Source organism: Nelumbo nucifera, chromosome 4 (assembly GCF_055504915.1).
Source record: "Nelumbo nucifera cultivar China Antique chromosome 4, China Antique-T2T, whole genome shotgun sequence".
Taxonomy (NCBI): Eukaryota; Viridiplantae; Streptophyta; class Magnoliopsida; order Proteales; family Nelumbonaceae; genus Nelumbo; species Nelumbo nucifera.
Genome location: NC_142652.1, coordinates 66,955,280 through 67,027,368, shown reverse-complemented (window position 1 = coordinate 67,027,368; position 72,089 = coordinate 66,955,280). Strand labels below are relative to the sequence as shown.

Genomic DNA, 72,089 nt, shown 5'->3' with positions numbered 1-72,089 from the left:
CTTATTTTACTTTATTTGTATTAAATTTGAAACAACAATAAACCAGAATTTGCACCCAACTATAATTTTGCATTAGGGTAAATTTATATGCACTGCAACCAAACGCAATGAATTTATCTATTGTTTTTTCTACCATCTTAGGCTCATCCCTCTTGATGGTTTTGGTTTTAGCCAATATAGATATGGATATCACAGAGACTGTGCTAGTGAAGTGGAACAAAAAAAAGTGTCGGGATCTCTTCTTTTTCCACCTACAACGTGAGGTGGACTTTTATTTTTCCCTTCAACTTTACGTTCTCTAGACTTTTCCTTCTGTCGGTGGTGAAGTACAACGAAATATTCCAAACAACTCTAGTAGGCCCCACTTTTATTTGGATGCATGGACAATCGAAGATACCTTTCATATCCTCATTTTCCATCCATTCCCCTGTTTTCTTTCTTTCCTAATTCATTCTTCTCTTCTCAGGGCCGAAGCTGAATTAGGGAATAATCCTATTCATTTGTCTGGATTCGATTGTAAAGGAGATAGGGATTTGGAAATCAGCAAAGTTTCTAAGCCTCAAATTCCAGGGAATTTATTGTGCATCTTAAAATTATCAATTGTAAGTCATTTCATTTCAATAAGAGATTAAGAGGGAAGCCAATTCTTCCCTCTCCATTTCCACCCCAATTTATGTGAAGTTGATAATCCCCATTATTGGCCCATTTGGAATTTCAGAATGCTCAAAAACGTGGAATTGGAGGCCTAAAATTCTAAGGCTTATCAAAAATTAGTCATTCTCATTTTTAAAATTGGACCACATAAACATAGTGAGGTGCAGAGAGGCTTATGGATTTGGTTTGGGCTACTAAAAAGAAATTCCATTTCAACTTTGCAATGATCCAAACCCAGCCCGACCTAAGAAAAGCTTTCGAAATGCAAAGACTGAGGCCTTTAACCTTTTGGGAACTTGGGTTTCACGGGTAGCAGGCTTAATCAGGTGATGGGGTCAACGAAGCTCAGTGATTCGTCATATCGGTAAAAGTGGCAAGATCTCCGTCTCCAATCCCCAGATTTTGAATTCATCACGGAACCCAAGCTATTTGAATTCCAGAATAAATCTCCGCATCGGGAAAACTCTGTGGATCCCGTTTGGCTGACATTTTGCAGATAAAAATAGCCTCGGCCCCGCTGGAGAAATATTAAAAAGGGAAGAAAGTGTTCATCAGGTTAAAAAGAACAAAGTGATGGTGATTTCAACTTTATTATATAATTTATGAAATGGCAAGTCCATTTTGCAATCAAGTGTGGGCCCGCCCCGATTTTCATGAATCAAAAACATTCAAATAATCAAATCAAGCCTAAAACAAAGAGTCCCGTTAAAATTAGGGAGAGCAAATCGGTAGGTTTTTTCCGGAATCGAATGTAATTGATTTCAAATTAATTCTACGTAATTTGTTATAGGCAAGGTTCAAAATATTGACAAACGTCAATGTATTTGGTATTTTTTTGTTCTACGTTTTTAATTTTTTTTTTTCGAATATGATTCAGAGGGGCCGGTTTAAATCCCATCTACCATTTGAACCACTGTCTGACCCGTAGGGGTATATTGGGAAGGCCCTGATATGATATGTATCGGCCGATATATCCCAATAGGTATTGAAATTTTGAACTTTGATTATAGGGTAGGGTCTCTTCACCTAGGCTAGTTTCAAGGTCTAGGGGTTTATCTTATACAAGTGATTCAATGAACCGACCTTGGTGGAACCTAATTTGACTTGAAATAAACCCCAAAATACTTTTGGGGATGAAAATATTTGAATCAAAGCACTCATGGTTACAAAGGTCATGGTCTCACTTAACCATTGAGTTACTTAACTTACTTGATAATTTGTTTTTATTTTAATATTTGAATGCGTACAATAAGTAATGTAAAAAGGTAATATTTATAAAATTTAAATTTAAGTTATAAGTTTTGAACCATATAATGATAATCTACATATATTAAGTTAGTCAATTTAATCAATTAAGATAATATAAATTTTAAACTATATATTATATTTATTGAGTGTCAAGTTTTTAAAGAACATACTTGTTTTGCTTTGAAGGAGGGATAAGAAAAAGAATAAGTTCCATGAGTAGGCATTAGAACTGACTTTGGAACCACCAAGGCCAGAACTGACTCTGAAATTGACCTTTACAAAATAGATTTCGGTTCCAAAAATCTGGAACCAATCCTTACAAAGTAGATTCTCAGTTTTGCCATGGAATCGAACTGAACTGAATTGACCCGTGCTCACTCTTAAGTATAAGAAATAAGACTTTTGGGCTTTGCTAAAGCCACATCAACTATCTCATCTCAATCTTAAAAGGCAAATGTAGGTGTAAAGTTGTTCTTCTGCGGTTCAAATTTCAAAGCTAGAGCTTGAGAAAGAAAGGATTTAAGCATGGTGGGTTTAATAAAATGTATGATAACGTTTGGAATTGGATTAGATTTTATGGTGGCATTTGTTGAGAGGGCTTTTTTTCTTCCTCCAGGTTTAACTTCCGACCTGGCCTACCCTAAGCTCCGATGAAACCAGCAGACAGCAGTGCTGTGATTTTGAGTGGGAAAAGAATTAAATGGAACATTAATTTGCAATTGTTGCTAGTGTGTGTATATGTAAGTATCAATATAGAGATGCCTTATGAAATCACTAGCTATAATGTCTATAGCTATTTCCTTAATATTTATATATTTGGTGATAAGGATGTCAATTAATTAATTGACTAACTGACCAGCTTTGTTTGATGGCCCTCGATTAATTCCCAGGAGATGTGATGGCATTGAACATCTCCTCGATCTTTAACCCCTTCTTCACTTGATCCTTTAGAGAATTGGTCCAAACGAATCTCTTCTTTCATAAGTGACTTGGCCAAAGTAGTACTTGACCTTGTCAACCTTTGATGAGAGGATCCCAAAATCTCAACAACCAATGATTAGAAACTATCCATGCCAATCTGATCCAACCACGAATGGATTAGTCCAACTACAACAGTGCAGCAGATACCCTTTCACACTTGGTGTCAATTCCACCCGGCACCTCTATAAAGTTGAATTTTCCATTTGATAATGGTTATTAAAATTATTTTACAGTGGCCTTTACTTGGAGTAAAGTTTAGGATTAAAAAGAAAAAAAAAAAAAACTCTATTGATGTCACTCGGATTAGGCCAGCATGTTTACAAAATAACAATTGCACTAAATCATTTCACAGTATAGGTTTGAGAAAATTAGGAGCATGTTAAATAGTAGGGTTGTTCATGGATTGGGCTGGGTCGGTTTATTGATGTTTTTCCAACTGATCTGACCTGTTTGGGTTACCTGAAATTGAAACCAAAACCAACCCTGTGTTAAGAAAAACCGACCTGATCGGTTTGAGTCGGTTTGGGTCGGTTTGGGCTCTACTTAGTGATGACTTAGTTGCTCTACAACCTAACTTTAACTAGGATAGAGACAACTTAGTTAAGTAGGAATTAAGTAGGTTGTAACTACTAACTAGGAAGTAACTACTAAGTCGGTTCGGTTCGGGTCGGTTTTGGTTTTCACACATGAAAACTGAAACCGAACCGAATCATCGGTTTATAATTTTTTATAACCCGAAACCGATCGGTGCTGAAGAACACCGACTGACTCAGGTTGGGTCAGTCCAGGTTGGTTGGTTTGGTTGGGTTGGGTCTTCTTATGAACAGCCCTACCAAATAGACCAAGGTGATGATTTTAAGAACTACATTATAAGCATTATATATTTCACAATAGAATGAATCAATGTTCAAAGAATCAAGCCAGACATAGAATTGAGAAGGGAGTAATTTACCCAAATTTGTAGAGAGTATTACTTCCTTAGGTAAATAAGCCACTCGGGAATCATTCTCTTCTGTGAGACCCACTAATACCAAAAAATGAACACAGATTTATTTCTTTTCCATGGGACCTACCTATTTACTCGCTTCTTCTTCTCGAAAAAGAAATGAGGCCTAAGTGTGAATGAAACCAAATACTAATAAGGCTCAATTTGGGAAGAGTGCAAATACATACAAAATAATACAAAACATATGGTTTTGCACTCTACATATTTGTATTTGTACTCTTTCGAAACTGAGCCTAATCTTTCTTTGCAATGCAATTTGATTTGTATTAGCACAATTGGGGGACATTCAAATTGGTTATTATTATTATTATGAAAATTAATAAAATAAAAAATGGTTTTGATGTTGTACATCTTGAAAATTTTCTTTGAAAAATAATTTCTAAAAAATTGTGATTCTTTAGTAGGCATATAACAGCAAAACACTTTATTGATTTATAAATATATAGATATATAGTGCATAAATGATCATCAGATGAGATTGTATCTGATTCAAGTAGAAACGGATCGGATTTTAATCCGGATGTGGATAGAGGGATACCCGTTTGCAACCCTAAAATGAAGTAGAATAAAATAAAAGTAACCGTACATATATATTACATTACATATAAGTAATTTAGTTTGTGTTTTCTTGTGAAATTTCAGTGGCGGCTAAAGGCGGGTGGTCGTACACTGACTTATTTAAATGACCAGAATATCCTTGTTATCCTCCTCAAATACCTATTATGATCTTATCTTTCAATGCTTTTGCTCTTTTAGACTTTTAGGTAGCTCATCTTTCTCTTTTTACCTTCCCCCTCCACCCGCCCAACACACACAAAAAAACAAAAAAAAAGAAAACGAAAAGAAAAGAATATGAATAGAATATATTTTTCATGAAAATTATTGATGTTTGACGCCCTATATATTTCTAATTTTCATATTGATGCTTTATTTAAGATTTTATTTATTTATATATATATATATATATATTATGTGGATTCCCCATGATTTTTCAAAGCATGGAAACAGATCGGAGAGGTTCTCTCAACTCAAGGCAGAGACAGGAACGACAGCTAATGTTCCGGACTCCCAAATAGTTTAATCGGAACCCAGTTTTATCCATTCATCTCTCTTGATTTCTTGATCGGTTTGATTTGGCTTTAAGAGACAATTAATTAATTGGATGCAATGTATTCAAAGAATGGAGGAGGGGATTCGAGCTTTTATTTAAATGACAATTGAGTTATTAATATTTGGTTCTATTATTTGTTGTCTGGGGGCCCATAAGCCTCTCTTGGATAAGCTGGAAACACCAAGGAAAGGATCAAGGGTAAACTCTCTTGAGGGGTCTTTCCTGCTTCTTCAGCATATGCCTTTTTATTAAAAAAATCAATCATCTTGTAGCAGTTTGTCTGTATTTAATTTAATATGGTTCTAAGGGGAATCATTTGAACTCATCAAACAGACATTTCATTCCAGACATGAGATACCAATGCTGCTCTTTAATTTGCCTGTTCATCTCTCTCTCTCCATCTCTCTCATGCCCATATATTTTTCATATATATTTATAGATATTAATTCACAAACAGTAAAATTCTGAAAATACTATAAAAAATGCTGTTAATTAGTACATATGATTCCCATCCTCATAAGAATTAAGTAATCTGCCCTTGTATATTTAAGTAATTGGGTGATTGCAGTGTGTAATCAACATTCTCATCCTCATCCCCATCTTAAGGATACACATAACTGATTTTCCCAATTTGGGCTTTTCTTAAAAGCTGAAACAACGTTTTCTTGTGGTTTTTTCTATACTCTCTAGAAGAGGACTACCTAAATGCCTTCATTTATTGTATGATCTTATTAGCTTTAATTTAATTCGTTCCTTGAACTTCTTATCAATTAATTTATCACTTTGAATTGTATTCAATTTACAGTTCTATAATGCTAAAAATGAAGGGAGGGGAGACTAGAGGAGGATATGGCTGTTTTGCTAAATGGAATATACAAAAGACTGAGGCACGACATTTTGGGTGTTTCTTTTGTGAAAGAAGCAAGAATCTACCCTTTAATTTTCTGGATACTGTCCAAAATATTTTGTTCTTTCCACGTAATGTTGAAACTTTTCAAAGTGATCATGCTCTACAAAATTTACCCAAAAGGCCAAGGGGAAACGAAGGGACAGAGAGAGAGAGTCATCTTTCCTTTGGAGGGTCTGACACAGAAGAAATTAGAAGAGAAAAGAAGCATCAGAGAGAGAGAGAGAGAGAGAGAGAGAGTGAAGTGTTTTTAATCTTCTGTATATTGTTGAAGTAAACTGGAGAAAGTATTCAGCTTCTTTGTTAATTAACTTCCACGAGTGCAGTTTACTAAATTGGTAAACCTTAACTATGCGTAGGTATTTCTTCTCTCTCAGCCCATTTTCCCTTTTCTTTCCCCATTCCTGTGGTTGGATTCGTATTTGGAATCTAAGGAAAGAACTTGGTTGAAAAAGGACGTTGCTTGAACCCCAATACAAAGCTCTTAGACCCCAATGCAACGCGATAAATGCTGATCGAACGGGCTTTGCACCGACTGAAGCCGAGTTCATCTCTATCACCTTTCTTCAACTATTTTCATATATATATATATATATATATATATATATTTTAAATAAATTAATAAAAGACTTCAAAGTCCTGTTTTTAACTTTTTTTCCCCCTCTCGCATAAAATATCATGGGAGGTGCCCCCACCATTCTGCAATAGACATTAATTCTGAGCCCATTGATTAGACATCTGCATTTCAGATTATTAACCCATCTCCTCATTTTCCAAAATAAAAATTGCGAAATAAAGAGAAAGGTTATTAAAAAAAAAAGAACCTCGAACTCCAATCAACCTCGTGACTGTGACTTTTCTCTTTTTGATCTCCGCTTCTATTAATTCAATTCCCTTTCTCAGCTGCTACTTCATTTTCTCAGCCTCCTGACTCCCCATCAACCTTCTCTCTGCATTTTCATCATCCATTGAAACCTTCTCTCCTGCTGACAATTCAGCTGCGTTCTGGTACAAACCTGTCGTATTTTTCAGAAAGTTTTCTTCTTTCTTTTATTTTTTCCTGGGAATCGCAGTAAGTGGACTTTATCCAGAGCAGATGGGAAGGCACTCTTGCTGTTACAAGCAGAAGTTGAGGAAAGGTCTTTGGTCACCGGAGGAAGATGAGAAGCTCTTGAAGTATATAACCAAGTATGGACATGGGTGTTGGAGTTCTGTCCCTAAACAAGCAGGTATGAGGTATCCTCTTTTGCTTTTTATGAATTAACCCTGCTAAAATGCAGGGTAGACATAATTGGGGAGTCGGGTCTCATGCTTTCTTACTTAATTTGTAGGTTTGCAGAGGTGTGGGAAGAGCTGCAGGTTGAGGTGGATAAACTATTTGAGACCTGATTTGAAGAGAGGCACATTCTCCCAGCAGGAGGAGAAACTGATAATTGAACTTCATGCAGTTCTAGGCAACAGGTAATCACTCTCTCTCTCTCTCTCTCTCTCTCTGCTGGGTATCAGAATCCAAGAATAAAAATACTGTTGAAGAGAGAGACCCAAGGAACTCGTGCATGATGGTGTCTATTTTGTGATGCTTTTCGCTTTGTGGTATCGAAAATTGTGTTAATTTTGAGTGTTTTGTTCATATCAGGTGGTCGCAGATTGCAGGACAATTGCCGGGAAGAACCGATAACGAGATAAAGAATTTCTGGAACTCTTGCATTAAGAAGAAGCTCAGGCAGAGTGGCATTGACCCCAACACTCATAAGCCTCTTTCCGAGGTTGAGAATGAAGAGAAGGCGCCCCCCACCACCACCACCACCACCACCAACAACAACAAAAACACCAATACTACTACCAATAACAACAGCAGTAGCAACAAGAACAAGAACAACAAAAATAATTACAGCATGAGCATTAGCAGCAGCAGCAACAACAGTGACAAAGCCTCTGGGATAAAACCCAATGAACTGAACTTCCTCAAGGCAGAAAATTCTAAGCCGGGGTTAGGGATACCGGAGCCAAAGCCACCTTTAGTTGGTGGCATTCGCTACCCACTAGAAGGTTGTTTGAGCTCCAAGATCAACAACAATCTCAACGACTCGATTACACCCACGCAGACCACCAAGGATTTCTTTCTAGATAGATTCGTAACCTCCCACGAGAGCTCTTCCAGTAGCAGGCCTTCGGATTCTGTGACCTGTTTCCCCCTTCAGCAGTTGAATTATGATGGGTCCAATGCCGGTCTTTCTGCAAACACCAACCCATCTCTCTGGTTCAACCAGAACTACAGGCCTTTCGAGATGAATTCTGAGTTCAATTCCAATACAATTTCAACCGTTCTTCCATCAGCGTCGACCTCGGTTCTCCCTACTCCGGTAGGAATCAGGCCTGCCTTGACGGGATCCTTTAGTATTAACGGAGTGCATTACTGGCAAACCGGTAGCTCCAGTAACAGTAGTAGCAGCAGTAGTGGAAGCAATAGCAGTATTGAGCTCCAAGGCAACAATTCATTCTTTGACAACGCTGTCTTCTCTTGGGGACTGGCAGATTGCAGAGCGTCAGATAAACAAACCCAAATCCACCCCATAGAGGGCGAACCCGAAGACCTCAAATGGTCTGAGTTTCTCCATAACCCACTCCTTATGGCGTCCACTTTACAGAATCAAACCCCCCAACCTATATACAGCGACATTAAATCAGAAGCGCAGTTCATAACCGACGGGCCTAGCACAAGTTGGCAACAAAACCAGCAGCAGCAACAACAATTACAGGCTTCGGATGTATATGCTAAGGATTTCCAGAGACTCGCGGCAGTCTTCGGACAAATTTAGCTTTGCGTTTAACACGTAGTATGTGTCGGCTGAATGGAGGTGGTGGTTGGAGTGCGGTAAAAAAAATTACAGAATTTTCCCAAGTCAAAGAAAGGCTTGAATAAAGGCTTCCTCTTCTGATTAAAGGTGTGTGCCGTAGATTTTTCTCTTGTAAATAGGTCTGATACAAAATAGAAATTTCTCTGCTTCTGATTCTGCTGGTTTTTTGAATATTTGTGAAGAACGTAAGCTCGATCAAGTTGATCTTTTATTGTTGGGTTGGGATAGAATTGCATAATAAGGCTTGTTCCAGTGCTTTTCTTACTCTTTCTTTGCTTCATTTGTTTTGGATTTACGGGAATTAATTGTAACTTCTCTCTCTCTCTATTTGTAAACAATCAATCAAAAGTCTCTTTTCTTTTTTAATTTAGAATTCAATGCTTTTCTGTTCTTTCTTCCGGTTTCAGTTGTATTAATATTATTATTATTATCTATAGGCCGTAGCAATGTTACTGTCTCTAAATTTCTTCAACCCGGCATTTGATATGAAAAATGAAGATGGAAATTGCAATTCAGTGTGTCCCCAATAAAAGTCTCCTTTTCCGGCTGCTAGCTTTCTAAGCTGCCTTTATTATCTATCACTTTCTTTCTTCATCTTTTTTTCCCAAATGAAAATCCATTAACCTGTCATGAATGCTTTTCCATAACAAGATTCAAGGAATCAATTTTTTATTTGTATCCATTTAAATGGCTGTCTTTCAGTGTCCCCCACGGATAGGGATGCTTTTCACTTTTTGACAGTTTCAAGTCGCTTCTCCTACTCTCCTCCTCCTCCTCCTCCTCAAACCTAAGTGGGTTTTGAAGACATGAATTATAGTTGTCTGCCTTTTGTTTACCCACTCTCCCCTCAATCTATCTCTATAGTAAATACCTCAACCCTTCCAATATCTCCATCATTTTTCTTGATTTGGGAGGCTATACTCTAGAAACAAGGGGCTGACCAAAGGCAGCAGAAGTTTCAGAGAATGAAGTAAATGATTCAAAGGCGATGTGTCAAGTCTTTTAGCTTCCTTTCCTTTTAAAGCCGTAGCAATTTTTCTTAGGAGCAACTTTGCAAAGCAAGAAACATCCCATTGAAGTGAAAGTGAGATGAAATTGGTATGTGAAAATGGGTTGGGAGGGACTAGGAATTAGGTTGCTGAGATGACAAGTATTTCATTATTAATCCATGGGTTTCTCTCTCTCTCTCAAGAGTCACAAGTCACAGCCTAATGGAGCGGGATTAATTAGTCGGTGCCTGGACCTGGAATGACATCTCTCGTCCATCATCCATTGATGATACTGATAGCCTGATAGTTGGGAATTGGGATGCCCAATCGAGAGAGAGAGAGAGAGAGGATAAGAGAAAAAGCTTGAGAGTTAAGATGTGAGAAGAGAATGAAATTGAGACTTGAGGAAGGGGAGGGGCAGCTCTCAGTTGAAAACAGAGGGAAGGCCCAGTCTTTTTCTGTGGAAGCATCTGTCCAATTCCATTGACGGATCGTTGTTCCAAAACTTTGATTTCCTGTGAGTTTTTTTTTTTCTTTTTCAATGGAATATAGCTATCTTTGATGTGGTGGGATTGGAAAAGATATTTTGATATTTGACATGACATGCCTGCAGGTGGAGATGGGGTCGGTTGCTATTGATTTTACCTATAACTAAAAAACACAGTAAATCTGTTAAAAAAAAACCAAAGTTTCAGAGAGCCACTTAGGAAAGGAAAGCACTTGATTGAGATGGGAGGAAGAGTAAGGTCGAAACGATACAAGCCGAAGCCATCTTTTCTAATTGCGCCCACCACACAGGAGCCATGTTGGCTTTGGGTGACTAGTCAGAACTCAGAAATTACAATTCAGAAATCAGAAAACAGAAATCAGAGTTCAGACCCCCACCCCTGTCTAGAGACGCACGAGTGCGCTCTCTCCCTCTCTCTCTCTCCTTCCCGGATCCCACGCACCTACCAAGCTATTAGTATTTACCCAATACTTTAATTTGAACTTGAAGGGGACAATCACTGACTCTCTGCCTGGTTTCTTCTGGGAGTCTCAGCTCTCAAGGTCAGATTGATGATTGATCCTAACACACAAATCACCAACACTAAAACTGATTGAAACATATCGAGATGGAAATCTGAACCAACCGTTTGACCCATTATTGGACCCGATACTACATTATCAAACTTACTATGTTATTTTAGCCGACAAAAAAAAATGTTATTTTAGAAGCCAGAAGATGTCAATTCAATCACCCAATTATCTCCCGTCTGGGTTTTAAAATAAACAGAAAGAAAAATAGAGAATATTTTTCCTGCAAAGAATCTCGTATTAATAATACGTTGCGGTCTAAGCCAGTGCAGGAGAACCACATCATTGATATGGATCCTCTTGTGATTATTCTGGTTCCCTTGAAATATATATATATATATATATATATAAAACCAAAAACTATAAATATGCAGTGTAGACGGAGGTTGACTTTAACCCTCAATGGCCTATTGGCTCTTGATTTGGACAAACTTAAAACAATACATGTATTGATATATAGATGATATAGCACAAGCAGTTTGTTGTTGTTTATGTCTCTCCATCTTCTCCATCTTCATTATTAATGCCCCGCCCCACCCATGATAAATAAACAAATAAATAACTAAATATTAATGCCCCGCCACAATTCCATTATTCTATCATACATCTAATCCCATCTTTGTTTCAATTTCAAAACAAATTTACTCTCACAGAGTTTAGTAGGTGTTTGGCATCAGTGCCGTTGCTTCATAGCCATTTTCTGAAAAAACAGTATTGTATAGATGAGGGTCTGTTGCACCATTTTCTTAAAAAATGGTTCTTTTTTTTATTTATTTGGCACCAATGTTGTCATATAGGATGTTTTCTGAAGAATCAACATTGGTTTTGTTTGATACCAATGCTATATAACCATTTTCAGCATTGGTCTACATTATCTAATGCTTCAAATGATGCCACTTGGTGCCACATAATTGTACCGTTGGCAGCAATGGTTCCAAATACGACCAAACACTAAATTTGACCCTGTTTCAAACCACGCCTTCCCAATTTTCAAGGCATGGTCTGGGGTAACATTTTTTATTTGTGAAAAAAAAGAACGAAAACCAAATATCTCGCTGTTTTCTAGGCAACATTTTTTCTGATGTGGCGCCAATATAGCACCATTTTCTGGGACAACGGCATCGATGCCAAACACCGCCCTAAAACATGAATTTTCATGAAAACTCAATAAAGTAGATGAAGCCAACCCAAATCAACCATCATTTATTTGATCACATCCACATGGTATAACCTGAAATTTACCCTCACAACAGTGGATAAAGAAGAGAGTTCTTTTGGGCCCCAAAACAAGTTGCCACCTGGAAAGGTTTCAATGTCGTGCAGGGTCAGCAAAGCTCATTAAACCGAGAGTTTTTTTGGTTTTGTTATGCTCTCATGGGGTTAAGGTTGGATTTGTGTTGCAAAATGTTAAGCTGTCATGGGTCCAGGTTATAGTGTATGTCATCATCAGATTGATATGGCATGAAGATTTCAAGTATTCTTATATTGATTTCAATTGTTATCCTTTTTCCCCCCATTATGTTTATTTATTATATTTGTCATATTTTTATTTTTATTCACCCTACTTTGCCCCACTTGATGCTCCACATGTCCCCAGCCCATTCTAGTTACATGCCACAACTTACAACAATAACAATAATGACGGTGTCTTCCACGTGGCAAATTGACTTGGGGCTGAAATTGGCTCCACAAGTTTGTCTCACTATCCTCTTGTTTCTTTAGCTGTACTATTTCCTCTATTAACCGTCCAAATCTTAAGAAAAAAAAAAAAAGAAAGAAAGAAAAGAAAGCCATTCCAAAGGGTCATAGTGAAAAAGGTGGGTAAATGTTGACTACATGATTAAAAGGTTGCTATCCGGAGGAAGGATATCTACTTGATAAGATAGCATGGATTCATTATCCCATACCTCCATGTGGCAGAAATATGATTGATTAAGAAAACCATTGTTGCTTTTCCCTTAACCCAACCACCACAAATAATAATTCTGATTAGGAGGCTTCATCCCCAATCTACCCTGTTTGTGTTACATTACGTGGACCAATAATTTGGCCAATTAACAACGTTCATTAAACACCCATTCTGTTACACAAGTTAGGGATGTAAATTAAACAATATCCAAACCTCCGATTTTGTATTTCAAAATGTGACATAATAGAATCAAATTTGGATAGTTTGAATATGACAATCAATAGAGCTTCGGATGTGGAATTTATACTGTTTAATTAATCGGAATTGCCTGAATTTGATGATTGAATTTGCCTTTAGGCTATCTTTGGTTTGAAGGAAAAAGTAGGGAATGGTAAGGAAACCTATACAAAGTTTATAAAAGTTTTTTCTACCTTTTCTTATTTTTTTTTTCCTTTAAATCAAACATAACCTTAGGGTTAAGGGCCTTTTATGAATATAAGATGGCTTACCCTTTATTTTTCTCTAATAAAATTATATTATTATAGGTTATTTTTTTTATAAAGGTATAATGATAAACATAAATCATTTAGATATGATTCAGATTTGGATATTCAAATTAATTGGTAGAATTCAAATGCTCAAATATTAGTCAAGTTGAGTTCAAATTCAGTTGGTCCTTCTTAAGGATCCATTGGTATCAAATATAATTTGAATAATCAGTTTCCTAATCAAATTTGACTAACCAGACTCGTTTCAAATTTGCTCCATTTACACCCCAAAGTGACCCAGAAAGGAAATGCTTAATCTCGATACACATAAATTTGTCTATAATTAACACTTAAGACTGGAGAAGAGATGAAAGACTGTGTTAATCTGGACTCTTCTCTACATTATTTACGAGTTCAGCTTCAGTCAGGGCAAAGTCTGTTCATGCAGCCTTTATTGCATTACATTGAGAATATCTCCGTACTTATATGTTTTATTTCATGGGAAGATATTCCCAATGCAAGGTTGCGAAAGGCTGTTAGAACGGTATGAAGGTTTGCCCGGATTGAAGCCGATTGATTGATTCCCAACTGTTCAGGGGTACTTTGTAGTTCGTACTGCCCATGTGTTCATCGTCGTGTCCACATCAATACATTGCTGCCTAGTATATTGGCATTTACCCCATTTGAGGTTTCCAAATTTTCAATTTAAAAGCCCACCACAATAGCTACTTATTTTGGACATTTCATATGGAAACTTTTGTTTTGAGCTCAAAAGATTAAGGACTCTGTGATCATGAAAATTTTTATTAAAAGTATGGTTGACTGATACCGATTGAGCAAAACTACAATACTAAGGTTGGGTCTTGGATTAATGTGGTTTATAGGATCAACCAGCCTAGCCCAGGCCCACGACATGGCAATTGTTATGTGTTTGTGTGTTCTTTGTCAATTTGCACTTCTAGCCCTTTAAGCTTCTTATGAGGAAATTAATTGTGGTTTCAAATATGAAAAATATGTTTGTAAGATTAGATACACAATATTGTAATTCTAAATATAAATTTAGGTTTCAGTTTTGATGTTTGTCATAGTTTCATCAATGCCATAATGACCCATTCCGTCGAGCCTGATATCCAGACCGGCCCACAAAGGAGCAGGCTGCAGGCCTCAGCCTCTGAGTGCAGGCGTTTTCGACTTCCAACTGCTCTTACTAAAACCCAGCCAGGGCTCATGAATCATGCTCATCCTTACTAAGCACATGATCTCTCTTTGTCGTGGAAAATAGATATTTCTTTTCCGGTATTTTCGTGATACGCCGCAATAGGGGCCATTTGAATAGTAACAAACTAGCTAATATATCAATTGAGCCACTCCTCATATGGCATGTGGCAAAAAATAGATGGATTATATATAATATAATAAGGAAGTTCCTTAATCTCTACACTTTTGATAAGAAAAAGTGTAATTCAAATCTGGGGAAATGTCAATGTTTTAAAAAACGACCCCGAATCGGAATTATTCTGATCACCGGTTTCCGGGTTGACGGTTTGACTGTCTGGTCCAAATAAATGGCCCATTCTAACAAAATAAAAAAATAATAATTAAAATTTAAAAATGGCCAATAATCGTTGAACGGATTGATGGTTCGACTGCCTGAATCAACGGATCATTGACCGATTCAACAATTTATGGCCAAGGACCGAATTTGGGGTAAAACGGAACCGGTTGCCTGGATAGCTCCCAGACTGAACGGTCCGACCATCCGAATCAACAGCGATTCAAAAACCATGAGAAATGTAATTTCGAGAAAGTTACATATAGTGAAGAGAAAAAATTGCCCTGAAAATACAGCATAAAATAAAAGCTACATTTATTTGGAATGTAGATTCAAACCGGATCCCAAATTTACAGCCGCTTGAGATTTACATTGGTTTGTTCTTTCATTTATTTGGAGTGTACCATCTTGATGGTACATTTGTTCTTTCATATAAAGTGGGGACCATATACTTTTGCTCATCTCAAACAAACAACTTTTTTAGTACTTTTAGTTGTTTCTCAAATAAAGTAGGGACTATATAATTCTACTTGCAATTTTACTCCTTCAAACAAACAAAGCAAGGTAAAATCAAATTCAAAATAAAATTATATCAGAATTGGCACTGCAAATAAAATAGAGCCGAAGTTTCACCCAATAAAGCTGTTTTACACTCTTGATAGAGCCATTTCTCTTTCATTTTCGAGTCCCCCTTAATTTCTTACAATCAAATGAATTGACCGAAGAAAGGATATATAAAAGAAGATAAGAGGATAAACAATGGGATTGTTTTAGCTTCTTAGCCCTGTTAGAGTGGAACACCACCACAGAGGAAGGAGGACAATTACCATGGTAAGAGAAAACTTTGGCTCCTGGTACAATCACCTTTTCACGAGGGATTTAAGGCCACTTCATGCAGCATTCAAAAATTTTGACAAAAACAAGGAGGCATAGATTCATTATCCACCGTTAAAAGTGATTGTACTTATAACTTAAAAGTACTGAAAGTTAATTATTTCCCATGGTAAAGCATTGTTTTTCTTCTTTCCAATTAATAGGTCCTCTTCAGGTTATGGTTGAGCTGGTCCTGGATGCCACATGTTGCTTCCGTGGCCATATTATCTCCTTAGCCATGTCAGCGCCGTGTCACCTCCGCGGCCTAACTTATCTTTCCAGCCACATCAGCTCCACGTTATGTGGATAAGCATGACCAAGATAGGAGATCATCGAATGGATGGGGACAACTCCGCTAGGGATTAGGTCTTATCTTGAATACCTCGGCGGATGGGGATAACCTCGCTGGGGATTAGGTCTTATTCTCAAGGTAAGGGATCCAACTTTTGACTTTCATACCGTTACTCTGCTCAGACCAGCACCGTTCTCTAATTGTTCGGCCTGACCAATCACCTTTCCTCGACTAACTTGAGCGTCGGAGTATCTACCCAAGGATAACTCTTTGGGCCTTTGACTATTTTCTTGGTTTCAGATCTTGGAGCACGTTTTTGTCATCCACCTCGGCTCCGCCCAGTTGACAGGATTATCTGACTACAACCTCGGTTCAAGAAATACCTCGGATCGTGGTTGAGTTCAGATATAACATAAACGATGACAAAATAGTGGTGGTACAACAAATGAGGATTGCAATTTTTCCGATGTTTATGATATCTCATAGCAGTAAAATGGTCTGGGTTGATTTAGAACAGAAAAACCTTATAACTGGCCCTTGTGATTAATGAATAAATTTTGTTTTGTATTTTTTAATAAGTTTATTTATTTGATAATGACAAGAGCTAAAAGAACATGTTAAAATCCATGGGGAAAACATTTTTCAAGTAATGGATATAAGCAATGGTGGATTTGAAACTCTATTCACCACTTCTCTAGTTTAGTCTCAAAGAAGAAAATAATGAATAGTGTCTTCTTTAAAAGGATAATTTTAAAATTTTGAAATATTACAAATCACATATATCATCATCACGTGTATCAAATAACTGCCACACTATTAATGGTAGGTATTAAATTGATAGTTTTCGAAAATTCAAGTTTTTTGCGATGTTACATTTTAAAATTGGAGTACTAAAATGAGACTAACCCTAAAGTACATGATACTAATTTAGAATTATATTTACCCAAAAGTTATTCCTTTACTGTCTGAATTGATTGGAGGCAAAACAATGCACAACAGAATGAGTGACCTATCACGGGTGAACATACATCAGTGTTCCATACGCATAAGGTGTGGGCTCATGTGTATCTCCCGTCCGTCCAGTCCCATAAAACTCCTGGAAGACCGTATACCCAAAAGTTCACTATTAATGATAAGTTGAGTTTTCTTCCACCACTATGCATTATCAAATCAAATGCAAACTTTCCATCTTCTATTCCTCTTCTTGTGAAAATGAGGTAAACGATGACATTAACCAATTTAGTGGCCGTTAGGGAGGGCTGTAGTGCAGCGGCTTCCAGCTTTCTAAGGTGAGTCCAATGCAGATATGCTCAAATCGACTGTCAGGTGGTATTTGATAAATCTGAAAATTTAAAAAGATATTATTTGTGAAAATAAACATAGATGTTTTTCTATTTTTTAGAGACTTTAAATCCATAAGCTTGTTTGTGTTGCATCAACCCTTTACCATCTGAAATTTATTGATTTTACTATTTTACCCCTAGAACATGCTGTTTGAAAATATTGAGTTCATTCACATTATCTCATAAAAAATAATCTTCAGCTTCAAAATAATATTGAAACAATACAAATAAAAAATAATCAATTAATAATTAAAAATTATTAATTAATAAATGAAATGATTAAAATTAAAAAAAAAAATTAATGACTATAAAATACTAAAATAATTAATAATTTATACAAATAAAAACTTAAAATAAATTTTAAAAATTAATGAAATAATTAAAAATTACTAGTTAGTAAAACTAATTAATAATTAATAAATAACACAAGTAAAATTAATAAAAAATAATTAATGTTTATATAATAATAATAATAATATTATTATTATTATTATTATTACTCACCCTCTTGAGAGAGAGAACTGTCGCCATTGCAACTTGCAGCGGCGATGGCAGGAAGACAGGAGAGAGAGAGAGAGGTCGAATGAGGTAAGGGTATTTTTTATTTTAGGCCACGTCTAAAACGTCTCTGATTGCATTAAGTGATAGGTCTGAATCTTAAAATTTCAGATCTAAAAAAAAATTTTCAGATCATATTTCAAATACAATACCAAATAAACATTGCATCTAAAAAACAAATATTTTAAATTCAGACGTCTGAAAAATATTATCAAACATCACCTCAGTCAATTTGAAGGATTGTCCACTTTGAGTTTTTGAACAAGTAATAGAGAGCGCTTTAAAACAGTTGAACCAGTTTAGCTGAAACTTCAACCCAATCCTCACCAGGTCCCCTCAATGTAAATACTAAATACTATCTGTCGCTTAGAGTGAGGAGACTGAACATAGTGCATTTATTGTAGCTTTTAGACTTTTCCCAGTAATGAGCTCTGGGCCCTCATTGATGGATGCTGACGCTGGTATAGCTAGTCTGGAAGTGTGAGCTGCCCATGGAGCATATCGACTCGGAAAGAAAATTCTCTAATTCACAATGCAATTTTTAACTGGCAAAAAAAAAAAACTGCTCATGTGATCTCTATCTACAATGCAGACTTTTTACCCGCTTTAAAGGGCAGTTTCTACACGTAGCATTTGACAAAAAACATGTTTGCTAAAAGTAGCAAGACAACACCTCTCCTTTGGGAGAGGTGGATTAAATACGTTTATGATGATTTGAGAGCTCATGGATCATTATAAAGGACCCCAAGTGGTGTCACACATTGAAAAGTGAAGCACACAGAGAACTTTAATAAATGATCAAATCTTGTTCTAGTTAGTAATGTAAGTCGGGAAAGGTACAGGCCAGGTGTAGTTGAGGTCAACCTTAAATTAAGCTCAAATTAGTCGGATTTCTCTACTTCCTTTTATCAAATGTTTTTTTTTTTTTTTTTATATTCAAGGGTTAAAATCATTTTATTTTAGGATCATACTTAAAAAGAATTTGTTGACATATATTTTGTACGTAATAATTCTAGATAATGATAATGATAGTAATCACTACAATAAAATAGGGTTATAGCTACTGTATTTTAGCAACGAATATAAAAATCATAGCTAAAAATTGGGATATAGGCATATAGCCACAGGCATTCTCATGTCCGTGGCTAAACGTTGAACTATAGCTACAGTCCTTTAATCCGTGGTTAAAAGCAATTTGTCCATACCTAATAGCTTCCTATAACAACGGTTCCTAGTTATCTGTCACTATAAGTTTAATTGACCTAAAACTACCGTTTTTCGTTCGTGACTAAAAAGCATTTTTTTCTGTGGCTAAAAGCTATTTATAGTTATAGCGCCACAGATTTAGTTATTTGTGGCAATAATTATGAATTTGACTTTAACTACGACCACTTTATTTGTGGCTAAATAACATTTTGTCTGTGGCTAAAAGCTATTTATAGCTATAGCCATGGATTTTATTTATGACTATAAAAGCTATTTATATAAAAATGATTCCAAAAGTATTTAACATTTCTACCCTTGAGTAGCAGAATATTTGGTAGTTATTTAATAAATTGATTAAAAATAATATAAAATAATTAAGAAATAAAAATATATTAGAATTTAATTAACTATAAAATATTTACTAAAATGATTAAAAATTAATGTAATGTATGAACCACTAATAAATAATAATATATTATTAATTAATAATTTTAATTATTCATTAATTAATATTAATAATCATTTTACAATTAAGAAATTATTAAAATAAATAAATATGATTAATGATTAATAAATCATAAATTATTATTAATTAATTATTCATGTATAACAATAATAATTAATTCATTATTACTATTTAATAATAATTAAATTAGAAAATAAATACATAAATAATGAGAATGATTTCTAAAATGTAAATACATATTTTAATTACTATGTAATTATTTAAAACTAATCATTAAAAAATAATTTAATTATTTAAATACATTATTAATTAATAGAAAATACTAAAAAATAATAACTAATAAGAAATTAAATATGATTAATCATTGATAATTAATTAATATCAGTTAATTATTAATTAAAACATAATTATTAACTATTATGATTTAATGACAAACTAAGTTACTAGTAATTTCACAAATAAATTATTAATAAATTTATGCTTATAAAATATAAATAAATAAATATTAGTTAATATTTACTTACTTGATAATTCAGTATTTATTTAATAAATTAATACTTAATGAATTAGTAATTAATACGGTGATATTGGCGAGACCATATCAAGGGTTCGTAGTTATAGAATCATAATGCCCAATCAAATCCATTGCAAAAAGCAATGTACAACAATTGATAGGAACTTAGCCTTTAGTAGATAATCCATTGAATGCTTGGAAAATTAATAAATAATAATCATATATTTTTAACTAAGAAATATTTATTATTTATTAATTTCTATTAATAGTAAATTAATAATTAAAACTTATTAAAATAAATCTGATTAATAATTAACAAATTATTAGTTAATTACTAATGAATAACAATAATAATTAATGATTGGTATTTAATAATACTTAAACTAGCAAATAAATTATTAATAATTTCATAAGTACATTAATAAAAGATAATAATTTTCTAAAATATAAATAAATATTAAATATTATTTAATTAATTAAAACTAGTCATCAAAAATTAATTTAATTAATTAAATATGAATAACCCTTGATTAATTAATTAATTATTAATGAAAGATATTATTTACAATTAAACTAAATTATTTACTTTAATAAATAAATTATTTATAAAATAATAGTTATATAATGTAGATAAATAAATATTAATTAAATGATTGATAATTAAATATTTATTTTATAAATTAATACTCAATTAACTATTAACTCTACGCACTCAATGTGCTAAGGGCACCTTGGCTCACCAATTTTACCAAAAAAAATGCCTCAAATTGTAATTATTAGCTTTTTTTATTTATAAAAGATGAAAAACTAAAATAAAATATAAATTAGACCTATATATTCTATATATTTTGAACCCAAGTTTTTTATTCTATATATATAACATATATACACTACCAATGTTTAGAAATTTGGACCAGATCACAAGCTATTAAACCATGACCCAATCCTTAGCCAATTCAATCATATCTATAACCCTATTTCGTCCAAAAATTTGGCCAAAATCGTCCACCTAATTGGTTCAACCTAGGAACCAATGAATGTTTGTCACCACACGATCTTTTATTATTATTATGAATATATTATATATTTTTAGTTAATCATTGTTCAACTTTGGTTGGACCACTAACCCATAATCCTCTCCTTTTTTCAATTCAATACCTAATGCTGATTCTCTTAACATTATACACTACCAGTAAGAAGTCATGGGCTGATGACTTGTTTGACCCGAATGGTTAAACCGTTGATAGTACAAGAAAACTAAGTGCTAGCAGTAGATGAAAATTGTGCTAAAAAGGAGGAATATCTCAAAGCACATAAAACCACTATTTAGAAAATTGGATCGGACCAATTAAACTATGATTGGGCCGTTGTCTGGTTTGGTCATACCCCGAAAACCATATTGGGTAAAAAATGGGCCAAACCAATGAGCTGAACAGTGGAATTGGAAAACTTCTTTTGAAAATTTTTAACACATAAATGCAAACTTCTAAAGGCCAATTTTGCATTTGGATGCCTGATTAGGGTGATCTTTTGTTTTTTATTTGGGTAACGTTTTTGAGATCTATCTGTTTCCAAGGTCCCAAAGGTGCCTTGATCCACTATTTTTGTTAATAATGTTTTTTTGCCTCAAATCTTAAATTTTAATATAAAAAAGTGAAACTAAAATTAAAAAAAAATGTGTTATAGAAGAGTATAATTAAATATTTTGAATATATTATAATATAATGTATAATTTATAATATGTTATATACGTTATATGTATGTATAATGTATGTATAAAACCATGCATTTTAACCATTTGGAAAATTCCGCACTTAGACCTAGGTTTTGTGTTCAGGCCCAAGTAGTCAAGGCTTCGGCCCTTCTCAGAGCCACAAATTTTAGGGTCGGGTCTAAGCCTAATACTTTAAGCCTGCCTTGGACCTGATCCAACCCACATATATTTAGAATTTTAAATATGTATATTATGAATAATATATACTTACATATATTAGTTTATATTAATATCATCTATTATATATAGAACTATGCCTGGTATTATATTTGAAGCTTGCAACCTGGCACGGCCTTAAGCCATAGCCCTTACATTAATGCACTGGTTCATAATCACCCCTAGGCTTACCGCCAAACATTCCCTCTCCATCAAATTTTCTCTTCTCCCACTCTATCTCGCCTCTTTCACTCTTAGCCCAAAAAACCAGCAACAAAATCCACTTCTCTCTCTATCCCACGGAGAAAGTGGCATTACAGCACCATTGTCGCAAGAGTAGTTGAGATAAGATGACAACCACAAATCACTTCTTATTTCCCTTCATCCCACAAACATGGTCAATTATTTAGGGTATTTTTCTGATTTCATATGCCAATCAATTTCCAAACTAGGCCAACGTTTCGTCGTACTGTGTATTGTGTTTGATAGAGATACATTCTTGATTAATATTAAATTTACAACCCAAAAGAGATCTCTCTATTGTAATAATGAAGAATTAAACACTCGAACTCAATTAATTAATGGCGGAAAATCAAATTCAATTGAGTTCGACTCGAGTCAAATCAAGCGAGCTCAAGTAATTTGGGAGTATTGGCTCGAGTCAAATTTGAGTAGTAAAAACTTGAAACTCAGTCAAGTTTTGAGGTCTGAATTATTGAATCAAGTCGAGCTCAAGTAAGTAGCGAACTCAATTTGGCTAGACTACAGCCATATGCAGCTATCATAATATCAAATCATTGTAATGGTTAAATTTGGATAGACTTGTGTACACAGTCATGTATGATTTAGCGAGCCCAAAGGGACATTTTTCATTTTGAGGGTATCTGCATCATCAACATCTTTCATTTTTCTTGAAAGGCATGAATACTGAAAGAGCTTCCATCAATCAAAGCACCCCATTGAATTTTGATGCATCCAATTGATCATTTTATATGATAAAAATGTCTCCCAAGAATTTAGTCAACTACTTAGAGGCGGGGGGGGGGGCGGAGATCCTTGGCTTTCAACTTGAACACTTTGTTCTGCTATGTTACATAGGATTTAAACTCTGAATTACCGATTAATTAGTATGGCAAACAAGAAAATAATTGAGAAATATGTGAATTATAAAGCAAATAATAAGAGCAAAAGAAAGGTAAAGATGGCACCAGATTTACGTGCTTCGGTCAAAGAGACCTACATCCACGGGAGAAGAAAGAAAACTTGTTTATTCATGTCCTTGATGAGAGAACTACAAACTGACCACCTTACTAGTGCTGAAATGCCTTTAACAAAGCCTTGAAGCACTCAAAAGCATAGATGACTGCAGATCTTGTTGGAAGATGGCGATGGACTTCTCCCAAACTCTTCAGCTTTCTAATGCTCTCTCTCCATGCACATACTACCCCTAGGAGGCACCATTTTATAAAAGAAAATATGGAACATGGTCCCTAAAATTCTGGCAAAAAAATAGAGGGGCAGAAGTGGAGGAATCAAAATAAATGCAGCAGTTTGGGTGGAGTAATTGTGACTATTGAGTCACAGTAGTCATACCAAAAGACAATAGTTATTGTGGCTGTTGAATTCCTTAACCACACCAAACGTCAACAATCTCCACCTTGGTAATAATTCAAAGAGCAAATCTTCCTCTCCAAATGCTCTAAGGGCATCAAGCATCAAATGAGACAAGACCCACCAAGTTGATGCAAGCATCAAACTTGGATGATGATAATGGCTTTGTCAACATATTTGCAGGATTCTTAGCGGAAGCTATTTTGTTGACCAAAACATGACCATCCTCAACAATATCACGAACAAAGTGATAACGCACATCAATGTACTTGGTCTTCTCATGAAACATCTGGTCATGAGTCAGATGTATGGCACTCTAACTGTCACAATAGATCACTATAGCCTCCTGACTACCTGTGAGTTCACCAACCAAATTTTGCAACCATAAAGCTTCCTTAGGGGCATCAGCCACTGCCATATACTTAGCTTCAGTCGTAGACAAAGCAACAGTTGACTGAAGTGAAGCTTTCCAGCTAACACAGGTACTACCCAAAGTGAAACAATAGTCAGTGAGAGATTTCCTCCAATCAAGATCTCCAGCATAATCAGAATCACAATAACCGACAAGCTTCTTTGTGGATCTTCTAAACTTAAGGCAGAAATCAAATGTACCTCTTAAATACTTATGTATCCACTTCACTGCTTCCTAATGAGCCTTCCCTGGACAGGACATATAACGGCTCACAACACTGACTGCCTGAGCAATATCTGGACTCAAGCATACCATAGCATATATGATGCTACCAACAACACGGCACACGAGCCATATATACCTTCTCCTCATTAGACTTCGGTGACTGCTTCGCCGACAATTTGAAGTGAGCTGCTAGAGGAGTGGAGACAGGTTTGGCATCTGACATGCCAAAACGATCAAGAACTTTCTCAATATAGTTCTGCTGTTTGAGAAACAGTTTCCCATTCTCACGATCACGAATAATCTCCATACCCAGAATTTTCTTTGTTGGACCCAGATTCTTCATCTCGAACTCACTGTTCAAGAGAGACTTCAACTTCACAATTTCAGACTTATTCTTAGAAGCAATGAGCATGTCATTAACATATAATAACAGATAAATGAAGGAATCATCAGAGAGCTTCCTACAGAATCCTCCTTCCTTAGAGATAACATGTGTGATTCATCAAATATAACATCACGGCTAATAATAATTTTCTTGCTCGAAGGGCAATATAACTTCTAACCCTTTACACCGGAGCCATAGCCCACAAAGATACATTTCTTGGCTCTAGGTTCTAACTTTCCATCGTTAACATGAGTATAAGCAGGATAACCAAAAATTCTTAAAGATGAATAGTCAGCAGGAGTACCTGACCAAATCTCAAATGGAGTCTTAGCCTCGAGAGCTGAATGCGGAGATCGGTTCACCAAATAGGCTGCCGTGAAAACTGCCTCAGCCCAAAAGGACTTATCCAAACTTGCATTGGACAACATGCAATGAGCCCTTTCCAAGAGTGTGCGGTTCATCCGCTCTACCACACTGTTCTGTTGTGGTCGACCAACACAGGTGCGGTGTCTAACGATACCTTCCTTCAAACAATAATTTGTAAAGTCAGACTCACAAAACTCGAGCCCATTATCAGTCCTCAACCTTTTAATCTGCCTCTCTGTCTGCTTCTCGATCATAGTTTTCCACTGCAAGAAGACTCCAAACACATCATTTTTATTTTTGAGAAAATACACCCATACCTTTCTGGAGAAATCATCGATGAATGTTAGAAGATAATTTGCTCCACCCTTCGAAGAAACACGAGAAGGGCCCCATAAATCTGAATGGATGTAATCAAATGTACCTTTGGTCCTATGTACCCCTTTGGCAAAGCTAACTTTTTTGTGTTTACCAAACACACAATGTTCACAGAATTCAAGAGTACATGTGACATGCCCACAAAGTAAGCTCCGCTTGCTCAAAGAGGTCATCCCTTTCTCGCTCATATGCCACATCTCTGTAAGATCTTCCTCGGACATGGATGACGAGACCAAAGTAGAAGATTCTATCACAGTACTTCCCTACAATACATATAATCTACCAACCTTGTTAGCTTTCATAACTACTAAAGCACCTTTGGTTACCTTAAGAACTCCACCTTCAGCTGAATATTTGCAACCCCTAGAGTCGAGTGTATCCAAAGAAATCAAATTCTTCTTTAGATCAAGAATATGACGGACTTCATTTAATGTCCTCACAATACCATCATACATACGCACTTGGACGGTCCCTTTACCGACAACCTTGCAAGCTGCGTTGTTGCCCATCAAAACAACTCCACCATCAAAGTTCTCATATGTGGAGAATGCACTTTTGTCGGGACACATGTGGTAAGAACATCCTGAGTCCATTATCCATTCTGAACCCTTCCTTGCAACTTCATCTGCAATTAGCAGAAGATCATTCTCTGACTCACACGCCACAACACTTGCTTCGGCTTGAGGATCTTTCTTTGTGTCACCACTTGCCTGATGTGTCTGCTTATTTTGTAGCTTGAAACATTCAGCCTTAACATGGCCTTTCTTTTTGCAGTAGTTGCAAGTCAAATTACGATGCTTTGACTTAGACCGACCCTTTGACTTACTGCTGCCACTTCTTTCAAATGGCCTGCCACGAACAATGAGACCCTCGGCTGTAGAGTTACTTGAGTTATTGGTCAGTTGATTATCAATTAGTTCTTGTTGTAACAATGCATTCTTTACATCTTCAACTGTAATCTCCTTACGCCCATACAATATGGTCTCTCTAAAAAGCTTATATGATGCGGGTAAAGAACATAAAAGAGTGATAGCCAGATCTTCATCATCAATTACAACATCAATATTTTGTAGATCTATGACAATCGAGAAAAACTCATCAAGATTGGTTTTAATCGAGTTACCTTCCCGAAGACGAAGGTCTTTAAGTCTACTTTTCAACAGAAGTCAATTGGTCACACTCTTTGTCATATAAAGTGACTCCAACTTGAGCCACAATTCTGCTGTAGAGGTTTCTTTAGCAACTTCACGAAGAACCTTGTTAGATAAGCACAAATGAATAGCCGACATGGCTTTCATATCAATCTCCTCCCACTTTTCATCGGTCATGGATTCAGGCTTACTCTTTTGACCTGCCAAGGCTTTCTCCAAGCCATTCTGAATAAGAATCACTCTCATCTTGAGCTTCCATAGGCCAAAATTCACAGATCGATCAAATTTCTCAATGTCAAACTTCATTGATGCCATTAGTAACAAAATTAATCGGTAAATAATCTCAAAAAACAATGCTCTTATACCAATTTGTTAGGTTAAACTCTGAATTACCGATTAATTAGTATGGCAAACAAGAAAATAATTGAGAAATATGTGAATTATAAAGCAAATAATAAGAGCAAAAGAAAGGTAAAGATGGCACTAGATTTACGTGCTTCGGTTAAAGAGACCTACATCCATGGGAGAAGAAAGAAAACTTGTTTATTCATGTCCTTGATGAGAGAACTACAAACTGACCACCTTACTAGTGCCGAAATGCCTTTAACAAAGCCTTGAAGCACTCAAAATCATAGATGACTGCAGATCTTGCTGGAAGATGGCGATGGAGTTCTCCCAAACTCTTCATCTTTCTAATGCTCTCTCTCCATGCACATACTACCCCCAGGAGGCACCCTTTTATAGAAGAAAATAGGGAACATGGTCCCTAAAATTTTGGCAAAAAAAATGGAGGGGCAGAAGTGGAGTCAAAATAAATGCAGTAGTTTTGGTGGAATAATTGTGACTGTTGAGTCATAGCAAAAGACAATAGTTGTTGTGGCTATTGAAATCCTTAGCCACACCAAACGCCGACATGCTAGTTTTCTAGATCTGCTAATCTAGTGGCAATTAACCTTGCAAGAGAAGGATTGAGGAGGAGAGGAACTATTTGTTATAATTCTACTAATTAACGACACTATTTTATTTTTCTACCTCATGTATTTCTGGGAACAACCTCTCTATATGTGCAGAGGGTAAGGCTGCATACACCTGTCCTTGGATATAATTTTTGGAAACAACATCTCTATATGTTTAGAGGAGGAGAGAAACTATGTATTCTGAACAGGAGGCATGAGTGTAGTCATTATTCAGACACTGAAGAGATATCAAAGTCTGATTCATAGGAAGACTGTGTAAACCTTTTGAGCTGCAATCCTTTTCCAAAATGCCAATTTAATTTTTGGTTTTCATCAAGAGCATGAAATGTTGAATTTGAGAGAATCTAGATGCCACATGTCCTTGGATATAATTTCTTATCCTTTTTTATTATAAAAGTTTTAGGCTGGTATAACACATGAAGTAGAGAATTAATTTCTATTGAATCCTATTATTTATGGTAGTTTTGTTTAGGCAGAAAGCTTCTAAGGATCAAGGATATTTAAGATGTTTTTGCTATTTTTTGTGGTTGAGTTTCTAGACTAGACTCTAGAATTGCCTGGCACATATGGGATTTCCATACTGCATTACTGTTTTATTGGGATCAATGAATCTCTAAACATTGGGAAGGCATTTTTGATGAAATTCTACTGTTAACTGTAATTTGGTGGTTATCAAATTCTACATTAGATATAGCAGTGGGGCCATGGGCTATAGCAATTCAATACTTGGGAGTATTGATAACCATGGGCCATGATATAGCTGAGGGGCTTTCACAAAATTGAGGTAGAAGGGGATTCTGAACTACTAAATGGGTTGATGCAATCAAACAACTTGGGTGTTCTGGACACATAGACAACTTATGGAATGGCTGATACTTTGGCAAAGCAAGGAACCTTCAGGTACAATTTGTTTAGGTGGACAACGAGATTAGCAAATGGAATAGTTGATACTTTGGCAAAGCATGTAACCTTCAGGGACAATTTGTTTTGGGCTGTTTTGTAATCTTGAAATAAATCTCTTGGGGTCAACACCCTTGTTTGGGTGGTGACAGTCTACTCCTTTAAATGTTTCATATGCCAACACTATTAGCTAACAAAACATTTACAATTTGTTTTTCCTTCTTAGTAAAATGACAGATGATAAGTTATATGTTAACATGGCAATAAAGTAGTCAAAATTGTAAGTCTAGTTTGTTTTAATCATTTGTTAGAAGGGATTCTTAGCTACCATTTTTGTTGTGTGTTGGTCCACTCAGAACTCACTTAATTGATTTTCATTCTAGTTAGTATGAAAAGTAGTTTTCCTTAAAGAACTCATTTACTCAACCAAAATTTTTCCACACTATAAGAGACAAGGTCCGAAAATTGTGTCTTCTTTTTCAATTACAACTGCAAAGTTCATTACTATCCACTACTCACAATAAGATCCTGCTAACCCAGTTAAAAGAGACATCTTAAAAGTTCCATTTACTTACTCTCAATCTCCAAATATTGGAATTTCACAAGAAAAATAATCTTATGGTTTTTCTAGTGTTGCCGGTCAAAATGGGTTGAGGGCAACACTATCAATTTGCTCCCAAGCCAAGGTGCCGAGGTGCGGTTGAGGAGTCCGAGGTCCGGAGTGTCCAAGGACTAGTAGGTCAGTCCTGCACAGAGTGAAAGGAGGAGAACGTCAGAAGCCCTGGGTTGGTACCCGAGGCGGAGACTCCAACGGTCAAGTTAGTATGGGGGACGTATGAAGTGGACGAGGTTTGAGGTGTGAACACTCAGACGAGGTCACAAAGGAGGCTAAATGTTCTCAAGTACTTGTTCTTAAGTTTAAGTCCCAGTCCTTTACCTTGAGGGGGTTAGCTCCGAATTATACTTGAGGCTACCTAAAGGTAGTTGACCTCAGACGGTTCGGATGCAGTTCGTACGCGAGGAGTTCTGTCATCCGAGGTCGCTAGGTGACTCCACGTTATTGGTTCTGGGGAGCCCACCGAGCTTTGTTTCGTGCATGCCTTGATTGGGTCCGCAAGGAGAGAAATCCATTCTGGAGATGGACGAGGGGGAATCTTGCCGCCTGTCTTGTTTTCTTATCGGTGAGGAGATAAATCCGTGGAGGCCTCGGCCTCGGCTAAGGTGGCTCGAGCTTGTGACTTAGCCATTTGCTGGATGGGACTCGCCATTGTCAGTCTACAAACCATGAGGGAGACGGGTCTCAATGACGGGTGTAGACCGTGCGCGATATGGGTTTTCGATCTGGTAGACCATAGCCATATCCGCGACGGGTCATGGCACCACATCTGTAGATGAAACGGGAGTCGGGCGAGTTGGGTCGTGCATTTGCTGGTTCAACGTCGCTGGTGGACCGGCGAGTGTGGCGAGAGGACCAGTCAGCTCGCACAATGTCGTTTCGTCTTCTCGAGGTGAGCGACGCATGTCGGTCGCTGGATAGGGCTGTAAAGGCGATTGTTGTGCAGCCATTGGTTTGGGGGCGATCTGGGCCGTTCATTTTTCTTTAAATAAGGGCCTTAGTCATGTTTTTCCCCACCATTTCCTACCAATCGCTTTGCCTTCGAATGACCTTTGCTTCCAGAGCCCTCATCTTACTCGCCTTCCTTAGAATTTTCCAGCATTCATCTTCTTTTAGGTAAACACCTCGTCACCATGTTTTATTTTGACTCCGACCCTAAATGCTATGAGCTCCCGAACTTCTCGAGGGTGAACTCCTACCGGACCCCACCACCCATCACCTCCAGCCGAGATTCTTCTATGGCCAAGGTCCCTGCCCCGAGGCATGAGGTCGAGGTGTTGAGGAAAAGGAACCATCTTCATGATCAAGGAAGTAACTAGACATTATAATGGAAGTGGGATGGTGAGGTAGCAAAGGGTGGTCTCCTTGAAGGAAGAAGATTATTGCAAATCACTAATGATGAGATAAAAAAAGGGGAAGGTGTAGGAAAGAGGAATTATTGAAGTAATGGGGAGCAAGAGGAATTGAGAGGTTGGAAAAGCCAAGAATTCAAAGGTAAGTCTCGTGCGTAGGCTCTCGGGTCTCTTCCTTTTATAGAGGAGATCCCGAATTCATAAGGAGAAATGCCCAAATAAGAACTTTTACCGTTAGGAAAGAGGATCACAATTCTCTAGCCTTTATTGGGTAAACTCTATTGGGACTTTGCAACGTGTCCATTGAGGATCTTCTGCGACTAGGATTTCCTCTTCCCTTGTGATTCTCATGTGGTACATCTTGGCTACATCCTCCCAGAGTTTTTCCACAATCACGTGTTGGAAACAAAGTTCCTTCAAGATGGTGACATGTCTAGATAAATTGGCAACTACAGAGAAATGAGTCACTACGACTCCTCATAGAGCAAGGGGGCATACTTTGATTTTGTAGTACTAACCGGATATGGGTCACATATTTAACATATCCCAAGTGCGAGTGACCTACATTCGCTTTGTAGATCATCCTTTGACCCTTGAGGGAATCTATCGCAGCTAAAGATCATTGGACTGCTACCGTTGCAATGCCTATTGCAACTGTGTTAGTGACTTATTTTCCATTATCACAGTCCTCATCATAAGTTGAATTCTTTGTGTGTTTGCGATTAAGGTACTCATTGTAAATTTTGCAATGTCGAATTACATGTACTTGCAATCAGCTCCCTTCTTATTGATAGAAGTTTTTCTATCAATAAAAAAGATTTCTTTTTATTCTTTCACCTATTGCAGTATGATGCTTAACTTGAGTTAAAGTGGGTATGGTGATTTCACGTTTTTCCTTTCGAATTGAGATTAGGGGCTTTGCTCTCTGTTGGGAGCAGAGTGGTGGTGAAGGGCAAGAAAAGAATTCATGTGTTTAGTTTATAGTATGGAATATGACAAATGGGTTCCTTGCATTATTGTTATTTTCTTGTCTTCAATAGATTATTAGCCCCCTTGCTTATTGATAGAAGTTTTGTTGGCTTATCGTCTTCTTAAGCGGTTGGTCAACATCTACTGGTTTGGATTAATCATTTGAGGTAACTGGTGTCATAGGCGGCAATTGTAGCTTTATATGGATCATGTGCAGGTATGCACAACTTTTTAGGGGCATATCAGTAATTTGTATTTATATTTTGCCTTCGGTTATTTTCATTTTGTATTTTGAAAAGAGATGGACCGTCACTCAGTTATGTTGATCTTGATGCATGGGAGACTTGTGGCACATGTGGGATCGGTTTTTTTTGGTTTTCTTGTTAGGGTTTTGCTTAATTAGTGAACAAGTAAGAGTGTGGTACCATATGCTTCTATTTTTTGGTTTTCTTGTTAGGGTTTTTTCGATATTAGAATTGCAATGGCTCCTCATAGGTAGAAGCAATTTGTTCAGGAAGTATGGCCATTTGTTACCTACGTACAAACTCTTGATACTACCGAGTTGCTAGCGTAGTTTGAAAAGGCGAAGGCGAAAGATTGTGGCAAGGGTTTCTGGCCCCAGTCCCAGTGGCATTAAGGGAAGGTGGTTCGTATGATGTTATTGAAGGGTAGGAGCTTCTGTGTTTATACAAGTAGTATAAGTAGTCTATCATTTATTGTTTTCTTGAGCCTAAGACAAAAGTTCTAAAGAGGGGGTTGAAATATTCGACTTGGGTGACATATATTTTAGAAAATCTCATGTATTATAGGATTGTCCATTCTATTGGTCTTTCTAGATTAGTCAATTGCTACATGCATCTCCCTGGTATTGAAGGGGACAATTTGATGGAGACTCTTCTCGCCCATTGATGTTGTCAGATGCATACATTCTTTGGTTCATTTGGTGTGTAACTATGGTGGTCAGGCTACGCGGGAGTGGTCTCCTTGAAAGACAAAGGAAGACCGAAGGCAGGGAATCAACTGGGAAGCTAGGGCAAAATTGTTTGATTCCCATTAGGAAAGGGAATATTAGATTGAATGAATGAATTCACTATGAGTAGGACCCTCATTTATAAGAAGGGATCCCGATGTCCTAAAAGAAAGGAGTCAAAATTGTTTGATTCCCATTAGGAAAGGGAATATTAAATTCGTTGTTAGTCATTAAGGAGCTCTGCTAGGGTTTTGCCAGACATCCTATGAGATCTCTCAAGGGCAAACTTTCATTTCATCTAAGGATTCTAATAACACGCGTGTGCTACTTCCTTTTGTGACCTACTTAACCGACATGGCGCAGGTGACGTCATTGCTTAGGGGTGCATTTTTACTTAACCTACATGGTGCCTCATCATGTGCGTAACTTAAAGTTGCACGTGTAGCCGATATTTAACTTCGGTTCATAGTGACCCGCGGTTCTGTAATGGTTTCGGGTTCATCGCAGGACCGTACATATCCAAAGTTCATCGCAGAACCGCGTGTATCCGAGGATTATTGCAGAGCCACGTGCATTCAAAGCTTATCGCAGAACCGCGTATGTTTGAACTTTGTTGTGGATTAATATTAGCTAATGTTTATCTTGGCTTGTGTCGGGTATAAGTTTATCGCGAACGTGTGATAGGTCATATGTCCATTGCAGACGTTCGATGAGTTATACGCTCATCGAAGGTAACCGATAAGTTATGAACTCATCGCAGGCGTCCATGTTGTATCAATTTGGTATCTTCTGTACTTTGATGGTTTAAGCGATCACTATGTACCTACATTAGCCTCCCTACTTATCGATAAGCATTTCATCCTTAAAGTTTTCCTGAGGTTTTGTAATGAATCGGTACAAAGAGGGTGGCTTGTTGGGTCTTTATGCATTGACAAGCAAAGAAACGTCGAGTATGGGCTTTCAGTCCTCTTGTATGTTGAGATTATGTCTGTTGTGCATACACAATGCTAGTTAATAGTGGTAGACTGGGTGGCCCTTCACATTCAGTTACTGTTGAGGGCAAGGAAGACATTGGGTGTCGATGATCTGGCAGTCATCATTAGCGATTTTCTTAACCGTCGTATCCTCTTAAGTGCAGTCCATTTGTGCATGTGGCCCAGATGTGCTATATTACTTTTAAGATGGCGGTTGCTGACATGGTGCTTCTTTGCATCGTTTTGTCCCACCCTCTAGAGGGTATATTTGTAAATTTGTATACATTTTTTTCTCATTAAGCGTCGGCTGAAGGACTGTAATCATGCTTGTTCTTCTTCCCCGGCGATGTTTGCCATTCCCAACACATGAGTGGATTCCTATAAAAGGGTGGTATGCCCATGCGCGCTACTTATCGTGTGCTCTCCTTATTCTTAGGCGATTTGCTCTCTGTGTGATCATTGTCTTCCTATAATCCCTCATTTCTAGCTTTTCCAATTTCTTAGCTTCACTTTTGTTTGTCAATCATGGCTCCTCGCCAGAAGAAATCTGAGTGCCCCTTCGTTGATTTTGTTAGGGAAGTCGATACAGAAGAAATGCTATCTAAGCGGGAAGCAGCCATGGTGGCTGATGGGGGAAGGGGTTTATGGCCTCAAATGCCGATGGCCAGGGGTGAGGGTGGTGCATTCGATGACGTTGATGGCTCTGAATTGATGTGTCTCTACGGTCGACTGAATTGATCGATGTCATTCAAGTGTCAGGAACCCAGGACTAATAGCTCAAAATCACCCAACAGTTATTCCGGTCGGGAATGTTACGTATTAGAAAACCCCATGTTTTGTCAGCTATTGAAGGATGCCATCCTTCTCCTCTTTGTGGATTGCTTTCTAGATCTCCCTGGTAAAGAGGGAGTTAGTTATGTAAAACCATTGTTGGACCACTAGTGCTACCGTATCCACACATTTGTGGGTGCATTCGGTGAGTTCACAATCATCGTTGAAGATGTCGTCGCCTTTTTGGTGGGGTGGTGTCTGCCCACCATCTGCAATTTCCTGAGTTCTTACCAAACTATCGGGGCTCTATGAGGAGCTATTATCAAAGATTGCAGAGTTTAAGTCTCAAATAGATTAGTCGATTGCGTGTGGTAAAATGCCACTTGAAGCGTGGGTTGCTTATTGGTTTGAGTCTAACAAAAGAGGAGATGTAATGGTGCATTGAGGAGAGAGTCAATGTCAACTTGCAGCATTTATTTTATATCTTGCGTCGCGTTTTTTCTTTCCAGGGCTACCTGACTATGGTCTCCGTACAGTTTTGGTCCCTCTTGCCGTGATGGCTGCCGAAGGTCATCAACTTCCATTAGCCTCCATGTTTCTAGGATATTTGTTCGAGTAGCTAGACGACGTTGTGCATCACAATGACACGAGCCTCAAGAGACGTATCATCTATGTTTTTGCTCCATTTCTTGTTCATGTACATATGCGAGCGTCTAGAGCTCAGTGTGACACCCCGTCCTTTCTCTCCGATGTGAGTCAGCATTGCAACTTTGAATGGGGATAAGACTTAAGACCACACATTGGGGGTTTGCCATGGAAAGCGATGAGTTCATGCGACAAGGCAGAAGGACTTAGGGGTGAATGAAGTCAAATTAAGGCTATTGTCCATCAAAGGTTTTGTGTGGAGACAGTACATCCGTCGTGTTCGGCATGCCATGTCGTTTTGTGTTGGCACTATTGTTCTTGAGGATGGTGACCAATAGTGTGCTGTGGAGATGACACATCTCGTCGTGGGTGTGGTGCACCTCATCCTGTGGCCTAGTGTGATCACATATATAGACCGCATCGGTGAAGCTCAAGTTGCGGCCTACCGCCCCAATCAAGTCCTACGCCAATTTGGGTTCAATGATTTAGGTGCTCGGTTTCTATGTTCCTCAGGAGAAGATGTCTTTTGGGTCTGCCAAGATGATCTAGCATTTCCCGAAGGTTCCTGGTTCCCCATTGCAGGGTATGCGAGGGTCTAGAGTTGCAAGTCTCTCCATTTCGCCTATCTCTGTGCCTTGTTCAGGGGTTTACAAATTTATGTGATCAAACCCCCGCCCTCACCATGTCTTGGCTCCTCCTGAGGGCCATGATCAAGAGCAGCCACCAGCCAATCCCCCACCTAGCTTGCCAAAGGGAAAATTCATGGGTGTGCTTTGAAAGGGGAAGCGCCCCATCGTTGAAGAGGGGGAAGGTAGTCATCCTGTAGTGAAGAGACCTAGATCAGCGAGGGTGCCTCGCACTGCTTTTCCGCCTACACTAGCTGTACCGTGTGCCCCCACATCAGACATAGTGTCATCCTAGGTTGGGGACAATCCAGGCAGACGTTCTCCACAATCGGACCAAGAGGAGGTCAGGCCAGAGCCTCCAGTCCCCACGCCTGAAGCAAGGAATGCACTTGATACAGAGTCAACACAGTCAACAGAGCTTATTCTTGTTGAGAAAGTTACCTCTGTCCGCATCTCGGGTGGACGTGTGAAGAAGATTGCTCCCCGTCCTCGACGGAGGGAGCCTGAAAAAGTCGATTTGGTAAGAACTTTTATCTTTCAATGTGTCTGCTTTACCATTTGTTTGCGATGTATATGTTACTGTAACTAACATGTGTACAGTCTTTTGTTTTGAAGTGTGTAGAGGTTGAGGGCACCCAGTCGGGCACTGAGACTCCATAAGTCTCCTGCGATGATGTTGTGGGTGAAAAGGTATGTGTAGCTTCGCCAAGTGTATTGCTTTTGTACTGTGATTAGTTTATTGTACTGATCGTTTGTGATTTGTCTCATTGGAGGTGCCTTTCGATGTCAATCCTGCTACCATACCAATTTCGCCGATCATCAGGTGACTAGTTTGCGAGTTACAATCGTCGCAGCCCCCCAGTCAGGGTCGGGAGGTGAGTGAAAACCCTTCTAGCGACCTAGTTGATGTTGAAGTAACTAAGGGCCTTGGCATTGATGGTACTACTCAAGCTGCTATCACTCTAGAAGAAGAAGCTCCCACGGATGCGTCGAAACAGATATGTGATGGCCTGGTTTGTCAAACCGAAGTTGCTCCAGAAGGCCCATCGGTTAACGATGCTCCTAAACCGCTAGTTTCTAGGTTGCGGCTGCTTGATACTGAGGCTCAAGAACCCACTATGGCTGAGGTGCTGACTGAGGCACCGTGTGAGACGATAGCGTTAGACATTCATAATGGGGAAAGGGTTATATCTGCTGACCCTGTTGAGACTGATGTTCCCGTAGGTTCAGAGGTCCAGCCCGAGAGTGAGACTACAGGCTTCGAGGCGAGATCGCCAGTCGAGGTGTTGTCATATGGCGAAGAGCTTGGACTAGTCTAGGAGGAGCTTAAGGAGTACTGTGCCAAGAATGACATCGACCCTCTGGGCTATGCTATCATAGACCTTGTCCATATCCAAGGTCCTCGTAGAAATGACAAGTATTCTGTATCTAACTCAGTGGCAAATTTTGCTTTAGTCATCATTTAGAACGGCTGGTTACCATCCACTGACATCCTCCCGGTGGTTATAGGGACGACCCTAAACACTATCATAGCGATGCATCACGAATCAATCTAGCGACGAGCTCTCGTAATTTGAGTTCGCTCAATGGTTGAGGACTTGCGAGTTTCTTTCTGCTTTCAAATTAGACCTGTTCATGGGCCGGGTGGCCCGACGGGCCGGCCCGGCCCCGCCCAGCCCCCGGACGGCCTTGAACAGGTATATGGGCCTGCGGGTTTTACCTCGTGCCAAAAAGCCCGACCTGCAATAAATTCGAGTCGGGCTCGGGATTTGCCAAAATAGCCCGGCCCAAGCCCGGCCCGGTCCGACTTATAATTAAACCTAAAACCCTAGTTGAATACCCCTCTTTTTTTCACCTCTTTCCCTTATTTTTCCAGCCGAACCCTTCTTCTCCACATCCTTTTTCCCTTCTTTATATTCTTTTTTTAATGTAAATAAATTTTGAATTTATATTCTTTTTTTAATGTAAATAAATTCTAATTTGTATTGATTATTGAATAGGGAAAATTTCTAATTTTTTTTATTAGGTCGGGCTTCGGGCTCGGGCTCGGGCTTCAGGCTTTTTATTAGGGCCGGGCTCAGGCCCAAGTTGTAGGCCCATTGGTCGGGCCGGGCTCGGGCTCAGGCCTGACATATTTCCATTAATGAAGAGTAAAAGCCCGACCCGAGCCCGGCCCGGCCTGGCCCATGAACAGGTCTATTCCAAATGAAATAGATTGAAGAAGGGGTCACTCTATTGGCCCACGCATTTTGGAAGGCCAGTCTCAAGGGGTCGCAATCTGTCTTTGGTTGGTCTCTTTGGTTGGTCTCTAAGGGCATGCTCCTTCATCTCAAGATAGTTGAAGCTAACCTTTTGAAGGCAACTGAGAAACTAGATGCCCTTCTTGAAGAGTGTGGCTGTCAGTGAAAGATAGTATCGTAGTACGAGGCAGAATGGAAAGACTTGCTGGATTTTGAGATGCAAAAGAAGGATTTGGTGAACATAGATAATATGAGGAAAGGCTGGTGTGCCATGTAAAAACACCTATGCTTTTTATCCTATAAATCAATCAAAATTTCTTGTAATGGAAAACTTTAGTTTTGGTCTATATTGGGTGTTAATTATGTTGCCTCATAATGATATGTCATTGTTGTGCCTTAGTGGGTTGATCGTGGCACCAACGGGCTACCAGGCCTTGTACAATCCTTAGTCCTGAGTTTCAGTACCCTTTTTACCTTAGCACTGTTACGCATACAATCCTTCGTCATGATCAAGATTGTAATTCAATTTCTTCACTTAAACTTTATCGCATACAATCCTTCGTCATCGTCATGATCAAGATTGGATAATAATGAGAATGATGAGATTCATCGCACACACTTAAAGTCGAGTATCCTCCGATGTGAAGTGAACTTTATCACAAACGAGTACTAGCACATGTCCTTTGGCCAAGTTTTTGTGCAAATGAAGAACATTCTTATTGCGAATAGTGTTCAGTCCAGAAATCGTAAAAAGGAGTTGGGTGTTGTTCCGATATCTAAACATTATCAAGTGCGAAAGAGTTATCATGATAACATATAGAAAGAAGGAATGAGCAATGAGGTGAGTATTAAGGTTCTCCATTGTAGAAAAAGGAAGTCAAGCTACTTTGTAGAAAAAAATAAGGTTCTGTCATCTATCTACGCCAGAGACGAACGTCATCGTGCATATACGGAAGCAAGGTTCTGTGTAGGCAATACAATTAGCCCCCCAACTGTAGTGTAGAAAAGTTCTTTAAGCTTCATCGCATACACTAGAGTTAACTATTGTGTTTTGTCAGTCATATAGCTTATTCGGGGTCATCAAAATTTCACCATTGGGAGGTGTTATACCATGACTGGATCTTTTTTGTGCATCCATGAGGACAAAACATCCCTGGTCCTATACCTGTATTCAGTATTCCTTACTTAGAATAGCAGTTCATTCCACATTGAAATGCACTCGTCTTGTTTTGCCATCACCACTGGGGTTGCTAGGACATATATGTATTTGCCTAGGGTTGCTAGGGCCTTCACATGGAGAATGCAGCATCGTAGAACCGGCCACGACATTGCGGAACTAGTTGCGGCATCATAGAACCAACCACGGCATCACGGAACTAGCTGCGACATCCTAGAACTGGCTAGGGAATGAGTGAGCGCGCCTAGGGTTGTCAGGGCCTTCACATGGAGCATTTGTGGAACCGGCCACGATATCGTGAAACCAGCCACGACATCGTAGAACCAGCCGCGACATCCTAGAACCAGCTAGAGTATAAGTGAGAGTGTGCCTGGAATTGCTAGGGCCTTCGCATGGAGCATGCAACATCATGGAACCAACCACGACATCGCAGAACTGGCCAGGGAATGAGTGTGCGCCTTGGGTTTCCAGGGCCTCCGCATGGAGCATGTGGCATCGTGGAATCGGCCACACTATTTTGGAACCAACCAGGGTATGAGTGTGCGCCTGGGGTTGCTAGGGCCTTCACATGGAGCATGCGACATCATGGACCGACCATGGCATCGCGGAACCAGTCGTGGCATCCCGGAACCAAGCAGGGTATGAGTGTGCGCCTACGGTTGCCAAGGCCTTCGCATGGAGCATGTGGCATCGTGGAACCGGCCACAACATCGCAAAACCGACCGCGATATCCTAGAACTGGCCAAGGAATGATAAGTTCATCACACAAGTTGTAGCAAATAAGACATTTACTCGTAAAGAATCATAACTTCATCACACTTTTCAGAATACATGAGTATATCAAATCTTCATCTCAAAGCGAAGCACAAAATATTCATCGCGAAAATTCAAGTCATTAATGTGTACATTTGAAGTTCATTGCATAATATTTTCAGTATAAGTATAGGAAACAACACATTTTTCATATGAAAACTTGTAAATTTTTCACTTCCAAAAGAAAACATGCAATACATTCATTTTCAAAGAATACATGTGACAAACATAACACATCTTGTACAATTTCATTCAAAGTATGGCTTCAACTAGTGACCATTCACGGTTTCATCTTCCTTCCCAATGTTTGCAGTCTTCAGTACATAATACACAGATGGGTGAGCTTCTTGAATTACATACGATCTGAACCAATTCGGAGAAATTTTTTTGGCAAATTTTCCTTGCCTAATGTGTAGCGCTATTTTAAGGACTTTGTCTCCCTCCTTAAATTTTTTGGGCTTTACTAGTTTGTTAAAGTTTGTGGCTAAGCTTTGTTTGTATTTGATTTGTTGTTGTAATGCATTTTCCCATTCTTCGTCGATGTATTCTAGCCTATCACCGAGCAACTAGTCCATGTCCTCTATTTGGAATCTTTTCCCTATTGCGAAGGCTACACAGGTGGAGACTATCTGTATCTTTTCCGGTAGCACCATCTCTTGACCATATACTAGAGAGTAGGGTGTTGCTTGTGTACTTTTCCTAATTATTGTATGATAAGCCCAAAGGGTTTCTGATAACTTCTTTGACCAATCCTTTTGATTACCACCACCATCTTGCTCAACATTCTCAATAAAGTCTTGTTCGTCACCTCTGCCTACCCATTTCCCTATGGGTAGTAAGTTGTAGACGTGCTTAATCTTGCCCCGTGTTGTCCTAATAAATCTCGGACTTCTTAATTCTTAATAGACAAGCCATTGATTGTTAAAACCCTCATAGGGACCCTAAACCAATGAACTATGTGTTGTCTGAGGAAGTTTGCTATGTTTTCTACGCAGATCCTTTATAAGGGTATTGATGAGGGCAGATTTGGCCCTCCTATGATATTGTGACACGTGGCGCCTCAGAACAAATAGGTGACACCCGAAACCACTCAGGAAACAACTTGCCAAGTTGATGGTGTCCAACCTAGCGGCCTGGCCCAACGCGACCTGGCGGCCTAGCGCATGCGCCGACCTGGCAACCTGCGAGACGTGCTCACCGACAAATTCGGCATGCATATTCTAACACTCCCACGATCCTTGGAAGTTGGCCCACGTGTCGAACAATCCGGAGGGTGGTCAACGTGCATGGCGGTTACCTCCGGGAATCTCGAACCACTTAGACGACCTCACAGAATTCTCGGATATGGTGCGTGAAGCCAACGCCAAACAATGCCTATATAAAGGCACCAACCCCAACGACTAGGAAGAAGGTAAGCGAGTAAGCAAATTCTAGCTCTCATACTTTGTGATTTTTAGCTCGTAGTCTACTATGAGAGTACTGACTTAAGCATCGGAGCGACCTCGTCGGGTTAGCCACCCCGGGTCCTCTGACATTTGGTTCCTTGCAGGTCTCTAAAGAGCAACGAAGCTCATCAATCCAGCTCGCCAACTCACAGGCAGCTCGCCACCTCATAGGCAGCTCGACACCTGGTCAGCCCGACACCTCAGAGGCAGCTCAGCACTTGGTCAGCCCGGCACCTCACAAGCAGCTTGGCACCTAGGCAGTTCGGCACCTCATAGGCAACTCGACACCTGGTCAGCCGGTACCTCACAGGCAGCTCGCCACCTGGTCATCTCAGCACCTCATAGGCAGCTCGACACTATAGTCAGCTCGCCACCTAGCCTACCCAGCTCGATTAAGCTCGGTAGCCAAAGTTCTCCACTTCGGCCTGAGTCATCGGCCACTTGGAAGCAGACCAAACGATGAGGTACTTAGCACAAAAAATTGGCCATCACCCAAAAAATTGATCCATCAGGTATCTCCCACTCTCTTAGCTTTGGTCTGTAGCCAAATCAAAACCTCTTTCTCTCTCTCTCTCTCTCTCTCTCTTATAGTATCGTTCTCCCTTAGTCTTTCTCCTGCCCCCTCTTTCATTCTTCTTATACAATATTAATAAGACCGTATAAAAGAACTAAAGGGACCAACCACTTGTACAATCAAGTTATAAATTTCTATCAAGTTGGTGTAAATTTCATATCCAAGAGTTTCTTGTGAATTTTTATCAAATTGGTGTAATGATTTTTGAACCATACCAAATTAGTCTCATGTTCTTTTATACGATCTGTTTAATGCCATATAAGTGTGTAAGAAAAATAAAAAAAGAATGAGAGAGGGAGCGGGAGAGAAAGTGAATGAGAGAGATTGGGGGAGAACGATAGGTAGAGAGAGAATAAGAGAAATTGATAAAAAGAACATAAATACAGAAACCTAAAAATCATATTTATTTATTTTCAAATCACACAATCATTGAGCAGAGAGAGGCGACTCTGAGAATGTGAGAGTGAGAGAGAAGAGAGAGAGAGAGAGAGAGAGAGAGAGAGAGAGAGAGAGAGAGAGAGGGAGTGTGAGATAAACTAAAAACCCTTTTTTTTTTATTTTTCAATCATCCAGCATTAAAGGGCAATTTTGGTACAAGCTTTTTGTTGTGTCCAACATGGATTAAGTCTCATGTTGGCAACAACCACATAAGCCTTCGATAACATGGTGGGGATTTTTATAATTTGAATTGTAGAGCTAGTTGTTAGAGTTTTGTTGGTTTTTGGACCAACCTGTAGCCTAATTTTAAATGTACAACTGACTCTGACTATAATTTTCCCTAATTTAAAACCAATCCGAAAGCAAAGCTAATTTCTTATCTAGATGGGTCAATGATCCAACTTTTCAAAGAAACCCATGATGTCAAAATTGAATATTAAATATGTAAAAAAAAGATAGAATACCAAAATTGAAAATGTACAGAATTTTGTCAAAAACATTTGAGAACATTTCTAATGTTATATATTCATCATATTAAATAAAAGTAATTATTAAAATAAAAGTTATTTTTATTTATGGTAGAAATGGAATACAAAATATAATAATAATAATAATAATAATAATAATAATAATAATAATAATAATAATAATAATTGTAATTGTTATTTTCTATAAGCATTTAAGTTTATTTTTAATCATATTGTCACTTTTTTTAATTTTCAATTTCTATCTTAACTATGATATATGTAAAATTCAAATAATTAATATGGAGAAAAATTTCTCAAGTACAATGCATGTACTTAATTACTACAAAATTTTATTAAAGCCAAACTCAAGTAACTAATTAATGTCGACATAAGTATGACTTCTTATTGAACAAATGGAAGCTTGAAGCAAATTGTTGTCATGGTAGCTGCCATTAAAGAGATCCATTACTCACATACTGATCTTGGAACAAAATAGTGTTAATGTATGAATCTAAGACAAAAGGAAGACAGTCTGGTACAATCATCTACTGGGAAAGTATCCAAGCAACACCAGACTGAAAATGGCCTGGTTAACTCTTGCCTGACTAACCATTAAATTTTTTGCTCAATACTGTCATCTGCTTTAGGCCTTGTGTTCATAAGAACCTGGGAATCAAAGTATTGAAACATTCAGATGTTAAAATTATTAAAAGAAACAATTAAGAGCCCACAAGCGTCATGAAGAACTCACCTTCCTAAGCATGGTATTTTCATTAATTAGAGTTGAGATTTTCTCCTCTAATTTGGAATTCCTGTCCTCCAACTCTTTTGCTCTTGACTCCAGATCACTGACATATATCTTCTTTCTTTCTCGGGCTTGTTGGGCTGACACCCTATTCCTCAATAACCTATTCATGCAGAATTATGATAAAGTAATTAGGCAAACACTTCATGTATGGCCTTATTATTAAAAAATAAAAAAAACACTTCATGTATGGCCTTATTATTAAAAAAAAAAAAAAAACACTTCATGTACTTTCAAGGGAGAATCGTGTTTGTATAGGTTACACATCATAGACAATGAAAATGTGGGAGCACCTGAGAAGATACTTTGATCATTATCCGGCCTTGATTTCATGTTCGATTCTGCTAAAATCCGGTACTTGGTAAAAATATTGACCTAGCGAAAAACCGTCCAATCTGGGTAGTTGAATCGTCGACCATTCGACCCAATTATCAGATCACTGGTTGTATTGTAAATGTATATACAAGTTTTTAAAAGCCATAATTTTGCACTTTGATATCTTATTAGGGTGATATTTTTTTTTTTATTTTGGATAACTTTTCAAGATATATGTATCTTAAAAGGCCAAAGGTGCATTGTCCTGTTATTTTCATCAAAAAATACTTTTTTTGACCTAAAAAATTGTAATTTTAATCAATTTTTTACAAGTAAAAAATAAAAAACTGAATTAAAATATAAATTCAATATAAAATAATGCATATTTTACATTTAGAATATAATTATATATACATTATTTATTGATAAAATATAACTATACATACATGCATGTATGCATGCATACATATATTATGTTTGCTGACATGGCATTATCTAACCCATTCTATCCGAAGGCAAAAGTGACCCACACATTTTTTTATACGGAGAAGTACGGATAGGTGCATTACAGAATTCTGATTTCCATTGCAGATCTACAACATTTCAAAAGGTCAATTACCCCCATCTTATGCATCGATGCCCGCTCAGAAATTGGCATCAATTATGAGCTGGCACCTACTCCAACTGTACTTTGTACCTATGAATAGACTTGGCAATTGGTTTGGGTGGGTCGGGTTCGGGTTGGGTCAAGGTACTTCGGGTTGATTTCGGGTTGGATTGTTAAATGCTAGACCCTAACCCTAAATGTTCGGGTTAGGGTTGAACCATGGGTCAATTCAGGTCATCCAAAAAATAATTGAAATTTAAAAAAATAAATAAATATTACATGAAAAATGTCAAAATTAAAAGAATTAACCTTAAAATTCAAAATATAAAATAAAAAATTTGAACATTTAACAATTTAAAGAGTAAACAATAAAAAGTAAAGACTAAATTGAAAAAATTAAAGAGTGGAAAATTCTAATAATGCATAAATAATCCTAATTAGACTTGACAATTGGGTCAGTGGGTTGATCCATGACCCAACCCAACCCAATCCAGTTTTTTTCGGGTTGGGTCGGGTCAGGTCATTTTCACATTCGGGTAGCTAAATATGAGACCCTAACCCTATTTTTTCGGGTTAGGTCGGGTCGAGTTTGTGGGTTAGGTCAACTTTTTGCCAGGTCTACCTATGAATACTGACCATGGGCTGAACCATCATTGTCCCTTTTTTTATACACCAACTGAAGACATCATTATTGGAAAACTATGGAAAGAATTGGTCAATAGAAAAGTCAACAAACGTTTTCATATTTATCTTTAGGTAAATATGAGATTCACAATAATGATACTTTTTCTTGATAAGCTTTTGAGTTATTTATTTAAAAAAGTTACCCTTATTTTAAACAGGAAAGTATGGACAGGTCCAATGCAGATTTCTGATTTTCACTACAGGTCTATAAATATTTAAAATGTCAGAAAACCCCATTCTATACACTAATACTTGCTCGTAAATTGGCATTAATTCCGAACTGGCATCTACCCCAACTATACTTTGGGCCTAAAAATTTTTACCCTGGGCTAAACCATCATTCTCCCGTCTCCTATGGGGAAAACTATAAATTTTATTAAGACAAAATGTCCATTAAATAAATAGATGTTAAAAAAAAAATACAAAGAGAAAAAATAATAAAAACAAGAAAGCACTTATTTGAACAGAAAATAATACAGTAAATACCTAGGTAATTAATCCACTTGAAAACAGTAAACTCCACAAGCAACCATTTCTTTACGAAAAAAATGGCTTTAACCCCTTCCAAACCAAGTCCGGATCTCCTGTCAATGATAACTCTGCCCATGCCTACCCACAATATACTACCCCCCCATGAATTTGGAACATCTTCCCCTGCATAATATTATGCAGAGGGTGAGCTCCATGTGTGACTGCGATAATTGTGGGCAGAGTTCTCGTGGACAGGAGATCTGGACTCGAACCGAACCATCTGTATTTGTTATTGCTCTGTTGTCCACCAACTAATACAGTTCACTAAGGAAGCAGATGTTCATTTCGCATACACCCAGGAAAAAGGGGATTAAAGGCGGTGGGGGACTCATGGAGCTCCAGCCTCCATTGTCAAACCACTTTCATTGAATTCTTTAGTAGCCATATCATCATACTTTGAGAAAGTATTGAAATGAAGATGTACACTTTTTTCTTCTTTATTTTTGTTGTTTATGTTTTTTTAATTAAATCTCAGTTTGGAAAGAGTATAAATACAAATATATATAATATAAATACATACAAAATAATATAAAAAGCGAAATTTTATACTCTAAAAATTTGAATTTGTACTCCTTCCCAACTGAGCCTAAGCAAACTGTAGGCATTGTTTACATCCATTCTTTTAAAAGGTTTAAGTGTTGAGGTGTGAGTCTTGAGGCCAGCACACAAATTTTGGTTCAATGCTTAATCCTCGTATCAAAGTTATAAGGCTTAATCATTTGTTTGAATGAGGCATAAATCCCAAACCTTAAAAGCATGAAGTAATACCTTGAGATGTAAAAAGGCATAAGTTTCAAGTACCAATAATTATTTAGTGATTTGATGCAAAAAAATATATATTCTATGCATTTTTATAGTTCAAAATACATGGAAGAATCACCTTAAAAATTATGGGACAAATAAAAAGAATAAAAATGAAAAATCAAATAGGGCAAGCCAAATTCTATTAGTTTCTTTTAGATTGTGTTTGGTTTGAATGAAAAGGCAAGGCAAGACAAGTCAAGTCTCTGTATACCTTTTGTTTCAAATCAAAAACAGCCTTAGTGGAGAGTTCAATGCAGAAAGGGCCAATCAAGTTTTTAGTTTCTCTTGGATAAATCAAGTGAGATTTTTTTTGTATTATTCTAAACCTAACATTCTAATTTTAAAAAGGCATAAGTTTCAAGTACCAATAATTATTTAGTGATTTGATGCAAAAAAATATATATTCTATGCATTTTTATAGTTCAAAATACATGGAAGAATCACCTTAAAAATTATGGGACAAATAAAAAGAATAAAAATGAAAAATCAAATAGGGCAAGCCAAATTCTATTAGTTTCTTTTAGATTGTGTTTGGTTTGAATGAAAAGGCAAGGCAAGACAAGTCAAGTCTCTGTATACCTTTTGTTTCAAATCAAAAACAGCCTTAGTGGAGAGTTCAATGCAGAAAGGGCCAATCAAGTTTTTAGTTTCTCTTGGATAAATCAAGTGAGATTTTTTTTGTATTATTCTAAACCTAACATTCTAATTTTGTTATTTTTCCGGTTTCTTTTCTTAATAGATGTATTTTATTATTATCATTTTTTTTGCATAGATCAAATTAACTAAGTTGTTTCATTTCTTCTAAACTACTGAATAACTATAAATCATAAATCTAATATCAATTATATGTATAATTTTTCATATGTTTACTTTTTTTTTTTCTAAATTGATCATTTGAATAATTTGACAACTTTACATTCTAAAACATAAAATATAAAATATTTATAATTCTTAGTTGGTTAATTGTTATTTTATCTAATACCTAAATGCTAAAATTTATTGTTCATAAACTTTTATTTATGGATATTTTTACCTTCTATCATTCTAAAATTTCTGAAGTAGTATATTATATATTATTTTTATTACTTTATAAATTTTAATTAAATTTTTTAATGCGTAACTTTAATACTTACACCTCGAAACCTTGAGAAGTTGAGATTTATACTCACCTTTTTCGGTTATCATGCCTGAACTATGGTTTTCACCTTCTAAAACCTTGCCTACACCAACGTAATTTGATGTAAACCAACATAATTTGATTTGATGTAAATATGCGCTACTAGAGAGAGAGAGAGAGGGAGGGAGGGGATATACCTCTTCAGCCTCCTATACTCCCTATCAGCGGGATTTCGCCCCCTTCGACGCTTTCCAGCTGCTCTGCTGCTGCTATTGCCTTGTTGAGCCTCCGCCGTCCTCGTCGAATCGCTAGGTCGAGCTTCCACGTCGGGGACCGTGAAAAGATCTTCATCACTCTCCTCTGAACATCACAATACCAACAAAAGCTCAAAATTTTCCATTCAATATAAAACACAAACCTTAAACTCCGGTAAACCTAATGACACTGCTGAGGTTTGTGGATCACCAACCTATTTTATTATTCTCTTTAGAAGCAAGAAAAGAGCTCCGCCACGAAGAGCTCTGGTCGTAGCTCGACGATGGATTACCGTCAAGAAGTGACATTTGATTTGGCTACCGTTTAGCTGCCGAAAAGTGTAGATACGGCAGATGATCTCCGGCGATAAAGTTATAGAAGGAGAGAGAGAGAGAGAGATTTGGTTTTGGGGTTGTACTTGGTTGTCTTGTGGCCAATCGGGAGTCTGGAGAAATGGAGGAGAAATGAGAGACGTGGCAACTGTTATCTCATTTTTATTTCCCCTCTGGCCAACTCGAGACGCGTAAGACGTAAGGAGCTAAAACTTTTAGCTCCAACTGAATAGGAGTGAAAGGCACCTTCCGAAGGTGGACGACAAGCCACGTCATCAATGATGAGATAATCTTAAACTTGTATTGATGGCATTGATTACGTGGCCGTATATTTCACCGGTCAATGGTCCTACTTACTATACGCTCCTTCAATGAAGCTGCAAAAGTGAACTCTGGTTCCTGTGAAAACACGTTGATGTATAGATGACCGCCACTTTTTATTTTTTTTGTCATCAAAAAAGTGTGAAAAAAAGGGTACAATATACAATTTGTGAATGTGAGATATAGATATCATAGAAAAAAAAGGACAAGTACGAATACACACGATGTAGAATTCTGAATTCCAGTCCCCTATAGGACCACATCTTGCCCGTAAATTTGGCATCAATTTACTGTCAGGATATAATATCACTTTCTAGCAGTCAATCCCCTGTCTACGGCTGTCTGATTACCAAAGAAAGAGATCCAACGGTTAACCGAAAAGACGAATATATGAGTTAGTTTGGCCAACAGGCCCAACACCCTTTCTAGCAGTCTACCCTATCCTCCTCCCTCCAACTCCAAAACAAAATCATACACACCGGACCTTACGTTTTTATAAATATCTGCTGGGGTTGAGTGATTGCTGGCCGTATCCTACTTTTCTAAATTATCGAAGTTAGAAAGGACAAATAAATCTGAAAAAAGGTAGAAAGCTTTTTATCTGAAAGCCCATAATATCACTTCATTGGGCTACACAACCGGGAAAGCCCATCCCCATCTCCTTTAGTCCTTCACGCTATCACTTGGTTGCCAATGCCATAATACCTCAGTTTCCATCCTATAAAGCTGTGTTTGGTTTGAAGGAAAAAGTAGAGAAAGAAAGAGAAAGGTAATGAAACTTATACAAGCTTTTGTAAAGGTTTCCTAACTCTTCCCTTCCTTTCTCTACCTTTTCCTTCAAACCAAACATAGTCTAAATGAAAAGGGAAAACTCATTGGGCTGTGCCGATTTGACATGATTTTATCTGCCCTAGCACGACAGTAGGTGTGAATATATGGGTGTTGTTCAAGCCTATGGGCCGGTATAGAATGGCATGATATATATAAATAATTATGTATATTAAAATTCAAATAAAATAGAATTTGAAGTATTTTTTCATTTTTGTCTATATTGTTAATTTATTTTAAAATTTTCATTATTTATTTTTATTTTTTTTAAAAAACATGCCTCTCATAATTTTGCCCGATATGCAGCTCGGCGTGTGGCACGGCATGTCCTGGGCCTACCTGCCCTTACGCCATGGGCCATGTCAGGCCGAACTTGTAAAGTATCCCAGTGGTAACAAGCACAACCCACCAAAAGCACAAGCCGCCCATGGGCCGTGCCATTTACACCTCTATACATGGATATCATTCATTGAATCTAGAGGCCAAGGCCAAAGCATAAAATCTTGTTAATTTAGGAAAAGCAGCTTAAAATCTATTTTTTGTAAGAATTAAACGAGAAGATAAAATGAAGCACTAATGTGTTGTGAATAAGTGTAGAAATGAAGTGAGGGCAATTTCATTAGAATAAATTTTCAGTGAAATAAGTGTAGATATTATTTATGTCCAATTTATATATGCACTTGTACCCTTATATCATGGTCACTAATCACTAACATTGACCTAACATAAGGTAGGATTGGTTTAATTCAGTTTCACTTAATTGTGCCAACTGAACCAATACTGTCGAGTTGATATTCCGATTAATCGAAACCAATGGATAGGGTCTTAAAACTGATTGTGGTATTGTTTGGATCCCACCATGAAATTAGACTAGATGTGTGGGAGAGATGGACTTCATTCAGCCAAATGTACAAGTTTTACAAATTCGACAAACAATATACTAGGTATCTAAGAGATAACCTCAATTTTGTTTTTTTATTTATTTTTTATGTGACCGGGAGAGTGTAGGACTGGACAAAGAAAGACTAGGAGCTATCGACTGAAATAGTACAAATACAATGACATTAAGAATTACACTTAGATGCCACTAATTATTATATCATAACATATGATAAGATGGGTTCGGTCCAAACTCAGCTTACAAAGAAACTGATAAGTCAGGTTCTACAATCAATAAAACCGAAGCCAACCCAACTCATTTGTGAATCAACCAAATTGGATTTAATCATGCCTGGTTTGATCTTCTTTTACCATTTTCTGCACAGCCCTAGTGTTTGAAGGGAGTATCCAGAGCTAGAAGTATGAAAAAATAGAGTAAGCTTAAGAAAATCCCAAAAAGTTAATTAGGAGGGAAATTCTTTTTAAAGTAGGGTAATTTTCTTAAACTATTTTTACGGTTTAATTAATTGATTAATTTTACCTTTATTGTTTAATTTTCTTGCATCATCCCTGCTATTTCTAATAATTTTCTAAAACCTCTCTCATTGTTACCTCACCATGAACCGTGTAAATGTGATCTCACACTGTTATATTTTTCGAAAATTTCTAATTTACCCCTTGTACTTTCCTTTCTCCTCACCACAGAAGATAGTTCATCTACTAGGAAGAAGAGGAATTTTACTCCCCGAGAATTTTGCAAGCCAAATGGACAGAATTTCCTATGTTTCTGTCCAAATCGGCAGTCTTCAGTTCTTTCCAATAAGATTTCTTTTTTTTCTAAATCTATCTCTCAATTCTCTCTTCTGATGTCACCTATGGGTGAAAACCATCTGGTTTGTTTTCTTCTTGGGTGGTGTTTCTCTTTTTTAAGTTGTAAAATTTGATTGGTTGACGAGGACATGATCGATATATTGTATGTGATCAATGCTTCGAGCTTGATTCTGTTGCGGGCTCTTAATGTGACCATTGAGGAAGTTTGTGAAGTCCTTTTTGAAGGTAACTGCTAGAGATAACTCCACACTAGCCACATCATCAGTCATGTCATCAGTTAGATAGCAACAATAATTTGTTATTTGTGAAGGGATGATAGATCCATCATATGGATGGCCGAACCCAACAGGAAGGTTAGGTGAAATTTCAAAGATTTCTCTCCCTCCCATTTGGGAATCGCATTCCCTATTTTAGAAAACTGCATTTTCAATGATCAATCTTGAACCCAAAATTGGATCAGATCTAAAACCAAAAGGGATGAGGGGGATATGCCTGATACGAAGTAGCAGTAACTCCCAGTGAAGGTGTTCATGCCCAAGGAGAAGACCAAAACCCGCTTCCACTAAAGATGACACATTGTGTGAAGAAACAGGATCAGCAGGATGGCTCTTCAGCAAGAACTAGGATTCTTTAGCAAGAATCAAACAGAGGATGGTGAGCACGACTTCAGATTGTTTCTTCAATCAAGAAACAATATCAAGAATCTTTCTTGATCTATTCCACAAGAGGAGATCGAACTGGGTAGGGATGGCAAGAATATGAGAGAATTCTGCAAGTTGCGTTGTGTGTGCTTTTTTTTTTTTAATTGAGGAATTCGCCCCCTTATTTGTAGTCTTCTTTGGATCAGCCTCCTAATCCAATTAGGAGAGTTTCTTGATCCAAATCTGATCTTTGGATCTGGACTCTTAAATGGATAAGACTTATCTAATCCTTTCAGCTAATCCTAATCAGATCTTGCCTCCTTTTAATTAACCAATTTAAGCCCAGTTCGAATTGGGCTTTAGGCCCATTAAGGGGCTGATCATGTCACTATGATCACCCACTCAGGTGAATTCTCCGACTATCCCAACATACCCAAGTTTTGACCCCCTCTAAGGATCTCACTGATTGGCATATCAAAGACAACCCAATCCGACACCTAGTGCAGTATCATAATCGAGTCTAAGGGTCAGGTGTAACATTCTAGTTTTGCCCATCTGTCTCTAAGGTCCAGGGCAATACTGGAATTTTGTCCGGTTCAGGGTTTCAAGAAAACCCATACTGTATGTGCCTCAGGTCTCACTCTGGCAGCTGAGACAAGCCACTCCAACCAACTTGGTGGTACATCAGTGTCAGCCTTGGCAGGATAAATCTTCCCACATCTATCTAACGGCTATGAATATTCTAAATTAACACGAGTCTCATAAGTGTCCAGTTTAAGGGTATTACACATAAAAATACCACAATGACATGAATCAATTATGTACTTTATTCATTTATAATAAATGTCAAAAGATACATCAATCTGATTGGAGCTAAGGACATAACTGTCCAATAGCTCCCACTTACACTTAGGTCCAATCGGGTACAAGCCAAAGTCCCATACTTTCCACGTGTTTCTCAAAAAATTTCTGTGTCAATGGCTTAGTCAATGGGTCTGCCACATTCTCCACTGATGCGACCTTCTAACATAAATCTCCCATAGATCCAGTGTTGTCACACAATAGTGGAATGGGTGATGTGCTGAATTCCAAATTCCAGAATGAACACCTTCATTCATTAGGCAGCCTCACTTACAGCAATGGTTTCGGCTTGGGTTGTGGACTATTTTTCTTACTATACAGGACCCCATCGTAAAGATGTAACCAGAAGTAGACATTCTACCATCTAGATCTGACTAGTAGTCGGTATTAGTAAAACCTTGGATCTATACTGAACTACCATCGAATACAAGACAAAACTCTTTTGTCCTTCGAAGGTATTTCAGTATGTTATTCACAGTAGTCCAGTGTTCCTGTCCTGGGTCAGACAAGTATTACTTACCACACTCACTACCTGAGCAATGTCAAGACGAGTGCACAACATGGCATACATGATGCTCCCTACGACTGAGGCATAGGGAATCTCCTTCATGCCCTTAATCTCCTCGGGAGTCTTGGGAGACATACCCTTGGAGAGAGCGACTCCGTGCCTGAAAGAAACATTTCCTTTCTTAGAGTTCTCCATACTATATCTCTTGACAGTCTTGTCAATGTAAGTAGACTAGGATAATCCTATTGTCCTCTTTGATCTATCTCTATAGAATCGAAGTCCCAAGTTATAGGTGGCTTCTTTAAGATCTTTCATAGAGAATTACTGTGAAAGCCACACTTTCACCGTACTTAACATTTCTACATCATTCCCAACGAGTATAATGTCATCTACATACAGAACCAAGAACATAACCTTATCCCCACTGGTTATCCTGTAAACACAAGGTTCATCCGGATTTTGCTCAAAGTCAAACTACTTGATAGTAGAGTCAAGCCGGATGTTCCAACTCCTAGAAGCCAGCTTCAGTCCATATATGGATCGGTTAAGTTTGCATACCATGTGTTCCTGACCTGTAGCAATGAACCATTGTGTTTACTGCATATAGATATCTTCAGTAAGATCTCCATTCAGGAATGCGGTTTTGACATCCATTTGCCAAATCTCGTAGTTATGGTATGCTGCTACAACTAGCAAGATTCTAATAGACTTTAAATAGCCACCGACGGAAAGGACTCCTCATAGTCGATTCCTTCTTTCTGAGTGCACCCTTTTGCCACAAGACGAGCTTTATAGGTCTCAATGTTACCATTTGGGCCCTTCTTCCTCTTGTAAATCCACTTGCAACCAATTGCTTTCACCCCAGAGGGTGGTGGGTCCACAAGAGTTCAGCCCTTGTTGGTCTCCATCGAGTCCATCTCGGCTTTCATGGCATCTACCTACTTCAGGGAATTTATGTCCAACATAGCTTCTGCATAAGTCGTGGGATCCTCCTCACTTGTCATGACTTCTACCAAGTAACTTTCTTGGTCATAGTCGTAACGAACTGGAGGCCTAGATACCCGGGTAGACCTTCTAGTTGAGTATCTAGAGCTTGTGGGACATCTCCCACTATTCCTGGGCTCTCCTCATCAAGAACAACTTCTTGCTGAAAATTCTCCAGAATGTAATCTTCTTCTAAGAAACACGCATTTCGACTACAAAACACCTTTTTGTTCTTTTGGATCATAGAACAGGTAACCTACAGAGCCTTTGGGGTAACCTAGAAATAGGCAACGACTGGTCTTAGATTCCAATTTTTTGTCAGCACTAATTCTTTTAACATGTGTTAGACAACCCCAAATCTTCAAGTGTCTCACACTTGGTTTCTTACCAGTCCAAAGCTCATAGGGAGTCTTTGGAACGGATTTTGTTGGAATCTGGTTCAGCATGTAAATCGTAGTCTCCAATGCGTATCCCCAAAAGGATGTAGGTAATTCTGAGAGGATGAGAAATGATCAGGCCATATCCAATAGGGTTCAGTTCCTCTTCTCTAACACACTGTTTAACTATGGTGTAACGGGAGGGGCTAATTGTGATACTATCCCATTGTCCTTTAGGTAGTCCTCGAATTTGTTAGAGAAATACTCACCACCTCGATCTGATCGAAGGGCTTTAATTTCTCTTCCTAACTATTTTCTCAACTTCATGTAGAAAATCCTTGAACTTTTCAAAGGATTCAAACTTATATCTCATTAGGTACACGTAACCATACCGAAAATAATCATTGGTAAAGGTTATGAAATAAACGTGCTGATTACATGTCCTAACATTCAAGGGACCACATACATCAGTATGTATTAGGTCAATTGTGCCTGTAAATCTTTCAGGCTTTCCCATAAATGGCTGCTTCGTCATCTTACCCTAGAGGCAAGGTTCATAGGTTGGAAGATCTTCTACGGTTAGAAAATCCAAAGGACAATCCTTTACCATACTTGTGATACGATCTATGTTAATATGGCTAAGTCGGTAATGCCACGCGCACATGGAACTAACTGTATCACTGTTTCTTTTCTTGGGGATTATTTCTGACATAGTTTCAGTAATTTTGGTTTCTAGAGAGGGATGGAGAACATAGAGACCATACTCAAGTTCCCCATATGCTAGCAATTCTTTCCAATTTCTCAGACGTCAGAACCAGCATAAGGTTTCGGAACCAATCAGCATAATTAAGGCCCTTGAGTTTTCTATCATCCAACAACTTGGTGAAGTTTCCGTTTTCCATTTCTGGTAAAGGCAAAGCAGATTTATAAGTCCACAACCTAATTGATTCATGTCATCACATAGAAAGGGCTTTTAATCTATATTCCATTTCCATTTTGAGCATTTATGAGATTCACACAATCTCAGTGATGGAGACAGTTGTGTTTCTCTAAATGTGGGAAACCACATAGGGTGCATGGAGCCAACTGTTTCAGCTGCAAAACTCCACCACCTTCTGTGAAAGATCCCATCCACTCATTTTATGAGATTTCCCTTTGGCCTCTGTCAGACAAGGTTCATAACCATTTTAGGTTAAACCTTTCTGTCCAGTAAGTGCTCACCCATCATGTTCGTGAACGCCAAGGAACTGTGAGAGAGTCTTCCATTTTAGGATAGGCCCCTCCCACATCGGTCTTGACGCCCCTATCATATCATAAAACAATCCAGCCAACTGCAATACCTGATGGATAGCCCAATTTTATGGTGCGTCTCCACCCACCAATACAGCCAACCTTCATACTAATGATAGAAAGCCTTTAGAGAATTATCATATGAAATTTCCCTATCACATGCATTTATATTTAATGGAGGGAACAAAAACCACCTAGATTTGATTTAGGTCAAACCAAAGTGGCTCCCACTGACCTTCATAAAGCCAGATTCAAAGTGGGCCTAAAATGGCTAGGGTTTCGTGATGTTCCTCTTGGGGAGAAACTGAAGTGGGCCCCACTGAGAAAGGGAGATCATCCAATGATCTTAAGGGCACCATGGCAATGATGTGCATTCAGCCATGTTGTTCGAAAGAGCCACTATCAAATTAACATTGGTCAAGCACTCATGGCCCATGTACTCAGCACATCACATCACATACATCACATGCATGAAATCCATAATTGAACCAATCAATTAAAAGACCGTAAAACCCATAATTAAAATTTAAAAACCTTTTCAGCCCATTTAAAGCCCATAATATTATCAAATAATTTTATCCAGGTATATGGTCTGAATTGCAAAGAGCAGTTTGGCCCATATAGCATTTATGTTGAATTGGGCTAAAGCAGTTTTAACAAATCAAAACTAGGTTTCACAGATGTCAGCCGAATTGCATCTTACAATTAACCATCAACCCCTCAGCCCATGTAGGAAATTTTAGGGCTGAGAATAGCCCCATCGAATCCCAGATTCGATCCAACCACTTTGGTCCAATCCGGTTTTAATGGGTCTAGGGTATGATGTTTAATTCAAGATCCAATTCAAGAAACATGATCTAAAAATAAAGAAACTGATACATGACAATCAAGAATCAGTAAATAATAGCAAGAGGGCTGTTTATAAGGCTGCAACCTTGCAAAACAAAATTTATATCGTAGTTTACAGTTTCTAAAACTGCAAATCGCAGATTGCCAAACCCAAATCTACAAAATTTTCTCCTTCGTGCTTCCAGCTCCATCAATGAAAGAAAATAGAAAACCTAATTTTTATATTAATATTACATCAAAATCGAATTCCTATACATTCCATCTAAAATTAAAAAAAAAAATAAAATTAATTACAAACCAAGGTTCACAGGTTGGAAGATCTTCTACAGTTAAAAAATTCAAAGGACCATCCTTTAACAAACTTGTGATACGATCTATGTTAATGTGGCCAAGTCGGTAATGCCACACGCACATGCAACTAACTATATCACGGTTTCTTTTCTTGGGGATTATTTCCGACATAGCTTCAGTAATGTTGGTTTCTAGAGATGGATGGAGAACATAGAGACCATTCTCAAGTTCCCCATATGCTAGGAAATTGTTATTCCGTTTAATAATAATCACATTACTAAACAAAATAGAATAACCATCCATGCACAACTTTGAGATAGAAATCAAATTCCTTCTTAAATTAGGTACGAAAAGACAATCTTTCAGTACAATAATTCCTTTTTTGAAAACTAATTCTATAGTGTCAATGTCCGTAGCTGCAACAATTGCAGAAGTCCCCAAGTTAAGTGTCACTTCTCCATCACAAAGTCTTCTACTTATCTTGAACCCCTGCAGTGTGTTACATGCTTGAGTCAAAGTCCCAAAGTCAACAAACCAGGAAGTAGAAGTGACCAGTAAATTGGTCTCTATGATGAAAGAATCAAACATAACTTGTTTCTTAGTCTCCAGGTATTGAGGATAATTCCTCTTCCAGTGGTCAGTCTGTTTGTAGAAGTGACAAACATCCGAAGCCTTGTCCTTCTTACACATTTTGGTTTTACTACCCTTCTTTTGAACCTTCCTTTTATCCTTCCGCTTGTTCTTACCCGATTTGCCACCTTAAACAAGCATGGCTATCGACTTATCCTTCTTAATCAAATCTTCAGGCCACTACAACATATTGCTGAGTTCCTAAAGGCTAACATTTAGCTTATTCATGTTGTAATTCATGATAAACTGAAAGAAGGATGGAGGTAAGGAATTGAGGACATCATTAATGTTGGTGTCATTATCTAGCCCTGACCAGAGAGCCTTTAATTCATTGATATAACCCATCATCTTTAGACAATGGTCATGAACCTATTGGTTCTCAGTCATTTGTGCGGTCATAAACAATTTTAAGACATTTTGTCGAGTAGAATGGTTCTTCTCTTCATACATAGTCTTCAGACTATCCAATATATCATTGGACACTTCGATCTTATCGAATTGTCACTATATCGGATTGTCTAAAGAAGCCATAATATAACACCGGGCAAGAGGAATTTTCTCTTCTCATTCTTGATAATCTCTTCTTTGGGCCTTAGAAGTCCTGTCACCCAGACGATTCGGAGCAGGGTTCTTAGCAATTTTTTCCAATTTATCAGACGTCAGAACCAGCATAAGGTTTCGAAACCAATCAGCATAATTAAGGCCCTTGAGTTTTCTATCATCCAACAACTTGGTGAAGTTTCCGTTTTCCATTTATGGTAAACGCAAAGTAGATTTATAAGTTCACAACCTAATTGATTCATGTCATCACATAGAAAGGGCTTTTAATCTATGTTCCATTTCCATTTTGAGCATCTCTGAGATTCACACAAATCTCAGTGATGGAGACAGTTGTGTTTCTGGAAATGTGGGAAACCACATGGGATGCATGGAGCCAACTGTTTCAGTTGCAAAACCCCACCACCTTCTGTGAAAAATCCCATCTACTCATTTTATGAGCTTTCCCTTTGGCCTCTGTTAGACAAGGTTCATAACCATTTTAGGTTAAACTTTTTTGTCCAGTAAGTGCTCACCCGTCATGTTCGTGAACGCCAAGGAACTATGAGAGAGTCTTCCATTTTAGGATAGACCCCTCCCACATCTATCTATGACACCCCTATCATCTCATAAAACAATCCAGCCAACAGAATTATCAGATGGATAGTCCAATTTTATGGTGCGTCTCCACCCACCAATACAGCCAACCATCATACTAATGATAGAAGACCTTTAGAGAATTATCATATGAAATTTCCCTATCACATGCATTTATATTTAATGGAGGGAACAAAAACCACCTAGATTTGATTTAGGTCAAACCAAAGTGACTCCCATTGACTTTCATAAAGCCAGATTCAAAGTGGGCTCAAAATGGTTAGGGTTTCGTTATGTTCCTCTTGGGGAGAAACTGAAGTAGGCCCTACTGAGAAAGGGAGATCATCCAATGATCTTAAGGGCACCATGGCAATGATGTGCATTCAGCCATGTTGTTTGAAAGAGCCACTTTCGAATTAACATGGGTCAAGCACTTATGGCCCATGTACTCAGCACATCACATCACATGCATGAAATCCATAATTGAACCAATCAACTAAAAGACTGTAAAACCCATATTTAAAATTTAAAAACCTTTTCAGCCCATTTAAAGCCCATAATATTTTGAAATAATATTATTTAGGAATATGGTTTGAGTTGCAAAGTGCAGTTTGGCCCATATAGCATTTATGTTGAATTGGGCTAAAGCAGTTTTAACAAATCAAAACAATGTTTCACAAATGTGGGCCGAATTGCATCTTACAATTAACCATCAACCCCTCAGCCCCTGTAGAAAATTTTAGGGCTGAGAACAGCCCCACCGAATCCCAGATTCGATCCAACCACTTTGGTCCAATCTGGTTTGAATGGGTCTAGAGTTTGATATTTAATTCGAGATCCAATTCAAGACACATGATCTAAAAATAAAGAAACTGATACATGACAATTAAGAATCAATAAAAAATAGCAAGAGGGATGTTTGTAAGGCTGTTTGCAAAATTTTCTCCTTCGTGCTTCCAGCTCCGTCATCAATGAAAGAAAATAGAAAACCTAATTTTTCTATTAATATTACATCAAAATCGAATTCCTATACATTCCGTCTAAAATTAATTGCAAACCAAGGTTCACAGGTTGGAAGATCTTCTACTGTTAAAAAATCAAAAGGACCATCGTTTACCAAACTTGTGATACAATCTATGTTAATGTGGCTAAGTCGGTAATGCCACACACACATTGAACTAACTGTATCACGGTTTATTTTCTTGAGGATTATTTCCGACATAGTTTCAGTAATGTTAGTTTCTAGAGAGGCATGGAGAACATAGAGAACATTCTCAAGTTCCCCGTATGCTAGGAAATTGTTATTCTGTTTAATAGTAATCACATTACTAAACAAAATAGAATAACTATCCATGCACAACGTTGAGATAGAAATCAAATTCTTTCATAAATTAGGTACAAAAAGACAATCTTTCAGTACAATAATTCCTTTTTTGAAAACTAATTCTACAGTGTCAATGGTCGTAGCTGCAACAATTGCAAAGGTCCCCAAGTAAAGTGTCACTTCTCCATCACTCTGTCTTCTGCTTATCTTGAACCCCTGCAGTGTGTTACACGCATGAGTCAAAGTCCAGAAGTCAATACACCATGAAGCAGAAGTGACCAGTAAATTGGTCTCTATGATGTAAGAATCGAACATACCTTGTTTCTTAGTCTCCAGGGCTTGAGGACAATTTCTCTTCCAGTGGTCGGTCTGTTTGTAGAAGTGACAGGCATCCGAAGTCTTATCTTTTTTCTACATTTTGGTTTTACTACCCTTCTTTTGAACCTTCCTTTTAGCCTTCCGCTTGTTCTTACCCGATTCGCCGCCTTAAACAAGCATGGCTCTCAGCTTATCCTTCTTAATCAGTTCTTCAACCCACTACAACATATTGCTGAGTTCCTGAAGGCTAACATTTAGCTTAGTCATGTTATAATTCATGATAAACTGATTGAAGGATGGAGGTAAGGAATTGAGGACAACATTAATGTTGGTGTTAGGATCTAGCCTTGACCAGAGAGCTTTCAATTCATTGATATAACCCATCATCTTTAGTCAATTGTCATGAACTTATTGATTCTCGATTATCTGTGCGGTCATAAGCAATTTTAAGACCTTTTGTCGAGTAGAACGGTTCTGCTCTTCATACATAGTTTTCAGACTATCCAATATATCCTTGGATACTTTGATATTTTCGAATTGTCGCTATATCGGATTGTCTAAAGAAGCCATAATATAACACTGGGTAAGAGAAATTTTCTCTTCTCATTCTTGATAATCTCTTCTCTGGGCCTCAGAAGTCCTGTCACCCAGACGATCCGGAGCAAGGTTCTTAGCAATTTTTTCCAATTTCTTAGACGTCAGAACCAGCATAAGGTTTCGGAACCAATCAGCATAATTAAGGCCCTTGAGTTTTCTTTCATCCAACAACTTAGTGAAGTTTCCATTTTCCATTTCTAGTAAAGGCAAAGCAGATTTATAAGTCCACAACCTAATTGATTCATGTCATCACCTAGAAAGGGATTTTAATCTATGTCCTATTTCCATTTTGAGCATCTCTGAGATTCACACAAATCTCAATGACGGAGATAGTTGTGTTTCTGGAAATGTGGAAAACCACATGGGGTGCATGGAGCCAACTATTTCAGTTGCAAAACCCCATGACCTTCTGTGAAAAATCCCATCCACTCATCTTATGAGCTTTCCCTTTGGCCTCTATTAGACAAGGTTCATAACCATTTTAGGTTAAACCTTTCTATCCAGTAAGTGCTCACCCATCATGTTCGTGAACGCCAAGGAACTATGAGAGAGTCTTCCATTTTAGGATAGGCCCCTCCCACATCGGTCTATGATGCCCCTATCATTTCATGAAACAATCCAGCCAACTGCATTACCAGATGGATAGCCCAATTTTATGGTGCGTCTCCTCCCACCAATATAGCCAACCTTCATACTAATGATAGAAAGCCTTTAGAGAATTATCATATGTAATTTCCCTATCACATGCATTTATATTTAATGGAGGGAACAAAAACCCCCTAGATTTGATTTAGGTCAAACCAAAGTAGCTCTCATTGACTTTCATAAAGCCAGATTCAAAGTGGGCCCAAAACGGCTAGGGTTTCGTGATGTTCCTCTTGGGGAGAAACTGAAGTGGGCCCCACTTAGAAAGGGAGATGATCTAATGATCTTAAGGGCACCATGGCAATGATGTGCATTCAGCCATGGTGTTCAAAAGAGCCACTATCGAATTAACATGGGTCAAGCACTTATGGCCCATGTACCCAGCACATCACATCACATACAACACATGCACGAAATCCATGATTGAACCAATCAATTAAAAGACTGTAAAACCCATAATTAAAATTTAAAAACCTTTTCAGCCCATTTAAAGCCCATAATATTATCAAATAATATTATCTAGGTATAGGGTCTGAATTGCAAACAGCAGTTTGGCCCCTATAGCATTTATGTTTAATTGGATTAAAGCAGTTTTAACAAATCAAAACTAGGTTTCACAGATGTGGGTCGAATTGCATCTTACAATTAACCATCAACCCCTTGGCCCATGTAGGAAATTTTAGGGCTGAGAATAGCCCCATCGAATCCCAGATTCGATCCAACCACTTTGGTCCAATCTGGTTCGAATGGGTCTAGGGTTTGATGTTTAATTCAAAATCCAATTCAAGAAACATGATCTAAAAATAAAGAAACTGATACATGACAATCAAGAATCAGTAAAATATAGCAAGAGGGTTGTTTGTAAGGCTGCAACCCTGCAAAACAAATTTTAATTCGCAGTTTACAGTTTCTAAAACTGCAAATCACAGATTACCAAACCCAAATCTACAAAATTTTCTCCTCCGTGCTTCCAGCTCCGTCATCAATGAAAGAAAATAGAAAACCTAATTTTTCTATTTATATTACATCAAAATCGAATTCTTATACATTTGGTCTAAAATTAAAAAAATAAATAAAATTAATTACAAACTAAGGTTCACAGGTTGGAAGATTTTCTACGGTTAAAAAATCCAAAGGACCATCCTTTACCAAACTTGTAATACAATCTATGTTAATGTTGCCAAGTCGGTAATGCCACATGCACATGGAACTAACTGTATCACGGTTTCTTTTCTTGGGGATTATTTCTAATATAGTTTCAGTAATGTTGGTTTCTAGAGAGGGATGGAGAATATAGAGACCATTTTCAAATTCCCCATATGCTTGGAATTTGTTATTCTGTTTAATAATAATCACATTACTAAACAAAATAGAATAACCATCTCTGCACAACTTTGAGACAGAAATCAAATTCCTTCTTAAATTAGGTACAAAAAGACTATAAAACCCATAATTAAAATTTAAAAACCTTTTCAACCCATTTAAAGCCCATAATATTATCAAATAATATTATCTAGGTATATGGTCTGAATTGCAAAGAGCAGTTTGGCCCATATAGCATTTATGTTGAATTGGGCTAAAGCAGTTTTAACAAATCAAAACTAGGTTTCACAAATGTGGGCCGAATTGCATCTTGCAATTAACCATCAACCCTTCGGCCCATGTAGGAAATTTTAGGGCTGAGAACAGCCCCATCAAATCTCAGATTCGGTCCAACCAGTTTGGTTCAATCTGGTTCGAATGGGTCTAGGGTTTGATGTTTAATTCAAGATCCAATTCAAGAAACATGATCTAAAAATATAGAAACTGATACATGACAATCAAGAATGAGTAAATAATAGCAAGAGGGTTGTTCGTAATGTTGTAACCCTACAAAACAAAATTTAGTTCGTAGTTTGCAGTTTCTAAAACAGCAAATCGCAGATTGCCAGACCCTAATCTGAAAATTTTCTCCTTCGTGCTTCCAGCTCCGTCCTTAGGTTTGCATTAAGCTAAACAACAAATCTTGCATCTGCCTACAGTCCTTAGGTTTTATAAGGTGGCTTGGCCCAGGGACCACTTAGTGTAAGAGTTGGGCCCATTAAGAGCCCATGGTGATGGGCTCAGGGGTTCACTGTCCATAACAGTGTATTCGGCCAGGCCTTGTAACAAAGGCTGGGCTGAACCCATGTGGCTGATGTGTAGATCAATGTGTGGGTCCCACGCTATACAAAGAAGCCCAACTGGGCTGCAGTTTGGAGGGTTACTGAGCACATAGACTTATTGGGCCTAAAGCCCATTTCGAACTGGTCTAATTTGATTAGTTAAAGAAGGGGCGGATCTGGGATTTGGATCAGCAGATAGGATAGGGAGTTATCCCTATCCACTAATGAGATTAGGAGAGCTGATCTAATCTGCAGATAAGATAAGGATCTATCCTTATCACTTAAAGAGAGCCAAGATTCAAATAAGAATTTGAATCAGGAAACTCCTAATGGGATTAGGAGCTGATCTCTTTAAGTCTATAAAAGGAGGAGGGGGCGAACCATTCAGATCATCTCAAAAACCCCAAACATCAGATCTTAGATCACACAGAGAGAAGACAACAACAATGTAACTACGCCATCTTCTCCCTGCGTTCTCCTCCAGTTGCCACCATTTGCCAGTTCAATCTCTATTCTTGTAGGAGCGATCAAGAATAGTTCTTGATATCAGTCTTTGGAGAATGGCTGATATGAAGTCGTGTTCACAGCCTCCATCGAATTTTTGCTGAAGGGTTCGGTTCTTGGGAAAAACACTGCTGATTCTGCTCCACCCTATACTGTGTCATCTTCAGTGGGAGTAGTCTTTGGAGATTTCTTTGGGTGTGAACACCTTCATTGGGAGTTATTGCTACTCTGTATCACGTATATCCCTCTCCTACCTTTTGGTTTCAGATTTGGTCCGGTTTTTTGTTCAAGATTGATCATTGAAAATGCAGATTTTCTAAAACAGGGAATGGGATTCTCATATGGGAGAGAGAAATTTTTGAATTTTCGCCCAACCTACCTGTAGGGTTCAGCCATCAATATTATGGATCTCTCGTTCCTTCACAAATTTGAATTTCAAAGTTTGCATCTCCTTCTATATAAACTCATGTAACTTCTGCATTTTTGTTAAATAAGAATTCGCCACTTTTATTGTCTATTGCAGTAACAAAGTTATTTGAGTCAAAATTGGTCATGTTCTCACTTCGTTACATGTAGAGAACGATGATGAACAGAGATGACAAAAAATGCAAATGAGATATTTTATAAGAAAAGAAATTATTTTTATCGAAATTACAAAGTAGTTGACTGTTAATTGTTGAAGGGAGCGGAACGGTGACTGAAACCTAGTCTAGTTTCAACGGTGACTGTGGATAAAGGAGGAGAACTTCGGTCCTCTGAAACCTGGCATGCAGAGCGTCGAAGGTACCATTAAGACCATCGTCGACCACAAGTAAGTCCCCCCTGATCTATTTTCTCAAGCCAACTCCGAAGTCCGAACTTTATTCTTTGAATCTTTTGCTCTCTACTTCGTCTAATATAAGATTGTGAGTGTTTTTGGAGTCTAACATTTCGTACAAACTTTTCGGAGTTCCGACTTCTGATATACGAGTGAGATTCGGTTGAACTAGGGCGACATGTCCGTAGTCAGAGACGGAGACGAAGGAGGCGAAGGGCGGAGGTGGAGACGAAAAACGGAGGCAGAAACGGAGACGAAATGTTCTTGCCTTGTAAGACATGTACTTTGCTTTTTTATGGGAGGGGGGTGCTCACGGCCTAACAGAGAGCGGTTAAATTCACGGGAGATGTTTCAAATGCACGGTGGATGTGCATGTGAGGCGCCCAAGTGTGAGGAGCAGATCCCATTTCGGCCTAACATATGGCCTTATGGGCTACACAATGGTGAGCAGCAGACTCCTAAGTCTCCACTATGATGAGTTAAGGATCCAACCAATTGAACTACCATTAGTTAAATTCAGATTAGTTGAACGCTTTAACTATTTAGCGGACGGACTAATCAAAATGCCTCACACTAATAATAATGCCCCACGCTAGTGATAAAATACATGGGTCCCATACCGAGAGATTGAATTGTTGTGGGTTTCATGAGTGATGTGGACTATTATAATTGATTCTACAACCTACTGAACAGATATCTCGCTCATTATCTTAGGTTAAGACAGGAATTCCATAGGGTATGTTTTCAAGCGGACATGCTTTCTATGGAGTTCTAGATGCAATAAGATCAATGGAAGTTAGGTTGGAATGGGGCTGAGTTGTTGATGCATATGATAGCCATATAGGGCTTGGGGTTTGGACTGAGTTGTTCAGTTGTCTCAGGCCTCTCTTGTAAGTGAACCTGAAATTAGGATTGATTCACATTTTCAACCCAATCCAATTTTGCCTCCGAAACGAGATCGAGTCTCCGAATGTATAGGATAGGGGTTGGACGGTGGAATGAACCAATAGGAGAGGAGAAATTATAGTAAAAATCATGGTTTTTAAAAACAAACCGGTTAGGGGTCTGGTTATCGGTTCGAACGGTCTGACCATTCCACCCAAACGGCTGGCCCATTCTGACAAAAAAAAATACAAAAATTTAAAAAAATTTAAAAAATTGGAAAATGGTCAAAATCGTTCAAACGGTTAACCGGCTGGTTCAGCGGTTTGTGACCAAACAACGGTTTTGGGGGAAATGGAACCGATTAAGTGATCAGTTTCTGGTTTTTCTAGCCCAACCATCCAGTCCGGTCCGGTTTTGAAAACCATGGTAGAAATAGGGAAATGGCCTACCTGCGAAGTGTCTGCATTACATATTTGAGATTAGAGGTGTAAAACGGGCGACACGGCACGACAGTGCTGGCCCGACCTACTGACCTGAAAACCCAAGCTTGACAAGGCCCATCAGCCCATACAATCATAACAAGTCGTGGCACAACCCGTGGACCATCGGGTCGGGCCGACTCAAAATCGTGCCAGGTCATGCCAGGCTGTGGGCAGCATGACCCAATTTACACCTCTAACTCTTACCCATTTTCATCACAACAACAATCAAATACAATCTCTTTCTTAAAATCTCACACTCTCAATTTCTCACACTACTTTATTCTGATAGTTTCATTTTTTTTTTTAATTTCAACAAGGAGGCTCGATCGAGTGCCTCAAGTTGAAGTTGGCAATTAGGGAGACTTAAAAGCTTTGCATTCAAGTTGAAATACCAAACCAGAAAATAAAACTCTAAGGACAAAAGTGCAATTACCAAGTTAATTGGATTATTTATAAATTTTAGATTTTAATATTTATTAAAATGGTTGGTTCCTCTCATACCCCCTATCAAAACAAATTTGATGTTGGCCCTAGTAATTTTATGCTACTAAGAAAGAAAACTAGGGGTGCTTATAATTATTTTACCATCAAGAATGTAGCCAAAAAGGGCATGAGAGCAATTTGTAATAAATGTAAAAGTGAGTTTTGGGGTAAAAGTAATGTTGGCATTGGCCATTTGAAAAAACATCTATCAAAATGTTAGATTTCTAACAAAGGAAATTTTGATATTTTAGCTTAATGCAAATCATAGGAAAATAATTATCATATGCTTGTCGTCGTGGCACATGATCTATTAATCCCTCCGGTGTCCACAATAGCATAGAAATCTTGTTTTAGTGCAAGTAAACAAAGTGCTAAATGAGAAGAGTCAAATGATAGATGAAACATTGGAGATGTGCATTTGTTTAAAAGATTGGTTGGATACAGAAGACGGACCGTGAGATAAACGAGGACATGACACGTCATCTAATCTATCACCACAAAAAGAGGAAAGTGGAACTTGAAGAAAATTTTTTAGATTATTGTACATTTTAAGATTTTCAATTTTATTTGTACCTTTTAAGTTAATTGTAATTTTTTCAATTCCATTATAATTTTTTATTTTCTATTTTGTTATAGTACTTTTTCAATTTCATTGTAATGTTTTTCAATTTTATTTAATCATTTTATATTTTTATTGTATGAATTGATTATTCACATGAAATAAACTTTTGAGATATTTTTGTCTTTCAAAATTGTTGTTACAATCATTGAATTTCTCATTTTTTCCCTTTAATTTATCATTACTTTTTGAGTTTTTGAAATTTTTATAGTGAAAACAAAAAAAAGAAATAAAATGAAATAATATGGACCATCCTGGCCCAAGGCCTATGGATCATAGGCTCGGACTCATGCTGGGCCCCATCTCCAACCTGCATGGGCAAGGCTGGGCCATCATGAAAATGTGGGACACCTCTAAGAGAGAGAGAGAGAGAGAGAGAGAGAGAGAGAGAACTCTATTTTAAACCCCATTTGCTACAATCGTGTCATAGCATTGTTCTGAAAGACTGAAACAACAAAATAAAAACTTGGGTTTTTTAGAGTAAATTACTGAAACCTCCCCTGAAGTTTGGCATTTGCAATCACCTCCCTTGAAATTTTGGCAGTTGCAAGTAGATCCTCTCTATTAGAATCTTCTAAAATGAGACACGAAAATGTCCAAAATATCGATGAAATTACTATTGAGTTGGTTTCTGCAAAAAAAAAAAAAAAGCAATACAAATTTTATAAACAACAAAAAATAGAGAATTTGAAGTTTCATCAAGGTTCAAAGTATTGATATGATATGCCCCATATTGAATGTATCGTATTGTACATTTTGGGTTCTAAAATACTTGTTTACCATGTTTTTGGAAACCCCTTTATTTAATAAGAACTATATATAAAAATGTATATAAAAACCAACATTTGAAAAATAAACATTTTGTTAAAAAATAACTACATGGGTATTTTGGACATTTTTATGCCTCCTTTAAGAAGATTCTAAAAAAGAGGGTTTACATGTAATCATGTTTGAAAGTTCAAGGGAAGTAATTGCAATTACCAAACTTTAAGGGAGGTTTCAAAAATTTACCCTAAAAACTTTGATGCATTACCATGATCCCACCTTGAAATATATGAATTGTCTCCATTGCAATACATCTAAGGCTATGATTTTTTATTTTAGCCCAAGGTTAGACACTATTTTAGCAAATGTGACTGCTTTTATTGGTAGTCAATCCAGCCCTCTCTAATGTGAATTCAAAGGCAGGCACCTTGCAAGCGCACCACAGCACATCCCTTTCATGCATTGGGAACATAGCAAGTGCACTAATTATCAAGTAGTATAAAAATATCGTTCCCACGGAGATTTCACAAAATAACTATTAGAACTACAACCTTCCCTAATTATTTGGGCAATCGAATTTCAGATTTAAGAGTAAAAACTACTGAAAATAAAACTAGAGAAAGAAAATAGAAGCAAGAGTGATCACTAACCGAATATGCAATGGATGAAATCGCTAGGGCTTTTGGTCCACCTAACCAATGTAATGAATAGTAAAGGATTCAATTAACCAAGATTATTTGTCATTCCCATAAGATGAGGTCTTCCAATTTTATTTAATATTCTCTCTCGAGATATACTAAAACTACACCCATCAGGTAACCCTTCAATCTCTCGAGTAGAGTTCTCAAGATGGAAGTGCATTAAGTCCGAGGAAAACCATTAAATTTAGATGAATCATGTATATATATTTCTATATACCATTCAATTCACACTATGAACTATTCAGTTGATTATGTGAATTCCTCTCTCGATTCATTCACATAAATCAAATTATTTAAGAGGTGGGCAAGCTCTAAACGCATTAAGCAAAATAATTTATAGACTGTATGAAAATCACAATCTTGGATAAATCATAAAGATAAAAATATATTCATTAACAGGGTTAGGCTTTCCACAACCCTAACTACAGATAAATTAGTTCATACTAGCAAAAATAAAACAAACAAGAGGAAAGAAAGAACTCATGGTTTCGCCCTTGGAGTTGAGATTTCCTCTTCTCCTTGTTGCCACCTCCTTCTTGCAAACTTCTTGCTTGATAGCTGGATTGCTCCTCTGCTTCTTGATGCCTCTCTAGTCTGCCCCCTACCCCTTTATATAGCTTAAGGGGAGGGGGTGGTTTCCTACTCTTTCTTGAAGTTAATCTCTCAAAAATAGAAAGTCCTAGTCTAATCCTACTCTTATCTCTTTATCTAATGAACTCAATCTCTTTATCTTTATGGGATTACATCATAAATTCAGATCTGATAAGACTCTTCTCAGTTTCTTGTTCTTGGATTCGTATTGGACCTCCTCTGTGAATTGGGCTGCTGCCAGGCTTTTCTGCAAGTTGAGCTTCAGCTGCGGATTGGGCCTTCCTACAAATTTCCCCGAATCCGGGCCCGGATTTGACTTTGATGTAGGCCGAATCTGTGAAAGCCCAAAACATGAAAGTTGTAGTTTTTTCTCCTATCTATCCAGTGAGTCTTGAATCAGCTCAATCGGAGTTCGGATACGCGAGTTAAGCCCAGATTACTGAACGGTGCCGAAACTGTGAAAAATCATCCGATTTGCCTTTCTTTGCTCCTGATGCCTTTTTTCATGCCCTGAATCGAAATATAAGAAATATGAGTCCAATTAAGTACTAATTAAGTATGCAAGACAGAATATTTGGGGATAAAAATGTGATAACTTCTATTATCATCAAATCCCCCCACACTTAAACTTTTGTCCATCCTCGGGCAAGACAGAATTCAAGATAAAATAAAACAAGAACAGACTATCTAGCCTACTGAATTTTAAACTCAACTCTCCTTCATCTTTCTCCACAAATATTCTAGGTTAATTATTTCAAACCATTGAATCAACACAACCAAGTCACACATGACTCATTCATCAGTCAATCCAATTTTTGCTACTGCAAACAAAGTAGTAAATCAGGGAAAATCTCTGTTTTTTTTTATCGGGAGTGAGTGCATTTTATGCTCCGTCTCACTTTTGGATCACTCGGCCAATAGATGCATTTTATGCTCCATCCTACTATTGAATTTTCTGGTTAGTAGGTGCATTTTATGCTCCATCCTACTATTGAATTACATGGTTGGTAGGTGCATTTTATGCTCCATCCTACCATTGAATTACTTGGTTGGTAGGTGCATTTTATGCTCCATCCTACCAATCGTAGCAATGGTAAAACAACTACCCCATTTACTTAAACCTGAATTTAGGACTAGCTTAACTGGAAATGGCTTTAGATAAGTCACGTACCCCTTGATCGTACCTCATTACTAGGTTCACAAGAGTTTTTCTAGAACATTGTTTCAATTGATTTCAAAGAGTTGAGGTTTTGATTTTTTTTTTAGAAAATGCAGAAAACACGATCTAAATCAAATTTTAAAACACAACCTAAATTCTAACCTAAATCCTAAATCCCCTCCCCCACACTTAAAACTTACATTGTCCCCAATGTGAGGTTAAATGCAAAGAAAGGGCAGAAAAACTAAACTAGAAATGTAAAAACAAAAAGAAAAAGGAAAAACAAACTTCCCCATTTTTAATAAACATGAATCGGATCCTCTAACTCTCGTGGTCGCAACTTTCGGTGTGCTCCCCTTCCATCCATCATGGGTGGGTTTAAATATGGAACATGGGCCTGCAAAATAGAGGGTAGCGGTCTCTTATTAGAAATCGGCAATATCATATAATGAGCATTACCTTGTCTTGGCTTGGACCCTTCTTGACCGGCCTCCAAATTGTTTAAAACCTCCTTAACTTCCTCATCCAAGTTATCTTTCAAAACTCTTTTAGGGTAAGGGAGAGGAAGTTTAATAGCATCTAAACTCAGTTTAGGTGTACTCTCTTCGATTTCCATTTGAGAATCGGCTGCCTCAACTTCCTTGTCATCATTCTGGGTCTCGCCAACTGTCTTCCCACTTCTTAAGGCTATGGCGTTTACTTGCTCTCTGGGATTCTTCTTCGTGTTGCTGGGTAGCCGTCCCTCTTTTTTATTTCCGACAACAGATTTACAATCGGTCTCATTTGAACTTCTAAGTTTTTGATCGATTCTTCATGTTCTTGGAATTTTGCTTCAGTAGCATTAATGAACTTAGAAATCATCTCTTCCAAATTACTCTTTTTTTCTTGTGGGGGCGGCTGTTGTTGGAATCCCATGGGTGTCTTTTGTTGATTGTTGCTCCATGAAAAGTTTGGATGATTCCTCCACCCTGGGTTGTATGTGTTTAAGAAGGGAGTGAAATTCGACATTGCCAGCATGAGAGATAAAATTAGCATTCTCATGTGAATTAATGACTACTTAATGGACAACCAGAATTAGTATGTCCTATTTGACCACAAAAATCACATGGGATGCTAGAAGATGTATTAATTGTTGCAATATTAAAAGTATCCAATTTCTTATTCAGGTTAGCAAGTTGAGCAGATATGGCTGCAAGGGGATCGATATGGTGTACTCCCTTTTGATTGATTCGGTCATTACTCCATTGGAAGTTGTTTGATACCATTTCTTCCACTAGATCATAGGCTTCCTCTGGAGTTTTTCTCCTAATTGTGCCTCCTGCAGCTGCATCAATAATGGAGCGATAGGATGGAGTAATACCATTATAAAAAGTTTGAATTTGATGCCAAACTGGTATCCCATGGTGATAATACTTCCCATGCATCTCTTTAAATAAAGAAAAAAAAAATCCAAATAAACCAAGGTTAACAAGTTCTAATATTATTTTAGGATTAAATCCCCGACAACGGCGCCAAAAACTTGATAGTTATAAATATAACCCTAGCAAGTGCACTAGTTATCAAGTAGTATAAAAATATCGTTCCCACGGGGATTTAACAAAATAACTATTAGAACTACAGCCTTCCCTAATTATTTGGACAATCGAATTTCAGATTTAAGAGTAAAAACTACTGAAAATAAAACTAGAGAAAGAAAATAGAAGCAAGAGTGATCACTAACCGAATATGCAATGGATGAAA

General features: G+C 37.7%; 2 protein-coding genes and 1 long non-coding RNA gene across 4 annotated transcripts; 2 read left to right on the top strand and 1 right to left on the bottom strand.

Moving 5' to 3' along the window:
* The first annotated feature begins 6,745 nt into the window (after positions 1–6,745).
* On the top strand, positions 6,746–9,156 carry LOC104585586 (transcription factor MYB61). The gene is made up of 3 exons (XM_010242521.3): positions 6,746–7,136; positions 7,239–7,368; positions 7,544–9,156. The coding sequence occupies exons 1-3, from the start codon at positions 7,004–7,006 to the stop codon at positions 8,724–8,726; spliced, it is 1,446 nt and encodes a 481-aa protein (XP_010240823.1). The 5' UTR covers positions 6,746–7,003; the 3' UTR covers positions 8,727–9,156.
* A 25,924-nt stretch (positions 9,157–35,080) lies between these two features.
* LOC104585585 (uncharacterized) lies at positions 35,081–37,858 on the top strand. 2 transcript variants are annotated; one of them, XR_733316.2, is made up of 3 exons: positions 35,081–35,807; positions 35,903–35,977; positions 36,061–37,858. It is a non-coding gene; the product is annotated as an uncharacterized LOC104585585 (long non-coding RNA). The 2 variants fall into 2 exon arrangements; XR_733317.2 differs by having other exon boundaries at positions 35,082–35,807; positions 35,888–35,977.
* A 4,966-nt stretch (positions 37,859–42,824) lies between these two features.
* Positions 42,825–48,065, bottom strand: HYH (HY5-homolog). Its single transcript, XM_010242519.3, has 4 exons — positions 47,774–48,065; positions 47,502–47,664; positions 43,193–43,349; positions 42,825–43,107 (listed from the first exon to the last, which is right to left on the bottom strand). The coding sequence occupies exons 1-4, from the start codon at positions 47,865–47,867 to the stop codon at positions 43,054–43,056; spliced, it is 468 nt and encodes a 155-aa protein (XP_010240821.1). The 5' UTR covers positions 47,868–48,065; the 3' UTR covers positions 42,825–43,053.
* Between the last annotated feature and the right edge of the window lie 24,024 nt (positions 48,066–72,089).

What these genes read in the sequence shown, in the direction of transcription:
- HYH (XM_010242519.3), bottom strand. Translation starts at nt 47,867, where the DNA reads ATGTCACTTCTTGACGGTAATCCATCGTCGAGCTACGACCAGAGCTCT. An exon ending in TAAAGAGAATAATAAAATAG is followed by an intron (nt 47,665 to 47,773) that starts GTTGGTGATCCA and finishes TGTGATGTTCAG; the next exon opens with AGGAGAGTGATGAAGATCTT. An exon ending in GAGTATAGGAGGCTGAAGAG is followed by an intron (nt 43,350 to 47,501) that starts GTATATCCCCTC and finishes CTGCATGAATAG; the next exon opens with GTTATTGAGGAATAGGGTGT.
- LOC104585586 (XM_010242521.3), top strand. Translation starts at nt 7,004, where the DNA reads ATGGGAAGGCACTCTTGCTGTTACAAGCAGAAGTTGAGGAAAGGTCTT. An exon ending in TTCTGTCCCTAAACAAGCAG is followed by an intron (nt 7,137 to 7,238) that starts GTATGAGGTATC and finishes CTTAATTTGTAG; the next exon opens with GTTTGCAGAGGTGTGGGAAG. An exon ending in CATGCAGTTCTAGGCAACAG is followed by an intron (nt 7,369 to 7,543) that starts GTAATCACTCTC and finishes TGTTCATATCAG; the next exon opens with GTGGTCGCAGATTGCAGGAC.